Source organism: Megalops cyprinoides, chromosome 20 (assembly GCF_013368585.1).
Source record: "Megalops cyprinoides isolate fMegCyp1 chromosome 20, fMegCyp1.pri, whole genome shotgun sequence".
NCBI lineage: Eukaryota > Metazoa > Chordata > Actinopteri > Elopiformes > Megalopidae > Megalops > Megalops cyprinoides.
Genome location: NC_050602.1, coordinates 20,693,335 through 20,764,773, shown reverse-complemented (window position 1 = coordinate 20,764,773; position 71,439 = coordinate 20,693,335). Strand labels below are relative to the sequence as shown.

Here is a 71,439-nt window from a genome sequence, read left to right as displayed (position 1 = left end):
CCAGTGCCATGAGGCTCCACCCCTCCAGCCAAAAACACCCGAGAGCGGTTTACCTCTCCTGTTTGCGGTTAGCATGGTCCTCTTTGGATCTCATGAAGCTGACGTACTCCCCTCCTCTCACCAGGTGCGCAAACTCCCCATCTTTGGCAGTGAAAACAACCCTGTAGACAAAACCAGAGCATCAGCAAAGCCACCCATACACCTTCAGGGCTGCATGTGCTTCAGCACGAGAGGGTATCTATGTACACAGCTATGGCTTTCATCCTTACAGAGTTCACATTTTACACGGAACAAGAAATGGAAAAACACCAAGATCGGATCAGATCAACGAATCATTGAAGCATGACCCAATTTTGGGTCTCATGAAGCTTCTCTGTTTCATCATTACAAACACTTATGCAGCTGGGCATTTTGCGAAGAAATTCAGGTATAACAGTACAAATTTACCAATCGTCTAGGATCAGATCCCACAGCCTGCTGGTCACAGCTCTGTCTCTGTAAGCTGCTAAGCCAAAGTGTAGCATTGGCTTTGAATGCCCCCCCTCCCTGCTGACACACACACACACACACACACACACACACACACACACACACACACACACACGCACACACACACACACACACACACACACACATGAACACGCACTTGGCCTGTGTCTCCCCGGATTTTATGCGCAGCCTGCGGATTTTGAACTGCTGCTGGCTCCACCAGTTGCTGAAGCTGAAGACAGAGTCCTTCTCCCACTGGAGCTTGACCTCCCGGAGCTCCCCGATGTCCACGTCCGAGGTCAGCAGGAAGGAGACGGTAGTGTTGGTGTGCATGACGGGCCTTGAGGTTTCAGACACAGAATATCAAACACTTATCTGCGGCAGTTCAATCATCTGTGATCGTGCAGCTGGGACCGGCAGACATGTGGAGCAAGACTGCCGTGTGAAAGGAGCAGTCATTTAGCTGGCAAATATCACTAAAGAGACATACATGAGCGCTGAACTAAATATCAAACTGAAGGCTTATAATTTCTCTGGAAAAGTGCAAAAATTTAAAACAAACCAGAGTATATGTAGCACACAAGGCCTATGGCCCTCTCCAAGCAGAATGTTTGATTTCAAATGCTTGCATGTCCAACCAAATTCTTTCCATGGCTTTTATATTCTAAAAGAGTGACTTATACTCAAGGAGTCTGTTTATGAATGTTGACTATGTTAAAAAGAAATAAATAAAAAATGGGTCTGGAGCCACCTAAGTGTTGCTAGGTGATGGGAGGCACAGGAACTCACAGGACCAGGCTTATGTCTTCCTTCTTATCCAGAACTCCGATAAGGGACACCTTAAGCGGCTCGTCCTTGAAGGTAGCATTCCTGTCATTGAAGAAGTGCACCTTCACCTGGTAGTGGAAAACTGAGAGAGAGAGGGAGAGAGAGAGAGAGAGAGAGAGAGAGAGAGAGAGAGAGAACATGCCTCAATGTCTCAGGAACCACCTGTCACAGTAGCACAACAAAAACCTTTTCTGTTCAGAGCTTCCGGGGACCTCGGCCAGTTTTCCATTTTTCCACCTGTTTAATGCAGTCAGTGGCAGTTTGGAGCCACACCTGCACCTCCACAATGCAAGCTAACCTGGGGCACAAGCACCCCGATCAGAAAAAAACAGCCTTTGAGACAGTAACATTCCTCACATTGCGCACTTACCTCAGCTGACAGATGAGGACCAGACATACAGCATTATGTAAAGGAATGAACAGCCACACCTGTCACATAAGCGGTAAACATCCTGAAACTACGCAGTGGGTGCAGAGCAAAGTTGGGAGATGACAGACACTTGGCGGCCCTGCTAGCTCTTGCTGCGCTGGCTCCCTCATGACTGAACAGGGTAAGGTTTCAAAAATCCAACAAATGTAATGGCCGTGATTTCACTTCCTAGTATGCCACATTAGATAGCTGGCACATGGCTATCAGGGGTAGCAGTCTACCAATCACAACACAGGTCCAGGGGGGAGTGTGTAGGGCTGTCACCCTGGGCAGCTGGCACTGATACGTAGGGCAGCTGCACCCTCAGGGAAATTAGGGGAAGGGTGAGGGAGGGAAAGGCGGGACCCCCCCACTCCCCCAACAGGAGGGAGTCACACGAGGACATGCCATCAGAGCCTAAGGAATCAGCTGCATCTTTACAAGCGTCACGAGGAAAAGGTGTCACACATCGATCTTCCACACAAACCACCAATGCTGTAATCGTCACAGGAGTCACTCGGCTTTTGCTCAATTCAAAATATTGGTGCATATCGGAAATGTTGAGCCCAATCCAACCCCATATGATCCTACCGGACCCCAGATGATGCCACCTGACCCCAGATGACCCTACTTGACCCCTATGACTCTACCTGACCCCTGTTGGCTCCTTTCGACACCACATGCCCCCATCTAACCCTGGATGAGCCCGTTTGACCCTAGGTGACCCCACCTGACCGCAGCTGACCGCTCACCTTTGTAGGGCATGGCTTCTCTGGTCTTGAGGTACATGGTGGCGCTCCTGCGGGACCGCACCTTCTGCACGTCGTAGCCCATCTTGGTGCAGCGGTTCTTGCGGCAGCTGAGGCACAGGCCCTGGTTGAAGGTCTCCTTGGAGCTGCAGCGGTAGGCCAGGCTCTGCTGCTCCTCGTTAACCAGCGAGTCGATGAACAGGTGGATGGAGCGCTCGTGGGAACACTTCACTATCTGGTCCATGTCTGTAGCGGACCAGGGGACAAGAGGACAGGGGGAGAGGGAGGGAGATGTTCTGATTTAAACAATGCTTTTCACACCTAGTAAAGATGATGATGCACTTCCATGTTGACACTAGTATGGATAGCATATGCCTTGGTAACAGGGAAGTCCTCATATGATAAACTAGAGTTTCACAGTTGTTGGGAAAAACCTGTGTTTAAAGAGCGAAATAAAGTTCGCGGAGGGGGTGGCGTACAGTAGAAGCCGGAAGTGGCGATCATCTTTATGGTGCTCTGCAGGTCACAGCCCGGCTGGAAAGTGCCGCCGTTGGGGTAGATGTCCACATGGCCCACAGGCTTCTGGATCCCGATGCTGCGACCCGGTGACCCCCTGGTGTTGGTGTGCAGGACATCCACGAAGTTGGCGTCATCAGGAGACAAGGTGCTCTGAGCATCGGCGTGTTCGAACCCTGGGCCCGCAGGGTCCAAGCCTGGAAGAGATCACAGAAAGGACAGCTTCAGAATGACGATGATCCATTCATATTGCTGTGTGGGTATTTTATTCATTTATCTATTTATCCTTTATTTTACCAAGTAAGATTTTCTTTTTTTTTTCAAGTGGGGCACAGCTAAGAGTGTAGTGCAATCAAGCACACTGCAGTTGAGTTACTCACGATTTAACATTTTTTAAAATGTAAAATTTCACACTTTTAGCGCTGCTGTTAATGCATTAGAGAAAATGAGTAAAATTAAAATTCAGTTTAAGTGAGAAGCACAGTGCAATGAATGGAAGGTAAGCCCTCATTTGAGCAATGTTAGCAACAGCTGTATCAAAGAGAGAGAATAAGACAAAGAAGGGTCTTCCTAAGACAGATTCGTAGATAAAACGGAGCGGGGGATCAGACACAGATAGCTCATGACATCCAACACACCAGAGTAAAATTACGCTAAAGCATGTAAGGTATGTGGAGACACAGAGTAGCAGTCTGTAATAGACAGTCTTTTGATTAATAAAGCTGTCTACTGCACTGCTGATTACTTGTAAATAAAAATGTTACTACTAATAATAACATATTCCATTTAAAATTTTAATTTCTGCAACAGAGGAACAACCATGCAAATACAACATCAACATTACTTAAACAAGCTGAAGTACACCAAAAAGAGCAACATAAAAAAACTAACTCAAAGCAACAAAAGAGAAAGATGAAATTAATATTTCTGCAATAAGGGTAGCGTATAAGGGGACAGTGTGGTGTATGCAAGTTTAAGGAGTCTTCAGTATAAAGGCCACAACTCAGACTCAGAATTTCATGGCTTTATATATCATACTCAAGGGCATTCCAAGTTCATGGGCTGCTACATTTTTGGCTCAGACCTCCAGTAGAAAGAGGTTTTAACTGCCAATAGATCTGTAAAGGAAAGTCTTACAGGCCTTTTGGGAATAAAAACAAAAGCATCCAAGATTTTGAGTAACAATAAGAGTGTGTTACAGCAAGGACTGGGCAGAAGTCTATTAATGTTTGAAAATGTTGTAATGCTCATGGTGGGATTAACTGTCCTCAGTGGCTCTGTGTCCATTAGAGGTACTGGAGTCAGCTTTTGAGAGTTGATATGGCAAATGAATGGGTGAATGGATAAGCTCACTGGAAACAGGTGTACTTTGCATTTATGTCAGAGAGCAATGGCTTCCTACATTATCCTTGCTTTGAAGAGGTAGAGAGTCAATATGCTGAATACAGGCACATTTGGGTGCCTTCTTGCGCTGTTAGCGCCAACGAATCATTACCAATGATGGAAGTGTGTTTTAAAGTAAAACTGAGAATCAGTGCTGCTCTAAGCTGAATGTCCCTAAATGGCAGGGTCTGTTGGCACAGTGTTTGGACATTGATTGGCGTCCGTTGGTTGCTGACCTGTGACTCTGTAGATTTTGGCACAGCGACTGGGTTTCAACCTACGACACTATATTCGATCCCGTAGAATCTGGCAGAGCAATTGGCTGCTGACCTGTGATCCTGTAGACCTTATTGTTTGAGAGGAACCCAGCGATCCCGGCCACATGGGCACCCAGGCTGTATCCCAGCAGATGAATTTTCTCCCACGGGTAGTTCAGCCCTGTCTGAAGAAGGACAATAAGAACACAGTTAAGAATCTTAGGAGGAAGTCACTGTTTGAAGATTCGTTAAAGGCCTGATGAAAGCAATATTTTCAAAAAATATTTTTAAATATGACCTTTTCTTTTGTTCTCCTTTTGCCAAGCCCACATAAACTACCCCACCCCCACCCCCCAAGTATTGAAACCAAGGCAACAATAAAAGATCAGCACTCAATGTTTAATGAATCTAGTTACTAAAATTACCTTGATATATGTACCTTTGCTTTTAACTGAAAGGCTGAAATGGAAGCACAGCTGAAATTGCATTTTGACTAAAAATCATTATTCTTTTTGCATTTACTGTCACAAGTTAGGCTCCTGTCAGTTTTACTGAAAATGGAGGCACTGGCTGGCTGTTCCTCTCCAATTATCTTATACACCTGCAGCTACATTTTATAGTGAGGTATATTAGGTTGTCATCAGAATCTTTTAGTTGATAAAGTTGCTATTCCAAAACATGTGACTCTTTAGCCTCATCTTCACTGAAAAACACTGAGCATGGCTCTTTTGACAATTTTTGACTGACCATGCCCCTCATCTCCCTCTTAAGTCAAGGTAGCTAGAGCCAGCCATGTTTGCATTGTCCCAAAATGTGGCGCCTCACCCCAGACTAACACAGGTGGAATATGAGGCAGTGCAGTTAATTAAATTATTGACAATTACTTTACATGTTCAAACAATAACATTGTATGGTTTATCGTTCTGCTTCTGGTGTGAGAGACTTGGCGCATAACGCAACTGTTGCAGCAAGCGCTATGGCTTTCTCAGTTCATTAAACCTCTCTTCTTGCACAACACAAACAGCCAAGTATCGTGTGTCAAGACTTCTACAGCAGGGAGAGCTGGAACTGCCAAAACAAATGTGTCCTTTACCTGTGTCCTATTTTACAGAGGTCTTTACTTGTCAAAGTTATAAATACAGGAACACATCAACAGCAGCGCCCTGTCGGGAGTCATGCAGCTGATGACAGCGATTCCAGCTCTGTGCTGTACACTACGCACACGGGGCATGCAGACTCCAATCCACGTTTCCAAGCTGAAATATATAGCCCTTATATATGCCAGTGTTGACATCTGTTTTTGCTTAAGCATCTATGTGTAAACAACATTTCAGTTTGGCAAATATTCAACTTGCCGCACAAGCATACCTTAGTTAATGAAGTCTCTTAGAACCACGCTCCTTTGTAATGAAGGTATCATTTTTAAACATGTTATGAAACATGCAATGTAAACTAGGTCATATGCATTTGCTTTATAAAAGTAGACAAATGTTGTTGGTTTACATTGTCACAAGCTACTGTGAACAGGTTTTCAAGTTACACTTTGCACTAAATGCACTTCTTAAGCAAACTGTCCCTGATCCATCTTCCCCTTAATTATTTTTTAGGAATGGCAGTGCGGTATCAAAATGACCACCAAATGCAACTGCAAGTGACTGTCATGGAGAATATGTATGTATGTACAAATTTTGTTCATAAATTAATTTGTACAGACACTAAAATGCAGATCCAAAGGAGGGCAGTAGCTGTCCCTGTGTGCGCTCACCTCGATCCAGTTGATAAACTTGGCCACATCCTGGCCCACGAGCTTGGTGTAGGCGGCGGAGGTGGGGTAGTGCTGCTGTGCGCGGTTCAGCCAATCCACCACAATGACGTTGGCAGCGGGCTCCCGCTCGTACAGGGCCACCACAAGCTTAGACACCCAGCTCTCGAACAACCCCGTCACCTAGGCACACAACGGTGACGTTAGAATCGGACGCGAGCGTCGGCCGTTTAGCGTTAATTTGCGGCTTTGTGTGCAGTCGGAAGAGCAAGTCCGCTGTCAGCAAATTTAATTCTAAGGGCCAACAATAACAGCACATTATAATAACACCGAAGCTCTTGTTACTCTTGTCCTGTAGACCTTGGCGCAGCGACTGTTGGCAGACCTATGATCCCACAATAACAGCACATAGCTCCCGTCCGAGTCGTTGATGTCGTTGCCTTTAAAACTTGGGTCCTTTACAAACAGCTAATCTCGACTGGCTACATTGAATCTCATAGGGAGTCCCCTTTAAGGTTAATTATTCACGTAAGAATGTGTCTCACCTGGGTCTTATCTGCTAGCATTTGCCAATCAATTTAGGTTACAAATAAGGCCATCTTTGTCATTTTAAAATGATTAGGCTAATACTGGTTATTTCCATTTCCAACCCTGGTTTTTAAAATATGTTTAATGGGGGTGACATAACTACAATGCATTTAATATTTACCAATAACGGTCTCATACAAGAGTAAAATGCAAATCTTGGATTATACATGTGATATGAACAATGTGTATTTCTGAAAACGTATTTCTGTACTCCCTGGAAGCAAATTCGAATGGGGAGATTTTAAGTTTCGATATAGGGCGCATAATCACGTTTTACGTTCTGCAGAAACACAGGCGGACGTTATTATCTGATGAATAGTGAAATGGTTTTTACCGTCCATCCGTGAATTATCACGAAGGTCTTTACGTCGGTATTGAATTGACACTGTGAGATAGTGTCTAGCTGACCAGGCACGAGGTAGCAGGTATCATCGTCCGGCTCTTCGGCTGTGCGCAGGGAGAACTTGGTTTTAATGTCGCTGTAGTCCACGAGCCAGTCAGTGCTGTTGCTTGGAACTGCAAAATACACATGTCACAACTTTAGAACATCAAAGTCTGGGCTGTAAAGTCTATATAGGTCGTCTTAAGTTAAATTACACTGAAGGAATTGGAACCCATTAATCGATGCAAAATTGTTGTCATTTAACTACCTTAAGCGCGCTCAGCGGAGCAATAGCATCGGACGCGCTTCCTTTAGGATTTGGTAAAATGGACAGGCAGTTTAGGTATGCAATGCATTTTCAAACGCACCAGCAATATTCCAATAATCTCCAGTGAAATAATATATGATTTTAATAGTGCAATGCCGCCCTCTATTGTCAATCAACCCACTACAATTAACTTTATCACAATTGAGAAAAAAAAATATTGAGCAAAAGCATTTTAGTTATTGTGAAATCAGAAACAGATGCAATAACATATGGACAATAACCAAGCCGGAGACAGGAGGTACAATCAACACAGCTAAATCAACAAGACAACAAATCTACTTCGCTGTTCCCTTTGGGTTACTCTAGGTCATAGCATAAAAAAGTTTAACCACATTGCCCGTATACTGCTGTATTGCGCTTTCTAAGGTTAATATGATTTCGGGTGCGTTTGGAAGCAGCAGCACTAGAAATGTCATTGTCTCTCAAACACTAACAGACTCACACTCTCCCACAAAACCACTTGAACCACTTGAGACTACAGAAGAATGATTTTGAATTACTACTGTCACAAAATTGTAACGTTACACTATTTTAAAGTCCATCAATTTTGAACTTACTAGTTGAAGTTTCTTCAGCAGGCGTTGAGAATGTTGCACAAGTTTTTACCAAATAAATAGACACTATCAGCAGCCAGATATGTTCTCTTCCCATATTATTGTTGGTATAATCTGTTTCCAGCAAGCACCAAAAAAAGTTTCTGTTTTTTTTTTTTTTTTTTTTTGCACTGATAATCCAAATGGGTCACTGTCAAAGCGCTACTGCCAAAAGACTTAAGTGTCAGTGTAAATAGACTATGATGATACTTCTGGTGAAATCTACCAGAGATCTGGTTCCAAGAGTGACTTTATGCTAAACCTTGAGCTTCATGCAAATTACTCATTTTCTATTGGTCTTAAGCACGTGGGCCGGGAGCCGACGTTCTCCCGGCCCACGTAAAAAAGGACAGTCAATAGAACCCACGCGCTTGGCATGCAGTTCAAATTCGATAGGAAGTGATCTGAGCAAATATTAAAAATGTGTGCAGTTTGGATGTCTCTAGGCATTATTTGCAACATACACTCGGTTACAAGCGGGATTGTCTCACTGTTGACTGCCATATGCGTTGTTGTTCTTGATACTTGGTGAGTTGAGTGTGAACTGGTAAATAAATTGAGTGGTATATTTACTTTTTATTTACATTTGCTGGCAATTGACGTAACGGATTAATTGCATCAACATTTTGTGTCAGTGTCATAAGTAGATGAAATTGTCACTTTACAAGCAGGTATTACAATTCATGCTTGTATTTAATCGTAATTTGCAGTTAAAAATAAATGCATCATTAGTGCATCTGTCGGAAACAAAATTATTTGCAAGCTACTTTACATTGTACTTTCCTTATATTTACGCGTGCCTGTGCGCGGGCTTGATTGTTTGACATTGCTCATTGTTCAAGGATAAGAGTAAAATTTTAAGAATTAATTTATCGACGGTGCCATAGGAATGTTCGCTGATGGCGTACGATTGTTCGATTTTATGCCATAGAAACACCGATTACTTCTGTTAGATGATTTGTGAAGACTATTTTCTGATCCCGTAGCATTTGATCCGATACCCAAATGCGTTCTTGGCACGATCTTGGCACGTCACCCGAATGCACTCGCGCATGTTTACTGACTTTACGCGGCGCGATTGTGTTCTCTGTGGTTGCAATGTAGAGGAAAACTCGCTGATGTGTTGAATGCAACAAATTAAAACAACTGGCAAAAGACACGATAACATAAAAATTTATTAATTGCAACGTGAACGTGAAGTAAACCAACTCCGTTTATAAGAAAATTTGTAGAGTTCATAAACCTCTTTGTTTATTGCCAGGACAAACTGTAAAAGACGGGGAAACGTCACAAACCTAGTACTGTTATACAAATAACACAGAAATAAACTGACGTAGTATTTGATTTGATGTCCAGTGGATGTTCTTGGCTCTCCTGGACTCGCATGGGTATCAGAGTGCTGTGAAGATAATGTTTTACTTTTTCCTATATCAGCTCGCAGGGGAGGGAGGGCTGGAGGGTGAAGGGTGTGTGATCGGAGGGCTGTCCCATTGGCCGGACATCTGTGAATACTTCAGAGGTTTCCAGCGTGCGACGAGTTTGGGTTGTATTTCCTGTTCTGCTAGCTATGTGAAACTGCGCTCATCTCATCTCGAGTTGCTTCGCACGTGAGAGCAAGCGAACTAAAATAGAGGGAATCCACACACAAATACATTTCCCTTTATTTTAATCTATTCAAGAGACACTCATAAAATTGCTTGATTGCATAATAGGATTTTTCCCCTGGAAATCCAAATGATAAAGAGGTCGTTTCAACTAAAACAAGCTTTCAATTTTTTTTTAATTACACGTCTGGTAGTTTTATGAAAAATGTGTGTTGCTGACAGAGTTGAAGCCTTGCTTTATGAAAATCCGGCTTCGTGCGTCCAACAACATTATGGAACGTACGGACGTATTGTTTAATGGATTTTAATTTCTCCTATCAGACCTGGCAGTGATTGTGAAAACAGCAGTTGCGTAGCCAAGGACACTCAAGTTCCAAGAAAAAGGGGGAAGAGGGGGAGCCAAAACAAAGCGCACGTGGCCCCAAATGTTGACCTTTTTTTAAGGTCACAGATAGTTTTTTCTTTCTTTCTTTTTTTGAAAGACCCTGTTTTTCAGAGTGCGGTCTTATCAACGATGCATATTCTTATGGCTTGGGGGAGAACTTAACAGCATAACAGCGTGTTTATTATCCGTGTCCTTACAAATAATGAGAACAGGAGAGGAGAATTTACAACACGCAATCCTTTAGGATTTGAGTTAGTTCTGAACGTGTCGTCCTGTGGAATGGCACTAGGGGGAGCCGTTAAGCTGAGGGACTTGGGCATTACATCATGGTTATTGTGAGAGAACCATTGTCCATCCTTGACAGCTATTGGGAAACCTTGAATTCCATTCACTTACAGCTTGGTTGACCAACCAACCAATAGAGTGAAGGGAAAAACACCACTCCCACCACCAAACCCAAAATGGACTCAATTCAAACCTGTTTTCTCCACTCCAGACATGCAGTTCCTGGAAATCACAGTCTTTCTCAGCAAGTGACTTTCTGTGAAGCAACAGAAAAGCGGTGGGGTGGGCAGTGGGGGGTGGTGGGGGGTTGATGGCAAAAGACGAATTCATGGCAACATGGATGAGTTCATCTCCAAACAGCCTTTTCACTCTGCATCAGATCCCTTCCAGTTCAAATGGATTGTTCACTGCAAAGGAATGGAAACTCCTGGGTGTTATATTTTACAGTCCTGCCTAAATGTGATCTTTTAGCCTGGCTTTATTTTGGCTGTTTTGACACGGACACTGAGTTTGATGCATGTGTGTCTGATGCACAAAGAGCCCAGGGGCAGTGCTGCCTGTGAAAACTATGTGTTTAATCAGAGAGGACACACTAGCCGCAGCCCGTGGCTTCTTTCCCGGGTAACCACATTATAATTACAAGACAGGCTCAGAGCAGCTCATAACAGATATTCTCATAATCCCCTTTCAAATTTCCCTGGCCAAAAGCCTTCTGTGGTCAGAGCCTGCGGAGATTTGCAGTCGAAGAAAGCGTAGGTAATGCTGAGACAAACTGGCTATTTTGTGCAACATCAGGAGAATCCAAAAAACCTAGGGTAACATCAGTCCCACCGGAGGGGAGGAAACCAGAGGAATGGAGTTTTAATGAGGCAAAAGTATTACAATGACTGTTTGGAATTATTGGGCAAGGTCATGTAACTCAAGTTTGGTACTCATAGTTTTACCTGTGGAACAATACTGAATAAGCTTTGCATCTAGAGCGAAGGTAGGATAGAGTGGGTTCTAGTAGTGGTACTGGGCTTGAAACCAGAATGGTTTACATTCTCAGGGGCTATGCTGTTATTTTGACCTTACTTTTGCTTCTTGGTATGACTCAATGAATTCACAGGAAAATATGTGACTCACCCAGTAATTATTCATTCAGTAAGCAAATAAAATCAAGTAAACAGTGTCACCTGTGCAACCCATCACATGGTCGAATCTGACTACATCGCATATAAGACGTGCAGAAAGTGTACAGAAATGTGCAATGTTCTTGAAGGCACACAGCTTGGGGGAGGCTAACACTTTCCGGTGAAGTCTGGTAATGTGTCGTTCTTATTCTTGATTAGTTCAGCCCTGACCATGAGTTTTGCTGTAGGAATGAAGATACAAACCTCAGTGAATGCCAAGCCTACAGATAAAACAGATATGTTTTTTGGTCTGAAAAGATAAAAAAGTGTCTCTGTTCAAAGAGTTTGAATGAGTGTAAAAAAACACTCACTCCTGTCCTGTCCTCAGCAATGCAAACAATTTTTAGCACTCCATCCTTATGTTGTTTTGTCTGTCTGAAAGTGTGTGTTATCCTGTTTTACATTGCCAGTATTTTTACATATCATCCATTAATACGGCAGGACATTTCATAAATCAGTTAAAGTTTTGTACTTCGCTCAAGGGCGCAAAAAGAGTTCCCAGATGAAGATTCAATCCTGGTGTTTGGGATGAGCCAGTACTGATTACAAATATTTTGCAGGTTATAAATAAAGAGTCCATCTGCTCTTTCCAGCTGTGCCTAATGGAAAAGGGTGCATTGCTTGAGGAAGCAGATCAGATGCGTGCTGCTTCAGAGTCTTGGCTTTTGGAAATAAATTGTGTTTGACTGCAATTTTTTGATTTATTTTCCTCATTTCCTCCACTGCTGCTGCGGGGCTTGTTCCTTGTTAAGCAATCGCTTCGTTCAGTTTGTGTTGTACAACTTGGAAATTTTTAACCTGGCCGCACCCCTACCTTGACCTCACCTTGCTGAAAAAGTGAAAAAGTCACATGGCAACCCTGGAGTCAGTGGGTTAAATAGTATTGACTGCTATGATTTATATGTCTAGCAGACACCTGTAGACAGAGATATTTACATATCTTAAGTATCATCAATTTACATAGTTGGGTATTCCCTGAAGCAATTCATGTTTAGTAACTTGCTTGAGAGTGCACAAGCGGAGACCCACTTAGGAATGAATCCAGAATCTTTTGAATTACACCCCCTGCTACTTGTGAGTGCTCCACACTACCACCATACTACTACCCTGTAGCAGTTCTCCTTGTTTCTTGTTGTTCTTTTCACAGAAAACTGTCACATGGAGATGACAAATTAAGTTGTTTTCAAATACCCGTAAATTAACCTTTTTCAACAACCCCAAATCAAATGAGCTCATGGACAGCTTGTCTCTAGAAGCTTCATTGAGTGCCACACTGCCATATCCTCTGAGACGCACCATTTCATTTGGGACAGATACTGTACCTTATGGGAAGCAATATTTCAGGAAGTGGGCTCAGAGGATGATAGGTTCCAGTCCTGGGGAGTGAAGCAACCATCCAATCCTTAAGCACGGCAACTCCCCTTAAATTCTCCAGTAAAGAAATCTGGCAACATATATTTTGTTGTTACCACAGTTACCTCAAACAGTGTTTAAAGTCTGAGTTGAAAAGCCGGGTTATGTTTTTTCATTGTCATTATTCTCCTGGATACACAGTCTCAACATGATAATTAATGGCTGTGTAAAGTCTGAGGTACTCAGGAGGTGGTCTATTTGTGCTCTATTTGTGACTCAGCTGAGCCTCGTGGGAACTGGGATTTCCTTCTGGGGTGAGAACGGCAGTTGTGTTTTCCTTCCAGTGGCATGATATATTCTGTCTGGGTTCAGCTGTACTATGATGTTCTGGGGTAGTCTTTTTGGGAAGGGGGGCAATGTTTACTCTCCGATGAGGTAAATGTGTGAGGCCTTTCATAACTTCTAATTCTTGATCCAAAAGGCCCCAAGGCAAGGGTTAGGGTTAAGATTAAGGTAGCAAGGGGGTAAGGTATAGAGTTAGGGTTAGGGCCAGGGCTAGGGTTCGGGTTTCACCCAGGTTAGGGTTAGGGTTAAATCCAGGGTTAGAGTTATGTTTAAGGTTTTTTACCAGGGCTAGGATTGGGGATAAATCTAAGGTTAGGGTTAGGTTTAAGGTTTTGGCCAGGGTTAGGATTACAGTTAAAGATAAGATTAGAGTGAGGCTTAAGTGTATGTGGGGAAGGCGCTGGACTGATTGCTTTACTACACTGCCTAACTTTGTAAGAGAGGCGGTGCCTCCTGGATACGTTTTAACATTGGTTATAACCTGCAGCAACACTAGTGTCCTTTCTCCTGCTGGGAGACATACACCCCTACAACTGTTGTGTGTATTTTACTCCAAATGTTGTTCTTCTTCTATAAGAAAGTTGTTTTTGGTATACATTTCATAGAACCACCTGAGAGCTATGAGCTATTAATCCCGTTGTTGTGGATTAATTGCGAGGTGAAATGGGGGCAAATGGAAGAGGCACGCAGTGTGTACACTTTCACAATGACAGCCACTGATTTACAGGAAACCTGTGCGGCTGTGTTTAACCCATCACACACGTATCGAAGAGTATGAGTCAAGAAGTATGAGCCCACAAGTTATTTAAACAGCACTCCATTCCCAACGCGGGACTTTTTCAAATGTCTTTGCATGTTCCATAAGGGCATTTAAGACCAAGAAGTAGGGCACTAATTTTGTGCATGGACTGGATTTGTCTACAAACAGAGGGTGCTGTTAGGCTATCACTTCATCTGGGGTCTCCTGGAAGCAAGCCTAGTGTGTAACTAGTGAGATACCAAGTACTTCTTATTAGGGAAATTATAACGTTGGTGCCAGTATTGGTATTATTATTGTTAATCACTAGCATAATAATCATTATTATTAGTGTTAACTAAATATTGAGAATTGAAGCAATACTTAGGCAGCTATATCAGTGTTCATTGTTGTACATAGTCTTATGGTGTCCTCTGCTGGACAATAAAAACATATCATGATAGTACAGAGTTGAGAATGTACATGCCAGAACACACATATTATTGGAAATGTATCCATTGAAAAACACCCTTGATTGTCTTAGTTACTTGAATACCGAAACTTTTTTAGTTAGTTGACAAGTCGCCTATAATTGTGCTTGATTTGACAAGATGAACATTTGTTGCTGAAAATGTGGTATTATTTCATACAGTATAATGAGGCCAAGTAAGACATGAATTTATTTACCACGCTTAGTTTACGATGTCCATTAAACATTTTCTGAACTGTATTTTAGTACTTCTGGAAGGTGACCTGCCCAGAGTTTAAGAATTTTAAATGAACAAAGAGAGAAGACTATAAAACGGACAGATAAAATAAAATATCTCTGAACTATTTTTTTAATTCATAGAGCTGCTGAGTATAATCTCTCTGCATAGATAGAATATAGATAGAACTTTGCAAACCATTATGAAGAAATAAATGTCGGGATTACAATTCCAATGAATATGAGGAATGTCTTTCATATTACAGACATCTGAAACGTTTAACCTCTCCATCTTAACGTCTGTATTTTTTTTCCATACTAAAACCGGTCCGAAAAATTAATGTACAGTTTCCACATTTCACCAGCAGAGGGTAGTCTTTGGCATGGGTTGAATTTTTCCCTAAATATTTTGACTTCTTTTTGCCTCGTGACGTTGAGCCTCCAGAAGACAGTTATACATTGTCTCTTTCAAAATATCAGCATTCTGGAGATATAATATTGCATTTTCCGTTTTGACCTTGGTGAAAATTACTTCCAAAGCTGGGTGGTTCTGGGGCCTTTGGCTTTGGCAACAGTCCATGGGAATGTGACCTGGCTATATGTCACCACTGTGGGGTTGTGGGGGTTGTGTGAAGTGGGGTAGGGTAGAGATAACTGTTGACACACGCTGTATGTCTGCACACACAGTTGTCATTCAACTGCTCCCTGCCTGGCACAGCTGCTGCATAGACCCAGCTACTACATGCCTTATAGCCTGTCCCTGTGTCTGTCTGTCTGTCTAAGCCTGTGACGGCGTCCTATTGGGTCATTCAAAAAGACATCTAAATAATGCAGACAGTTGATATATCAACATATGCATGCTCTTTTTTCTTACCTCTCGACAACCCAGCTTTCTGGTGCGCCCTGGGAAAGCGACAGTTTTGGGTATAAATTATATCATCAGGCTAGCACTCCTCTGGGCAAGTCTGATGCTTGCAGACTTTCCAGAGCAGGCTGTCTGTTTTTTGTCAGCATAGGGTGGGCATCTGGCAATCTCTGATGTCTCTCAGACTGAAATCAGGGAATCAGCATGGTGGAGGTAGATATAGACTGTTATGCCCCAAACAACCAGTTGCCACAGTCACAGGGGAGAGCTGAGACTGATCCTGGATCAGGGAGGATGGTTGCGTGTGATACGGCCAGGAAACTCGATTTACCTCTGGGAGATGCAGCGGGGGAGCAAATTATTTCACGTCTGCAGATTCCACCCCCTTGCTTCCACTGATCTGTTTTTAGAATTGCTCTAACTTCTTTTGAAATGGCACATGGGTTAAAAAAAAAAAAAAAAGAGGCCGCGTCAGTCGGATTCGAGGTTTGAAAAGTTCCCCACCGGCTTTTCGGAATGCACGCCATATTCTAGAATGTTGAAATGTAACGTTCTGTGAAATAAACGGGAAGAATGCGGCGAGCTCCCGCTCGGCCCACGCCCTCCTGGACGTCTCATTTAAGCAGAGCATGAGCAATGACAGGGTCAGGAAATGCCAGCCGGGCCTTCAGCGACCACGGCCATTACGTTACATTACTCACCGGCCCAGAACACTCCCAGTAATTAACTCAGGGCATCCCGCACGGCTAGCATGCAATGCCACATTCATCTGGGTTAAAACTCAGCTGTGCTGGACCGTTGATCAGCTCTGAAAAGGAGACAAATAAATGCCTCTTGGTTAAATAAAAGCATATCAATTTTTGCAGAACCTACCTGGCCATGTAAAAGGCCCATGACTACCTCACTTCCTTACCCATTCACTCACTCACTCGTTCACTTACATATTGACTGACTAGGCAAGCAGCTCCCCCTTGGTAATGACAGTACCTCCGCTTTACCACCAGATGGAGAAACATCACAAATAAGCAGACCTACTGGAATTGTTTCAGCTTCTGAATAGTTGCCTGCTCTTGTTTTAAAATGTGACAACCTTTTCAACATTTTCTTTCCCTGAGGGCACCATTATTCAGACTGTTTGGATTTGGAATAAGCTTGTTCCCATTAACCTCATAAAACTATTGTGTCAAAAATGCCTTAAGGCATCTAAAAACACAACATTGTGTTTTTCTGCCTTCCATAAATGGTTCCTATTGTAGTGCCTTGACCACAAGAGCCCTCTGGATTACACTAGAGACATCAATATAACACCACTGTCAGTGAGGGGGGTAGTTGGATCTTGGCTGACAAAGAACAGAAACCACAAGGATAATCTTATCTCAGTCCAAATGTTGTCTTTTTCCAGACTGGCCTCTTCGGATGGGAGTTGGAGGAGAAAGAGACTGAGAGAGAATCGATCTGATGCTGCAAGCATTCACTTTGTGAGGTTCGGAAGTGGTGGAATCAGCTGCTTACAGGTCCGCTTGAGGTTTTCATCGCTCTCTTCCACCATGCCATCTGTCATCCTGCTCATTATCTAGCTTGCCATATCTGAGCAGGTACCCTGAGAGACAGCCTGTATAACTCACACACTGACTTACACCTGGACAGGCCTGCCTGCAGCTTGAGCCTGAATGCCAGTAAAAGTGTTCAGCTGGATGTACCCAGCTCATACCAAGTGATGAAAGGCCCTAATGAGGCTGATTTATAAGCGAGTTTTTTTCCCCTCTCTTTCTCTGTTTCTCTCTGTATATCAGTTTACACCCCTCCCTCTGCGTCTCTTTCTCTCTCACTTTTGCTCCCTCTGAGTTTCTATTTCTCTACCGTTCCTTTTTGCTTTCTGTCTCTCGCTCTCTCATTCTTTCTGTTGATATCTCCCTCTCACTTTCTGCCCCCCCCCCCCAGCTTCTCTCATATTTTTGCTTTCTCTCTGCCTTTATCATTTGCTCTCTCTCTTCTCTTCTCTCTCTCTCTGTCTCTCCCTCTCCCTCCTTCTCCCTATCCATCCACGTCTTCCACAGTGCGGCTCAGTTCCAGTGTTGAGAGGCAAATGTTGGGGCAGATAGGGATATGCTGCTGAGATATGAGGGAGGGTGAGAGGGCAGTAAACGGGAGCTTTTATATCACTTTACAGCTCCCTGCGGGGTGTGCAAACCTGTGTGGGGAAGCCGACCGGGCTCCATCGCTGCACCATCCAGCAAAGCACTTAACCTGAATTGCCTCAGTGAGCGATCCGGCATGAGTGTGTAACGTGTTAGAAAACATGTAACTCGTGAAAGTTGCTCACGATACGAGGGCCAGCCAAGAACACGTCTAACAATGAGTGTAACGGAGATGAAAATGACGGGGGTAGAGCGTATGATTGCCTTCGGTTTGCTTGTTTTTTTTTTTTTTGTTGTTGCTGATGTCGAGTTTTGCTTCAAAGCGCGCACCCTAATTTGTCAAACGCACGGAGTGATGGGAGGAACGGTGGGGGCAAGGGAACAAAGACGACCTCAAAACTAAAGCGGACCTCGCGGTGTCCATGGGTGGTACAGAAGGAGAGAGTGGGATACAGACACTGAAGAAGCAAAACCGGCAGGCATATTTGTACTCTGTCTGTTCAGACCCGAGGCCGGCTGATTCAGTGAGCGCATTCCTCTGTGATTCAGTCTGCTTTACGGTCAGGCTGGTTTCACTTAGTCTGCGTCTGACATTCAGACAAGCAGCTCCTCAATTGTTCTCAACCCCCCTGCGTGGTGCCCTCTCGTTTCAGCCAGTGCCCCATACTGGCATCAAAAAGACTCTCGCAAAGCAGGATAAAAACTATGAGCCTGAAACGGAGGCTGTCGGACCAAACTTGCAGCACGTTTAAGATATGCAAAATTCTGATAATGGTGCATGTAAGGCCCGGAGATACTGACATGAAACGGTGCCAGAGAAAGCAAACGCTCCTGGGAATGTGAAGAATGTCACGAACACGTTACAAAGTCGTCCTCGTCCGACGAAAACACAGGTGGTGCTGTCACCTGTTGAAACCGCAGTGATGAGAGACGAGGGGGGCACACAAGAACAAAAGCAAACACAGCGAAGTTTGAGCGTTCTCATCTTCTGCCGAATCTAAGCAGAGGGTGACTCGTCACACACAGAAACAGAAACAGCAGAGCTGGAATGTGAGGGCTGGTCGTCCCGACCGGCACATATTTGGCCTGATTTAGGGTCCTGAGGACCCCAGGGGTCTTGCTGATTCTGCATGCAGCAGCGCTGCCAGCCCTAGTCTGCTGCCTGTGCTTTTTCAGGGGTACTGTCTCTTTAAATCCTGTTGCATCGTGGGGCAATTCCCACAGCGGCCACGCTGCTTTTTGTGGAGTTTTTACCATAAAAGGACACGAGGAGTTGAACGACGGTTTCCTGTGGGAGGGGTCCGGTTTCCCAGTCTGTGGAAGAGAACTGCGGGCCTGGCTATCCCTCTGACCCCCTCCTCCACCTCCCCACGTTCTCTCTGTCTCTCTCACTCTCTCATTTTTTTCTTGCTTTCCCTCTCACTTTGCTTCTCTGTCTGGCTTTCTGTCTTTCTCCCTGTTAGTTTTTCATATCTTTCCCTCTTTATTAGTTTCTCTGTCACACACTCTCCTCCTCTATTCCTTGCCTTCTACCTTTTCCTTCTCTTTTATGTTTCATCTACTCCCTCTTTCTCTCACTCTGTCTCTGTTGCATAAAAGGTGGTACTTTCATTACTTGTCATTAATACTCTCTAGCACAGAGACCCAACAGACAGTCCCCAGCACAGCACAGAGTCCCATCTGACAGGCACAGGGCATAATCCCAGAAGAGTCCCAACACAGAGCACCCTGAAAAGTGGAAAACCTTAACCACACAACGTTTACTGAATTCTATCTATATCTGGAGACACAATAAGATCAGACTACTTGAGTCTCTGTGCTCTGTTCTCTTTAATATAAAATGTCATGTCAAAAGTGACGTTCTGCTGGACATTTCAAAGCTGAATAGCAACAGAAAGAGAAAGTTGTCTGGTCCCAGTTTCCACCACCCCTATGGGGTGCAGCACCAGGTGACTGGTCCCAGTGCTGTGGTTGTTCCTGGATTTGCTTCCGGTAAAAGTGCGGTTGAACCCCCCAGGCTGTGAGGCCATGACTAATTCAGCCTCCAAAATATCAATGACAGGAGGGCATCATTCTCTTGATAAGCACAACATATTGCTCATTTTCCTTTTTGCGTATGAAGGCTTATCACTCATATAGTTTAATCGCTTTATCACCAGTGACCAAATGCCTCTCTGACTAATGATACAGCACTTATGGAACGACCAAAATAACTCAGGCATAGCATGTTCAGTCATAAATAAGGAAATTGAATTAAGCAGGCGTTAATAAAGTGTCGTGGTTCTTTTAATGCTCGGTATATGGTATCACTAGTCTGTGTCCAGTTCTTGCCCAAAGCAACAGGTTTTAACGTGACCAAATAAGGAAGACTGATCCAAGGAAGGAATGACATCATCTCTTACTCCCTGGAGGTCAGTTGGTATGTCTCACGCAGACTCGACAACATGGCTGTTTCCATGTCATTACAGACGTTTTGAAATGACTCGTGAATGGAACATAGTGAACACTGTGTACATGCAGGCCAATTTCACATAAGTATTACTTGCAAAATCCCAGCATTGCCCAGTCATACTAACAACCAATGCTGTAAAAATGCTGGTTGGGTCCTTTCAGATTAAGCTAGTGGAAAACCAACAAACATGCTGCAAATGTGATGTCACAATATGTGTACAACATATTGCTGGAAGAAGGAGATGTGAAAATAATAAGTGGATGTAAGAAGAAATATTAAGCAAAATTTGTGTCCTGTTTGTAATCAAATTCAGAAAGTGCTGCATTGTGTGTGAATTCAATGAGAAACTGCTGACTGATTGGCTATTCTGATCTGCATCAGCATTTTTAGAGCCCCACTCACATTGCACAAATTTCAGTATTTCATCCATCCTTGCTATTTTTACATAGGCTGTGGAAGTGGTTTTAAAACTGCTAAATAACAAAATGCCAGTGACAAAACTGCTTTTGGCCCCTATTCACATCAAAGTGATGGAATATAGCTGTTAGCTGGTGGAGGTGGGAATGGGACTTGTTCTACCAGATTAACGGAGACTCTCTGACATCTCTGGCCATCTGGAACATGTGTGGCTGTTCAGAGGGCTCTGAACCGGGCACATCCTGATTCACTTTGGCAGAGTTCTGCTGGGTACGATCAGCATCACCTCTGCACAGATTCACCGATTCCTCAATCATGCGGATGGCTCAGCCCATTCACTCAGAGCTCTGTGTAACGTTATTGGCTGATCCCCATTCTAACAGCATCAGTGGATCTGACCAGATACTGTGCAGACACCGCAAAGCAGAATATGCTCCTTGTTTTGACCTCTCCGGTACCATTTCCTCATTGTTTTTTTTTTAAATTTTTCCACAGATATAGAGGAATAGAGGAATAGATAGAGGATTGAGGAATGAACACCAATATACACTGTTACACAAACTTAGCAGTGCTTCAAACCAGCTTCTCTGTCCTGTCCTCAAGAAGTGAATGTCAGTATAGCTCCAGATCAACATTCTACATGGTGCACAACACACCACTCAGAATAGAAGATGGATACAGTCTTTTCTGTGGGGGCTTAGATAACATGCAACAGAGTAATCACACACGCCTGCAGTCATCAGTGCCTTTTTTGTTTGCTTGGCAGTGACCATTATCCAGGGTGTTGTGTGGCGCTTTAACGTTTACAAGTTACGCTAAATATACACACAGACTCATATATCATTTCCTTTCATTAGGGCCTCTGTAGTAATAAAGAAATGAGGTAAGCAATAAAACAAATCCATCTGACACAGCGATTAGAGAGTCAGGGGACTGAGGCTCCCAGACGGAGGTGCTCAGTGCAGTTGTTCGACAGGTGTGTGACAGACAAGGCATCATGGGAGATTTTTCCGCACATCCCCAGGCTTTTCCTGGCAGATCCCTCTTAGTGCCTGCAGTTGGCAGAGATTTGCTCCTGACCCGCATCAGCTTCGCGCCTCCGTGTCATCGCAGAGCGATCTCTGGGTGTGAAAACCAGGCCTCACGTCTGACGCACATCTACTGTACGTCAGCCTGGGACAGGTCCTGTCGTCGCACGGCGATCTCTGTGTGTGAAGAGCGGGCTTCACATCTAAATCGTCCACGGTACATCAGCTTCAGACAGATGGAGAAAGTGTGGTGTGTGTGTGTGTGTGTGTGTGTGTGTGACTGTCTGTGTGTGTCAGAGGGGTGGGGGGGTTGGAGATAAGAGTGAGAAAATGATATATAAAGAAACACAGAGGGCAGAGATGGAACAAAGAAGAGAGAGAAAGCCTGAGGGGAATGAAGACAGTGAGAAGGATAGGGAGGACACGAGGCAAGAGACAGCTGGGGAGAAAGAGAGGATGATTGAATGGAAGGGGTAAGAGAGGTGGGGAGGTGGAGGTAGAATGTGCAAGATTGATAGTCACCATCCTTAAACATAATTCCTGGTCACACCCTGTCAGACTTGCAGCAGAAATACCTCGAAGCGTGTCTTTCCTTGATCTGCACCTCGTCACCACTTCATCGAGACAGAGATTTAGAACTAGTTCATTACAAACTGTACTGACTGGACAGCTCTTAACGATAACCAGCATTGACCAAATAGCTGTTCCAGGTCAGTTACAGGGCAGCGTCCCTTATGGCATGCTGCAGTTCCGGTGTGGTGAAAAGCAAAGCGGCCGTTACAGCGGAAAACCAAACAAAACCGATCTGCGGAGACTCAGACACTCATTCTGGCCCATAAATAATAATCCCAACAAAGCAATGGGGCGAATTAAAAAATATTAACCTCCCTGTTTTAAAATACATAACTCTCTCAAGTTGTGAAGTTTTGTCCATCGGAATGTTCACGTTTGAACTTTCTTTAGAGCAGTTCATACTGCAGAGCATTTGAACTGTATGTGCATATTTGAACTTCAGACAAAGAACCATGGCATCGCAAGCACGTGTTGTGTATGAACTGCTGAGGCAAATAGAGCGGAGTGAGTCCTTCAAGATCTCTGATAAAAACCGAAAGATTTTCCATGTTATCGGCCCCATCTACAGCAGCAGTATAAAAGAGTCACGCTTCTCAGACACAAGCCAGCATTCAGGCTCCCTTTGTAGCTCAGTGCCGTTAAATTGCTATTAGCTTTGAGATGGACGATTTGAGCTCTCACAGCGCTTTTTCCACTCATCTGGGTTTATCAAAAATATTTTCCCTGACCTTTAATTGGTAGCACTTTAAAAGTGCACCCAGGGCGTTTCTCTGAGAAAGTTCCTCTAGTTCCCTTCCTCCGTTATCTTAGACAAGCTATATCAAGACAAGCCAGAAGTTATGTTGAATTTTCAATTCAGCAATACAATAAATATTAGAAAATAAAAAAGAGGGAAAGTGAAAGTTGGACACACCAGTCACATACTGAGTCAAAGGCCCTGATGTCCTGCCAAGATTTTTTTTTCCTTATGAAACCAAGCTAAGCATTTTTTTTAAGAAAAGGGGCTGGAGGTTATAGTGGCTGGGTAGGGGGAGACCAGAGTCCCAGCAAACTGGGACTCTGCTGGGTGGTCTGCTCATACTTTGAGAACGCTGTCATTACAATCCCACCACAAACATACACTGAGCTGTCGACTGGGCAGGACGGGCCCAGAGTAGCACCGGCTGTGGTATCAGAAGCTGCTGGGTCTGGCGTTCCAGACACCAGAGCCACATGGTGCCTCTGGCCCCGCTTTAAGCCTGAAGGCCTCCTCAGAAGACCCTCCCTAGCGTGCCATGTTTTTGGATTTACTTAAGTATACGCTGAGCAGCTAAAAATATCCCCTCCGATGATTTCGTCCCAGAGGAGGCTGGCGGCATGTCTCATGATGCTTTGCAGGCATGAGACAGGTGGACTAAGCCCGCTGTACTCATACGGCCTTATGATTTTTGACCAATTGGAAACTAAACTGAGAAAGATTCACCTGTAAACGGTTTGCTATTAACTAACGTCATTTCAGATATCCAGTGTTGCTTAAAATGTGATGCTATTTTGTACGATTTAGCCTCAGAAAAGCCCAGGGAAGAAATTGTGCTTTTTTGTGCTTTATTTTTTTTTCTCGAGTCACAGACTGAGTTTACACATGGCATTCATGCAGCTGTGCAGGCTGGTGTCTCAAATTTGACGTAGTTTAATCGACACAATTTCGATGAAGTTTCTACACACATCATAACAGATACAACTCTGCACAATTGAATGTCTAGACCGTCTGCCACCTCTGCTGCTGGCATCTGTAGGTAAGCACACTGCAGCTCCAGACAGTATGATATCTCTTATGTGCAGGGCATTGTGGGTAGTGCTTGCAGCTTATCTTATCTTATTATTTATTTATATCCACCATTCAAAATAGAACAGAAAACCATGTAGATCAAAATCTACAATAGCTTACACCAGTGTGGGTGTGTGTGTTTTTGTGTGTATGTATTAGTCATCTTCAGAGAGTTATTTTTATTACGTATTTGTTTGGCAAATGCAGGTGGCTAATGTCACATGTGCTTATTACATATTCAGTTATACAATTGGATATTTACCAAAGCATTTCTGTTTAAGTACCAAACCAAAGGGTAAAACTCTAATTAGGATTCAAACTTTGAACCACACATTAGGTAGGTAAACCTAATGCTGGTTTGTCCACAGAGGGGAACATTAGTGGTGTCTAAACTGGAATGCAGCTTGCAGCCTTTAGTGCTACTTGCTTTGAAGTGCAGGTCTGTTGTTTTCCGCTTTATCACAGCAAACCCCATTGCTTTTTGATTCGATAAGACCCTTATTTTTAGTCAGAGCAGCTGCAAAGCCATCAAGCTGCGGACAGACAGACAGAGAAGTGTGATGTTGGGGGGGGGGGGGGTTGGGTAGGCTGCATGGGCAGTACCTATTCCACAAAATAGATCTGCTGCCCAAAAGACTCCACGCCAGAGAAATCTCTCACTATGCACGGCTCTTTGTAATCTGTCGACCACAGATTAAACACAGGCTCGGTGGCATGCTGGAAATAGAGCTGGTTATTTTATAATAATTTGGTGCCTTTGCTGTTATATAATGCTCGCGCCATTTGGAAAAAAAAAAAAGTAATTTGCACACAATGCTTTGTAAATACGGAACATTAAACCCAAACCACTTCATTTAACTGCCAGGAGATTCCATAAGCACCATAAGCATATGAGTAGAAAAACATTTCTCTTTTAGGCATGAATCTGCCAGACATACCCGATGTGTTCAACACACCAACTTGGAAGAGACCTTTATGAGAACAGTAAAAACAAGTCCAGCTGTATGTTCGCTTTACAGTGGCGATGGAGCATGAATGTCAGTTCTGATCTGTAGGAATGTCCTTTCTTATTTTCACCCTTTTCTCCTACTTGTTGAATACCTTTTTTCATGTGCCCTTTATACAAAGCAGTCATCCACCCTAACTGTTTTGTCAGTTCGGGCTTACCTTTGAGCAAGAAGTTAAAACAGCAATGAAAATTTTTCTTGCAGAATTATTTGTTTGCATTTATGCGACCAAAAATCCTTTGGTGATGTGTAAGAATTGGTAGTAAGATGTAATACTTTTCCTATTAGCTTAGTGTTAACGTTCTAGATGAAATGGCACCTCCATCCCCAACCCCAGTTTGAAAGCAGACCCCAAAAAATCTTTTCATTTCCTCTTAACTACATGCTTTGCACACCCAGGGGCAATTTCTGCTGCGAGCGAAGGAAAAAGTTGCATTCCATTATGATGTCGTCAATAGGGGTTTCCACACCATCATGGCTGTTGTCATATGAATCTCTCACTGCTGCATGATCATCCAGGCAGGTTCGAATTCTGTGGCATTGCCTGGTGATACCCCATGAGAAAATCATTCAGTAGTCATGGATCAACCCAGGTAACCAGCCCTGTAGTGCTTTCAGCTTCTGGTATGGACTCACAAACTGACAAGTGCAGCTGTCATCAATGAAGACTTTGAATTGGGAGCTGTCTACAGCCCTGGAATTAGCATTCATTAGAGAATTGCTCAGTGAGGGAGAGAAGTGTGAACAGATCCCTGGCAGATACGCCCTCTGATGAATCAAGCTTCCCTTAGTGACATAAGTGGAGTGCAGTCAGTTGATTGACATGCAGCAAACCTGTCCAGCCAGGTATGTCTACCTCCAGACACTCAAACAAGTGTCACGTCATGGATGTATGCTCTGTGCATGCGTATTAGTACCAACCTTAGACTTCATTTACTTATTAAACCCCATCATTCAATCTACGTGCCATTTCTTCCATAAAATGGAAGATGATTACATTACAGATGACGCACTTGTATCCTACACTCAAAACATTATATTGCGGTGTAGTTTCAGAAATGCAGTAGAGTAAATCTGTAAGGGTAATGAACTAACTGGGCCAAGTCAATCAGGGTACCAGAAGGGGACCAGAATACACACTGTCCCTCCAGGAGACGAGTTTAATACCCCTGTACTCAGCCTACAGCCCTCCTGAAGCTCTGGAGGGCTGCGATACCCTCAGCTTTATACCTCAGAGGGCGTGAGTTTTAGCCCATGCATCAACACTCTCCTCCATGGTCACAGGGTTAAATATGGAAGCAAGACCTTTCTCTCTCTCTCTCTCTCTCTCTCTCTCTCTCTCGCCCTCCCTCTTTATCTCTCTCTCCACTCTCACTTTTTTTAAAAGAAAACTTAGCAATCCAAATAAGGAGATTGAGAACTGCAAGTGAGCCATTCCTCAGCACAGCTTTCAGTGAGAGGCTACCGTGGGGAGGGGGAGTCCTGTAAGTGGTGGGGGTAGTTTGGAGAGTGGAGGCGGGGGGGGGGGGGTCACCAGGGACTAGGGCTGTCTCCAAAATCTCTCGTAAGGTTTTGTGGGAGGTTAAATCGCCGAGGGCAGCCCCCGTATTTGAGTCTGCACCCCCAGCACTCTCTCGCTCGCTCTCGCTCTCGCGCTCTCTCTATATCTCTGCGTGTCTCCCCTCTCTCTTCCTCTCTCTCACTGGCTTTGGCCCCTTGTTCTTAAACAGAACAGCACCTCACCGCTGTCTTCCCGCTGCCCGCTCCCTGAGTCAAGTTTGCTCCGTGCCTTCTCCAGCCTTTTTTTTTTTTTGTTGTTGCTTTTTCTTCTCTCGCAACTTACCGCAACCCACCAGCCACCATGGAGGCCATCAAGAAGAAGATGCAGATGCTGAAGCTGGACAAGGAGAATGCCATCGACCGCGCTGAGCAAGCCGAGTCCGACAAGAAGGCAGCCGAGGACAAGTGCAAACAGGTGAGGCATGGACAGTGGGAGGGAAGGGGGATGCAGGCACCAGAGAAAGCACTACATGACACAGAAAACGAATAAGATGGGACCCTACAGACAGAGACAGTTTTTCACTATGGAGACCATAGACACTCCATTTCTTCCTGGTCCAGGTAAGAACCTGTGGCACTATGCACAGACCAAGGACCCAATTTTAGGTTTGACAATGGAAGAATAGAACTATGATTGTTACAACGTCTGTAGGTGTTCCACGCTATGTGTTCCATGGCTCCATTTTTACAATGCTTGTCTGAAAAATAAAAATGTATAACGAGAGTACAGGTAAAGGTAATTTTGGATGAGGGTAAATGATGGGCAGCAATCATCCTTTTTCTAACAGCATTGTGGGATTACATCACTAAAACACATCTCTTGGACTACTGCTACTTGTCTCCGCATGAGGAGATGAACATGAATTTGGCCTTAAGAGCTTGTTCATTGTACGTTGTTAAACATAGTATGTTCTCTCATCTCAGTGACATGCGGTTCAGTACAGCCTTGGCATTCACACAATGACAATAGTAACAGGATCCTTTATCTAGTTGCAGTAGTATTGAGGAGGACACACTTCTTAGCATCTGAAATACAGCTGCTACGGTGGAAATGTTGACATTTGCCCATGTGATGATTGAGTAATGTGCTAGAATATGAAAACACAGACTGCGGGTGATTAAACAATAAGACAATGTGATGCTACTATCACAGGTCCTGCGCTGAGGTAGTGAATTAATCTGCTTCAAGGTTCACCATTTCTCCTGCTTGCTTTTTAGCTGAGGAAATCAAACCTCCTCTTAAATGATGCAAGACAGCTTGGCTCATCCTCTTTGAAAGAAAGCTATTTGTTTTGCCCTGATAATCCTGATTTCTTTCACGTCCACTGCCAAAATGCTTGCCTTCCAAGGCTGTGAAGGTAAACTAACTCCTTTTATATTTTCAAGATAAAACTTCCTTTTATTTAAGTACTATGCAACAACCCAGTCCAGCAAGTCAAGTCTCCTGTTTTGGGATGGACCACCAAGGCCAAGTTGAGATGTCAGTCTGAAGAAGGGCATTCGACAGAGTGCCACAGCCTGCGCTGGCAAAGTGTGAAATATTTCCCTGCAAGTCACGCTGACTAACAAGTGTGCGCCTCCCCCAGGGAGATGCAGGACAGCCGATGCAGGACTACTACAGCAGGAGTTTTCCCTGACTCTGAGAGAGAGAGAGAGAGAGAGAGAGAGAGAGAGAGAGAGAGAGAGAGAGAGAGAGGGAGAGAGAGGGAGGGAGGGAATGGGAGAAGTGAGTCTGGAATGGCACGTTGTGCCGGTGGGAACAGGCACGGCCAAGAAGGAAGGCACCAGGAATAAAATACAACAATGCCAGCTGCTGCTCTGCTCCCCTCTGCAGAGTTCCATTACAGGGCTCCTGGGGATAGCATCAGTGGACTGATTCTGGAACATTCTGCTTCGCTGTCCAGGCTGTTCTTTCTCTCTCCCGTCGTGTCCATGTTTGGTTAGGCGCTGGCCCTCTCATCTGTCGGACATTTACGCCGGTAAACCAGGGAGGCTGAACCCCGGTTACTGGAGGACCATCTTGCCTGCAGGCCTTCTCAGCCCTAGTCCTGGAGGTCTACAGTGTCTGCAGGGCTACACAGTCCTGGTCCTGGAGGGCCGCAGTGTCTGCAGGGCTACTCAGACCTGGTCCTGGAGAGCCACTTAACCACCTGATTCAACTTATCATTGTTTTGAAGGAACAAAGATAGTATCCCTCCACAGTGCTGAGATTGTGAGAGTGCTATTAACTTCAAAGCAACTCAGGACCATTATTGTATATACATCTGTTAACAACTTACCTTGCAATACAGTATGACTGTACAACATGTACAAAGTGTACTAAAAACTATAGAAATACTTACACTGGATACAGGAACATATTTCTGTGTTTCTACAGAGGACAGAGGCCACATTTAATGATCTGAAACTGTAACAGCTGGATCAGGATGGACTTTAGAATGAGCCAAGAGGTCCCACTCTTTGTTGATGCTGGTCTGATCCTTACAGCCTTGCCCCTCCACGACATGAATAAAACCATTCCTGGAATTCTGGGAGTGGGTGGAGGTGCAGGCAGTGGGCTTTGCCAGACCGTCAAATGGAGGGGTATGCGTCGAAGCAGAGGCAGTATCAAAAGCCCAGCGGATGACCGGTGTCTCCATCGGCCGGGACGGGGAGACAGTGGCAGCCGTCACTAGCAGCTTGCAACACCAGCGGCACTTTCAGACCGCGGGAGATAGTCCTCTCGGAACGTGGTGGGGGATTATCGAGGGTCGCTTTAGAGAATTGTGATGGATGGGGGGTGTGTAGGGGGTGTAGGGCGGTGGGGGGGGGCAACTTTGTTAAGAGGCAATTCCACTGTGTTGGCTTTGTGGAGCGTTAAGCCAGCGGCATGCCGTTGAGCTTGTTAGTTTTTACTAAAAATACACTCTGCCGTCAACACTCCTGCCCTGTGTCTGAGGTCCCCTGGCCTCCACCTCCACTGCAGCCCTCATCTATTACCAAAAGAATTTGTATTACATCATATCTATTCCTATATATCTATAATATATGTATGTACATTTCTTCAGTTCTTGTTTTGCAATCATACCATCTGGAGATATGTGTGCCTGAGCAAGAAAAGGCTTACTTACGGACATTCTGCTGACATCAAGGCAGACATGAAGGAAGCTGACTCCTGTTTCAACAACTTGTATTAATGACTACGACATCTTCCAAAAAAATGTCATGTTTGGTTATTTTAATTTAGTTTTATTTTAATTTTAATTTAACAGTAAAAAATCACTACAGCAAATTGCATCTCTTCATTAATTCCTCCGTTAGAAATGTCACATAATACCACTGAAATCTGGTTTTTCAACTCACTTACAAAACACAGATTATTTCTTGAATAATTTCTCACATACAGTACACAATGGACCGAAAACAAACAAATGGAGGAACATCATGTATGATGAAGCGGAGCATATTACAGGCATTAATTCATATGGAGTATTTGACAGATAGTGACACAGTAGCACAGACCATGTGTTCTGCTACCATGTGACCCATTGGCGCTTTCAGTGTTTCTGAGAAAAGCTGACACTCAGATGCTGCACCTACTCAGTCTCTGAATCTGATTTCTCCTTTTTTTGTCTCTTTCCTCCATTTAATTCCAGCTGGAGGAAGAGCTGATTGGCCTGCAGAAGAAGCTGAAAGGAACTGAGGATGAGCTGGACAAGTACTCCGAGGCCCTGAAAGACGCCCAGGAGAAACTGGAGCTGTCTGAGAAGAAGGCCACGGACGTGAGTACCGAAGCCTGGGACTCGCCTGAGTGCGGCGCCCCTGAAACCCCAGGCCGACCTAGCCCACCCACTCCCTTAATGCTGTGGATGAATGAACACTTTATTGTCCCTCTTGTCTTGAGGCATCACATGCAAACATGACAGACAGTACGCAATAAATATACATGCAATAAAAACATAAAAAACGTATTATATCTCTTGAGTGCCCACTGGCTAAAACAACATGGCCAAATTTTCCTTTTTTTTAAAAAAAGGACACCTATTACTGTGCATTGGTTGTTCATAAACCCAATAAAATAAAGCCCTAATAGCCCCTACTCCAGCAGTCCCCTGCCATACTCAGACAACCATATCATTCCCCCATGTATAACGCTGTATTGCTTAATCAAAAACAAAATGTAAAAATTCATACATGTCATCAACTGCTGAGTTCAAATTGTCAATGTAGAACACATACGCAAGGCGCCTTCTGACCAATGTCTCAAAAATCCTCTGATATAGTCCTGTGCAGTCTTGTTTGGAGGGGGATTTTTGTTCATATGCCTTCAATCACTCAATTAGCCAATCAGTTTAATCAACACGGCACCCTTAACAAAAGAGTAGCCCTAGAGTGCTACACAGAATAGAGTATGTAAAAACTGTTGTCATACACACAGAAAGATGTGGAGTGGTATGCGTGGAACACTTACACAATAACAAGCACAGCAGAACCAATCACACAATGATAGAATTAAAAACAAAAGGCTTTGCACAGGACAAACATTGTGTAAATATATGCTTCAATTTCATGTTACTCCATTCAAAGACACTGCTATGACAGCACACTGGTTTTGTCATGGGGTAATACATCTGATAAGTCAAGTTTGAGCCAGGAGAGGATAGTAGGATGCAGGTAAATTTACACTGTGGGGTTTTTAATCAGTGGCCACTTTTACCAGTTGTGGTATGCCTTTGATCAATACTATCATATAAGACTCAGCTAAGGAATATAATACACTCAGAATAAAAACATATGAACTCACAGACTACTTGGATAAAAATATTCAAACCTTGTCTGGACTCCAGGAGTAACAGGCAATATCAATATTTGAGAAAAATGGTATGCCCTGCGATATGTGAAATCCCGTCTGGGAAAGGACGATTACATGTATTAACTGCATTTTGTTTAAAAACAATTTTAATTGATACCACAACCAAAATAACAGACCCATGGTAAGTACTGTAATCTGGCAAGCCTCTCAGATGAATATTGTCTTGAGTTAGAACAACACAGACTATATTATTCATACTGTGAGTCATTTCCTGGCATCGTTGCCCTCACATACTGATACACAGAGCTGAGCTGCTGAAAGAAACATCAGGCTTTGTATTCAGTTCATTTATCTGTTCACAAAAATCACAAGAACCCCCTGCCGCCCACACCAACCCACACACTCCTAAAGTAATTTATAATTTGTCACGAAATCACGATTGCAAAAAAAAAGTCCAAATAAATCCGCATAGACTCAAACGCTCCAATGTCGTTATCTGAATATACAGAAAAGTGAATAGAATAAAGAGAAACGGAGAAAAAAAGGTTTTCAGAAGAAACTTTTTTTTTCTGCATTGCAGAATCGATATAGATAAAATATTCAGTGTTATATCTGTGCACTTCTATGCGGGAGCCCCGATGTATTGCCTGATTGATTTTATTTATTTATTTAGTTAGTTTTTCTTTTCATTTGTGAAAGTGGCCCGTATCCGCTATCAGTGTGAACGCACCTACCGTCCCGAAATATCCCGCATGCGCATATAGAGCATATTTACGCCACGTCTGTCTGGTTACGCATAATTATAACGGCGGAGGTAATCTGTTGCGCGAAGAGTGACGTAAAAATCACTTGGGCCACACTAAACACGCTCGATTCCAATTTGGGCGCCTACACGCACCAGCACAGGCGGATGTCCACTCACTTGGGAAGCCGCCAACGAGTAGGCTATGTTCTGCGACGTGTGGAAGAAATTACTTTGCTTTTATTTCACTGATAACGACGTGCGGGTCGCAGCGACGGGAGGGACATAGCGTTCGCTCTATGCGCTGTGCCGTTGCTGCGCCGGAATGCTTGGAATGCGGCTAAAACAAACAGCGAAGCCTAATACTCCGCTAACTAGTGAAATCAATACCCCTGACGTTTCCGGTGGGTAAAATGCAGAGAAGTCCCTCGATCTGTAGCCCGCATTTTCCATCTGAAAAAAAAAAAAAAAATCTGGAGCCCATAAAATGACACCCACATACACTGTTTGATTCCAGACCAGATTAACAGGGGAAATTCGACAGAATGATCACCGTTGCGTTGAATCCACGGAGTCTGGGAAGTAGTGCATTTCAGCACATTTCCTATAAAAAGAGAAAACGGTATGTCTGGATTATTGTTCAACAGGGCAGCCCTGTCTGGAGTCTTACTGTCGTTTTTAGAGTACAATAAGTTTTTGTTCCATTTTTTTTTCAGAGTGTTGGGGTCGAAAATGCAGCTGAAGCAGACTTATTCAAAGATTTTTTTTTTTTCGACTGAATTAGCAGAATTCAATTTTGTTGATGTAGCACGGTACCACCCCTACTCCTTGAAAAAGACAGCTGTGTTTCAGGGCAGTTTCTACAGACACTAAATTAGGCTGATCGAGCCTCTGTTTAATTTCAACGTATTTTGTCCTTATTTATACCCCTCTGAAAATGTATTGCTCTGTTGGCGAGACTGACCCTGATGCAGAGGTTTGGATTGAGGGAGTGCCTCAGAGATAAGAAGGTCGAAGTTCACTCACAGGTCTGGGATCTGTTCTAACAGACAGGGCAATAAATGCATGCTTGTAACACATTATTAGGACAGCGCTATGGCGGATGCTATAGGCAGAACATCACTGGCCTCCAATGACGTACCTGTACAGGACAGTAAATGACGCAAGCACTATACTGTCATCATCATTACTGCACTCTGCTTATATCAGCTGTAGATGAAAGACACAGTTGAATGTATTGATCACCAAAAACATTGGAAGACACCCAAGAGAAAGGCAAGACCAAAACTCCCTGCTTTTCATAACAAGCTGCAGCAATTAAACTATAGTTGCACATTTGACTTGAATGGATACACTTCTGTTCTGTTATGCTGGAAGTCGCTCCGGATAAGAGCATCTGCTAAATGAATGTAATGTAATGCAAGCTGCGTTAAAACAAATGATATTCCGTCATACAGAGCTATGTCCTCTCATAAACCCATACTCCATGTTATTCTCAACCCCATGTCATAATTATGAGTGCTCTGTACATCAGCGGTGCACAGAATCCGCTCTGAATGAAGATGAATTTGGGTTAGTGCTGCATGGCTCTCGCCTCCGTTTTGTCTGCCCCAAAGCTTTCCGCCCGCTGAACCGTCCTTCCTCGCTGCAGGAATGTGTGGCGGCGCTGTGGTCACAGGTCACGTCAGCGTCAGAAATCAATTAACATTCCGAGGGGGTCTGTATGTGCATGTGCAACACGCATGAGCGTGTTCGCTTTGGTCATGTAATTCTCGGAAAAGACAGTGATCCTTTTTTCACACAAGTGAGAATAATGCACTGTTTTGCCATTTGAGAAATGACTTGCAGACTTCAGTACAAGGAGAAGGCCTATTTCTACCATTTAGCATTAATACGGTTTTACAGTGTATCATCAGGTTTTTAATTTAGAGTAGTAAATTCCTGTACTTAAGGATACACACACTCTGAATTGGTGTACGCACACACACGTACACACAATAGTACATTTACAGGCAGCAGTGTGGTGGAGTGGTAAGGAGCAGGGCTTGTAACTTAAAGGTTGCTGGTTCAGTTCCCTGCCGGGCACTGGTATTGTGCCCTTGGGCAAGGTAGGTTACTTAACCCACAAATTCCCCGTTAACTATCCACGTGTATAAATGGATAACATGTAAGAATTGTAACCTATGTAAGTCGCTCTGGAGAAGAGTGTCTGATAAATGGTATTAATGTGATGTCATACAGAACATCTACACATGCACAGAGAGTGTCTTTTGAACCTTTTTACATGTGCCCCGTCTTCTTCATCCAAATCTCCAAATCATTGAGAAAGGAATTTCCACACCCAGCGGAAAAGAGTCGTGTAGGCACGCCCCGCCTCCCTGCTGAAACCGTGACCTCATCTGAAAAAAAAAAGTTCTCATCGGGATTGGAGGATTCAGATGTAACTTTCTTGAAAAATCCAGCCCATTTTAATCTCTCTCTTTTCCTAACTGAAACGCCCTCGTCTTTCTAACGCGCTAAATATTACATTCCAAAGAGTGAATGAGAGAGCGAAAGTAGCCAGCTAGCGCTTTTATACTTTAATTCAACTGCAAAGCACAGGACTGAGCCGACGCTGAACTACTAAAGAGTAGTTAGCTATTTCGTATTTGGGAAAATATCGTGTTACTCTTTTTTGCACTCGAGAGCTAGTTCACAGACTTATTTTTTGCACCATCGAAAGATAAATTATTTTTTACAGTCTTTATATTTGTATTTAATATTTTGTAATTATTTTCACAAACCTTTTGCACAATATTATATATACATATATAAATATTTTTTTTGCTGTATATTAAGATCCATCAAGTTGTACGATAATGGCAAGTGTGAACTCTTTGGACGCTGTTAAAAGAAAAATCCAGGCTTTGCAACAGCTGGCTGATGATGCGGAGGACCGTGCCCAGGTTTTACAGAGAGAGCTGGACCTTGAACGGGAAACTCGAGAGAAAGTGAGGAATTCTTTTTTTGAAAAAAACAACTTTTCTCTCATTGCTTCCTTTGTACCTTCTTTCTCTGACCCTCTCTAGCGTGCTTTTGTACTTACAGATCTTCGAATGGCTCTGACGGTATAAGTGCGTAAAAATGCATAGCCACGAACATTCATTGATTCAACCGGTGAAGCGGGGCTCGAGGCGTTGGTTTTTAGGCGTGAGGAAAGCAGGAGTCATATGAATATCGGTCCTAGTGCGTGCTGGGAGGTGTTCCCCTGGTTAAGTGTTACGGAATGCGTTGTTCTCTTATTCGAACTCCTCTTCAAACATTTGGCCAGTTACAGGTGTTGTGGAAATAGTAGACTAGGTAGGTCTGAAAAGTGGTCTAAGTTTCAGAAATGGCTCTCTGGTCTTTGGAGTTACGTGTATGACTGTCAGAGTCACGCCATCATGCAATCTAATGACGATGGATAGTGACAACCAAAGTTAGATCCATACTAATTGTTGATTACCGATTATCAACAGAACAACAATTGGTGGTTTGTTCGTGTACTTAGTTAGACTGGTTCCAATGAAATTTGTTGTATTATAGGTGCTCTTTACACTTGATGGAACACAACATTAAAATACATTGTTAATCATTGTTAATCCATTCGTGGAATATTGGCGTACATGGTGTAAAATTATTTTTACATCCACAAAATATTTTTTGACTTCAGTCAGACAGTTGTGGAAGGAAAGTGTTGACTAAATGAGCTGGGACTTTCAAGATGAGATGGCCAAACTACAGAATTTCTGAGCTGCAGTCTTGTACCATATTGAATTGTATGTTTGCAGTTCTAACATTGAATTCTGCCAGTCCTATGGCTCAGAAGGACTTCTTTTGAAACTGGGACATTTTATTGACACCAAATGAGTTCAGTTTGGATAATTCAAGTGGTGTCATACTTCTAGATACCACAAAGCCCTCCCTTTCGATATGGGTCCTCTGAGATGTGGTTGCAAACAGCGTTTTCTTTTTTTTTTTAAACTTCCCAATAACATGTCTTATGCCAGCGTTGCCTTGGTAAAATAAATAAATAAATAAAACGAAAAATAAAAAACATAGCTTTGGCAACTGTGGTGAGTGCTTATTCAGCAAGACACTTTTTTCCTAAGTACTATAACACATTGATGGTGTGAGGGAGCTGTGAAAGGGAGGGACTCGCTCTCATTGGAAGAATGCAGGATCCTGACTTAGGAGGTTGCATTAGCTATCATGTGTCATTTCCTGAGGTCATTTTATATGGGTGGTTGTGTGTGGAAGTGTTTTGGGAGGTAGACCCTTAACCAGATGCTTGCAGGTTCAAATCTTGGGTGGGGCACTGCTGTTGGTCCCTTGAGAAAGTTACTTAATCTGAATTGTTTCCATACCTTTACAGCTGTTTAAATGGATGGTACGTAATTTGTGTAACATGCATGTGTAACGATGTCTGCAATGCAAGTCATGTAAGTGTGCAGGATTCCTGCAAGGCGGAGAACAACTTCCCATCAAATATCCCTCTTAGAGTTAAACCCCACCCTCAATCAATCCTGAATGATGATGACATCAATTAAAGCAATGGATTATTTTCTCCAAATACCATACACTCTGCTCATAACAGTCACATTCATGATTCGATTGTTGCAAGAGGCTGGTTCTTAAAAGTAGAATTTCAAATGAAGGGGTGAATTCTTTTAATTGAGAAATGGATTAAGTTCTTCGAACATGGAACAGAACCATTTGAATTGGTCAGTATTTTTCTACAGTTCTTTAGTAAAAACTTTGGAAATAACATGGCTCATTAATTATGTGAATGTCTCCATGAGAATTGCTGGTACCTGAGCCTTGCGCCCATTTTCATGATTTCACACCTCCTTGTCCTTCACAGGATGTTACATAATAGGGGCTGTGGATTGCCCAGTTTCTCAGTTATAGCATTACTTCCATTGGTTTAAAGAATATTGTAAGATGAATTATAGCATTTTCCATCTGAAGAAACGGTCTGTCATATTCCTGCCTAGTCAAACAGCATCTGGGCAGTAACTTCAACTGCACAGCTATATTTCCCAAAAATATTTAGCGAGCTAGGTGCGCTTGTAAATAGGGCAAGATAAGAGATTTTCATTCCATTTTTATCAGCTTTTTTCATTAACCATGTGCCCTTAAACTCAATTAATTTCCATATCAATTTCCATTTCTTATAAGTGAGATCATTGATTCTTATGTCAACATTTCTCATAAGCAGAGAGCACTATCATTTTTAAATTCTAAATTGATGTTCTAATCCAGCTCTCATAGCGAAGCCACCTTCCCAGGTACACTAGGAGAGCAAAAAAAGCTCTGTCACCAGCCCTCATGCACAGAGTAGAACTGAAGACAATTTATCACTGTTGAGACTGAAGCACACTGTGTTCCGTCCTGATCTGGCCAAGAAGTTCCCCTGAGGAGTTCAGATGACGGAATGTTTGGCTCAATAATACATGGGCGGCACTTTCAGTGCAGAGTGCGGAGAGTCTGACAGACATCTTACTAGTGATGGGGTAGACAGGCACAAGAGTTAGTGACAGACATGCTGTTGTAGTATCTCTCCATCTGTCTGCACAGGCCTGCATAGCATAGCTCTAATAGCTAATGATACTAAAACCATACTCTCATGCCAGCTTCAGCCTTTTTGAAAAGTGTCAGCCAATGGTGATTACAATGACATCCAGCTAGATTTCTGTTTGTAGTTCTCCAGAATTAGATGCTGGTCATTGGTAGTTCTGTACACGGATGATTTGTGATCTAGTAAATCATTTCCTCAAAGTAGCTCAGTTACTTAATCGTTGAGGAATTTTGCAGATATAAGGTTAAAAGGGTCAATCGTTGCATCACCATGTGTAATTTGGCAGGGCCTGGTTTGAGTGCTTTCTTGACTCAACAAATTCTTTTGGTGTGGGCAGGGTGTTAAACAATGCATCATTTCCTTCAGGAGTAGGCCTTTTGTTTGGCAACTGCTTGATGTAATGAATCACCGTTTCAATGGGTTTGGCTGCAGCAGGGCTTTTTTGCCTGGCTCTCAATGTTGTTTGGCGTGGCTATTCATGGGAGTGGTCTCTTTGTGTTACTACTTGAGGGTTTAGCTTTTAATACACTTGAGGTCAAGGCCACTCCTCATTTCTCTTGAATGAATGAATGTTGCAAAGGCTTTGTAGGGGAAGCAGCTTCTAATCTTCCACTTTAAAGTTCTATTTAGCAGGTAGGCACTTTTTAAATTCTTACACGGATGTGGTGGCGTTCTGTATTCAAATCTTAAAAAGCAGCTGAACAACTTTGTATACAAAGTGGTGAATCTATACGTGGTGGAGCTGACAAAGTCAGTCCAAATCCAAGTAAATGTTAATTCGCCGGTTTGAATACAAAGCTGTTCAGTGGCTTCATTCTGTGTCTGTCTGTTTATTTTTGAGGATTTTATGTTCTGTCTACTTGCACTGTTTAACAGAATGTTCTTCAGACATAGTTTTCCCTCTTCGAATGGTACGAGAGCCTTTTACTGTGGGAGTGGAAAAGGAAATGTGGTTCCAGCTCCGCCCCTTCCTGTGCCCACTGCCCTGGGACACTGACTTCCTGTTTCAGTGCTTCACTTCCTGTCCGTTCTGCTGCAGGCCAGGTGGCAGGTCAAAAGTGTTCCCTTTTATTTCAGGTAGGCTGGACTGGGCCTGACCCTGGTGTGTGTATGTTACAGGCTGAGTTTGTGGTGTGTAACATCGTCACAGTTTCTTGTCAGAGCAGCCGAGTGCACAGCATAGTAATTAGTTACTGTGAAAGGTGAAGCCAAACTGAGAAGTACTCAGTACCCTACAGACATATTCAGATTCAACCGTTACATTTAAAACTTTGCTTATTTGTAACAGGACTGTATGGAGCCATCTCTGGCCTCATAGCACAAAATTTAAATCAGTGGAAAACTTCACAAGGGTGGCTTAGTGGTAGTTTTCCACTCGATAACAATGGAACCGTACCCATGAATTCTATAAATGTCTACTGTGATGCGTTATTTCCAAGACCAATGGCGGCAATACTGGGTGAGGCTTATGTAGGGGGGAGGGGGGGTGGCAGGGCGAACTGCATTTTGGTATGGATTTACCCAAAAACCATCCAGCAAAAAAAAATAATGAAGCTAACAGTGAGCTTAATGGTTTGCAAACTTGTTCACAGGGAGATTTGGAAGGTCTGCAGTCACCCAGGTGGTACCAGATGCATACCATCAATGGTGAATTAACAGCGAATCATTATCTGTGGAGGACGAAGGTGTGGACTCACTGTCCCTCAGCACAGAGGTGCCTGTGATGTGAACTGGGCATTACTGAGCTCAGAAGGGCCATTCTCTCCTGCCGACACACAAGATAAATATCTGTGCTGTCCGTAGATGGACTCGGGGAGCTGCATGGGGTGTGTTTTGCCAAGCGGTAGCGAAAACATGGGGACTGTTTACATGGCCTAGAAAGACCACCCTTCCTGGGCTGGCAGTGTATTTCAGTTGAGGCACGGCTCTGGGAACCTGGCAGTTTCCCAGAATTCCTGCACGCCCCTCTGGGGGTGCAGTCCCATAGTTCCCCTGTCTGCCCCACGAGTGAGAAGAACAACCAGGCTGCAGACTTTAGGAGGGGTCTGGAAGGTCTACTGGATTGGTGGGGTCGGGGGAGGAGGGGTGGGTGTCCTGAGCCCAACCATGACAACAACTTGTCTGACTTTGACGACCACTCCTGACCCATATGCAGTGAGGTCATTGTAGGCTCACTTGCTCTTTATAAGATCTGGGTGCATTTGTGATATTTTAAGTTTGAGTTAAGTTTAAGTCGCAAAGGATCTTATGACCATTGTTTCTTCCAATATCTGATTGAGCTCCCCCTCCTCTACTGCCTTATCCCTTCTTCAGTGTCTACAGGACAGACTACAGGACTCTATAACTTTATAATCCTTTTTTACATATGTGCAGCTGAAGTGCTTGCCTCCCGAGGAGAGCTTTGCATTTCTGCCAGGTCAGATGCGATCGTCAGCAACCTGGCCCTGTTCACAATACACAGCATGTAACATAAATGCAAGCCTCATGCTTGTCATTACTGCAGTGCCCTGAAACAATTAGGCTATAATTAAGTTCTTGCGTCGTTTTAGCTGTACTTTCCCCCTTCACACTCGGGGTTTGTACTGTTTGTGGGGCTAAGGTAAGGGGAAATTTAAAACCTAAGACATGAGGAATGTTTATTTTTGGCCTACATTTAGGAATTTACCTAACGAGGGTTCTTAAAAGAGGTTGTTAGCTAATCATTCATGTTGGAGCTATATATGACCTGATATGAATATACCCTTACGTACAGGCAGTATGATAGATCTCTGTACTGAGAGGACAAAGCTGAATTCACCCCTAATAGCCACATTTCTGGGGTGTGCAACTCTGATCCTGAAAGATGAATAGTGCTTTGGTTGTGTTACACTTAACTGGTTTTGTTGGTCTTAGCCAGTTTAGTAAATTAATTAGGTGTTTGATAAGAAGGAAAATGATCTGAATATGTTGTACTGCAGCCCTCAAAGGTTTGAGATGTACACCCCCAACATAATTTAAGGTCTAATAAAGGAAAGGATGTCATTATGGCTGTCTGATACTTTTCAGAGTATAGACATCCTGGCATTTACTTAGCAGATTGCATTTATCCAGGACAAAAAGCAGAGCTTGCATTTCTGCACATTTCACCATTTTCTGCTGCTGGGTAATTTACCACACTGATTCAGGCTAACTGCCTGGCCCTAGGGTATGAGGGCAGTAACCCTCCCAGAAATCCTTGCCAGCTAACAAACCCCAGCCTCTGCCCTACTACCCATACGATCAACAAGATTAAATACATGGGAGATCAATACCTCTGCCTTGCTCAGAGAAGCAGTTGGCTCATGAGAAAATTTTCAGGAGTTGTCAGGGGTTTCAAAAGATTTATTTTTTTCCCTCTGTGTCAACGGAAAGGAGCCGGGAGAGAGCACAAGGGCTTTCCGTCGGAGTGCACGCCTCTCCTTTCCCGATTCCTCGCGCTCACAGATGGTTTCGCTTAGATTTTTGTGTGATTACTGTTACGTCTTCCTGACATTCTACCACAGACATGCTCTGGAGTCTGTTTTACCATATAAGGCGAGCAGTAGAGGCACCCGGAGAATGTAGCCAATGAGGAAGGGAGTGTGGCCAGTGCAGTGCTCTGACCCTGAGCAGGGAGAGAGAGAGAGGGAGAGAAGGAGGGAGAGGGGTAGAAGAAGGGAGGGAGGTGGGAGGAAGTAGTTGCGTGGGTTGATATCCTGTGCCTTTTTTCATTTTGTTTTAAACCGAACCATTCCGCTCTTTTCAAGGACAGTCTGTACGTGTAGTCAGGCCTCAGTCCCTTAATCTTAATTTCAGACATTCCATTAAATTTGTAGAGACTTGTACCGCTGTTTGACCATGAGAAAAATACATTTCCCATTCTAGCCCCTGGACCTTTTTTTGCATAGCTCTTACTGTGCACCAGGGCAGTTTATCAGAATTGATTCCTAGATGTGTGACACTTTAAATACCTGGCAGTTTGCATGTGGTCGTCCTTACACAGGAGATGGTAGATAAACAGCCCAGATCCTCTGCTCTGTCATTCTCCTAGCAGGAAGTGATCTCGTCTGCCCAGGCGAGTCTCAGAGGAAATGACACGGCCCATTATCCTAAGATGGACCATGTCTTTAGTGCCTGTTTAAATCGTCGTAAACTCCTCCAGTTATTACAAATGACATGTCTCCAGCACTTTATTTCCAGCCTAACTTTAGCTTTGGTGTAGGCTATGAGTAGTTAAAGCGCTGAGACATGTCAACATGGCGCATTGGCTTTGAGGCTCTGAAATGGATGCAGGCTGCAGAATGAAGCCAGGAAGGTGAAGGGAAGCCCGGCAGGGCCACAAAGCTCTTGGATAAACTGGAGTGGTCATATACTGTTTGTGCCAGGCAGGTTAGGAGCAAATCCACCAATCCCAAACGCCTCAAGTCTACTGCACTCAGCGTGAGGCTTACTGACTGCCTCACACTGACACCTGATGATCTCATTTGAACAGAGCACAACCAGGATGTGGGCGAGTAGCTAGGAAGATCACTGTTGCCCAGAACCACAGTGACTATTGGTTTTTGTTCCAGCTGAGCTCTCAATGAACTTAGTTTGATCAGTTGAGAACACACCTGTTTTTTTTATATTACCATGCTTAATCTGCAAAGATGTAGATGTGCTGTTGGAAGCACGTTTTTGCAATTAAAATAGTGAAATAAAGTAAAAATGTTGAGCATACGTGTTGATATTTGCCGTTGACTAAATCCTGGGTAGCTGTCTAATTAATTAGGCTGAACAGGCTGTTGGGGTAGTGATACAGTATTCTGGGGGCAGATGTCAGTGTTGTCAGTGGTCACCCCAAGGGGTTTTTGGGGTACTGACTCTGAGTGGGTTTGTCTGCAGTTAGGGATCTGTAATTGGCACTTTGTTTATTTTGGTCAATACCACTGTATACATGGTTAATATGTACATTTGAACAGCAGGGTCTGTAAGTCACCCTAGAGAAGGGTGTCTAGTTTGGGGCTGCTAGTCATTCCATGTATACTAGCTTTCAGATGCACAGATACTCACTTTAAGATATTCTCATAATCTAAAGGTGCTCATTTTCAATCAACTTATACTTAGTCCCTTCGAGATGGTAGTCACCTCATAGACACCAGCAACTATGGCAGCTATGAATATTTCACTTCCCAGCACGTCCAAACCAAAGCCAGGAGTGAAATCACAGGAAGAGAAAAGCAATCCAATCTACAGTAGTTGAATACCTTGTTCTCTTTTTTTAATCTTGTTATGGCATGCATTGCCATTGGTTAGCATGTGATGCACTGATACTCCCTTCGATGAGTATACACATGTTGCAAAGTAGATACGTGCCACACTTGAAGCATCCAGGCTAATCCCAGTGAATCGCTCTGAATGGGGTGGAAATGCGTGGTGTTGTGTTTAGGAACAGGGCTTGTAACCAGGAAGCCACAGGTTTATTATTCCCAGGAAGGGAACAGCTATTGTACCTTTGAACGAAATGCTTAACCTTAAAACCTGAATTGCTCCAATAAATGCACTGATATGTAAAAAAAAAAGTCATGAAAGTGGAGGAAAGTGTCTGCCAGTTAAATAAATAATCATAGTGATGATGGTAATTTTACATACATACACCTGCGCATATAAGAAACATACGTGCACAGCATTAACTAGACTTGCAGCATTAACTGCAGCCGGCCTATGTGGAAACAGTCACGTGCAGACTTCATCCAGGAAGCCTCTTTACAGAAAGCGGGAGTGTCCTCGTCAGAGAGGAATGTACGGCCAGTGAGGGAGAAATGTGGAGCTCTTTGCAGAGAGCCAAATGACACTTTTCCCTTGGGCTCTGTAGCGAAGGACAAGAGCAGTCACCCCACCCGGCCTCGAACCCGGGTCTACGAGGTACCAAACCTGCAACTTTGACCGCGACGCCAAAGAGCAATCAGAGCGCATACTCAACCGTAGTGACAGCACTCCGTCACACTGCCCTCCCCTTTGGGAAGCATGCCCATGCACTTCACGTACCATGGAATCCCTCACGCATTCTCTTGCCATACTTCTCCCATCCCAGGGTGCCCCACTCACCAGTGCACACCGGGCATGCCTCCGATGGCCTCGCGGCAAGCCATCCCACTGTTGACACCATTTGTAGCAAAGGACGAGAGCAGTCACCCCACCTAGCCTCGAACCCGGGTCTACAGGGTACCAAACATGCAACTTTGACCACGACGCCAAAGAGACAGGCTCGTTGGTATGGCAGTCAGAGCGCATACTCCATAGTGACGGCACTCCGTCACAGGCTCCCACAGCAGCCTCTGTGGACCCAATATGTGCACTCACTCATTGCGCCACTGTGTGCCGTACTTTCCCAAGGGCAGCTGTATGTAACAGAGAGCAGTGTCTGATGGATCATCACTGCCGTGATGGAATGATGTGGTGGTTTTCCTGACTTGGTGCTGGGGCTGTGTCTCTGTCTGGCATACTACCTTAGATGCCAGCTGTGAAGCTTTTGCAGAGACGGGTTCAGAGGGGACTGCAAACAGAAGATCCGCTATTTCAGTCCAGCTCATTTTGAAAGCAAAGGTGTACTGGACTAGGGGTCCTGCCAATCCTGCTCAGAAAGGTTCAAAATACATTTTTCATTGGTAGTATGACTGGTAACAGTCATTTGATAGGTGTGACGCGTTAACTTTCATTCTTATATCTGTGTGCAGAGAATTCTGGATATGCATACAGAGTAAATAAACACTCTTTTTCTCTGCAAGGAAACCCTATGGTCCAAAGAGCAGTTACATTTCACCAAGAACAGGCGCTCAGCAAGTGCATTTGCAGCTGTGGACTGAGGGTGCAGAGCTTTCAAAACCAGTCTCACTCGTGGCCATGTTGCTTGCATCCTAAAATTAAGGAACACAAACAGAGCTGTTTGTAATCTACAATCTTCAAACCGCAGCCTGATATAAACATAAATAAGCATACTGTGGCAAACCAGATTCTTGAATTTTCTGTTCGTCTTCATAACCAAATGATGACTGGAAGAATTATTACTTCACCAACAAAGTTGTGTGTAACAATCAATTCCCCCCAAATCACCCTAACCAAAAAAATAAATTTTAGTTGCAAAGAATGAACAGACTCTCTCCCTCCCGTTTTTCGCACCCATTGATTCCTGGCCTAGACCTGGCTGTGCTGAAGAACACCTGGAACCCCTGCTGTAATGGTGGGTGTGCTGTAGTCCAGTGGGCACTCTAACCTTTGACCTTTGACCCTGCAGGCAGAGGGAGATGTGGCAGCTCTGAACCGCAGGATCCAGCTGGTGGAGGAGGAGCTGGACCGCGCCCAGGAGAGGCTGGCCACCGCGCTGCAGAAGCTGGAGGAGGCCGAGAAGGCAGCCGACGAGAGCGAGAGGTTGGTACAGGATGGACTCGGATCAGCTGTCCGTCTCTGTCCCTGATGTGGAGACAGATTCACCGAAGCCTTCTGATGATCCTGGTTCAGTATATTCCACATTCATTCACTATTACCCAGTCACATTCATTTTTAGAGATTGTCCTTTGGTTTTCTTCCGTGAAGCACTGTAAAAAACATATGCGACTCAATCGCATATTGAATACGCTTGACTTTACTTGACTCTGTTCATTGTACAGATAACATAACACCTTTCAGCAGAAAGGTGTGACTGTCCTCTTGTCTGTCATCATGCAGAGGGATGAAGGTGATCGAGAACCGGGCGATGAAGGATGAGGAGAAGATGGAGATCCAGGAGATGCAGCTGAAGGAGGCCAAGCACATTGCGGAGGAGGCCGACCGCAAATATGAGGAGGTGAGCGCTAGCCCCACCCCCTCCTGCCCTGCCCCAGTAACCCCCACCCCCCCCCAGACTTCAGGGGTGCAGCCACCGAGTAGCCGGAACTTACTGAATGCTCACCCTGAGTTTTTTTTTTCTCTCAGAGCCGTTCTAGTTTGATTTTGTTTTTAAAAGGAAGATGGTCGAGTCCCTGGCATCCAGTAGCAACACTGATTGCCAAACAAGAGCTGTGTTCACTTGGTGTTTGTGTTTTCTTATGCTCTGCGGTGTGCAGGTGGCGCGTAAGCTGGTGATTCTGGAAGGAGAGCTGGAGAGGGCCGAGGAGAGAGCGGAGGTCTCAGAGCTGTGAGTGGAAGTACTCCTCCTGCAACTCCTCACAGACGCACGCTTTCATTCAGACTCATTTTTTGTTTTCACATTCATTCCAAGAGCTTAGTTAACCTGTCATCTTTCTAATCTCCATAGAGGTTCTAGTCACATTGGTGTTCTATTCTTACCCTATGCTGCATGTCTATTTTAAACTACATAATATCACAAAGTTAATGATGAGAAAAGAACATTTAGCTCAACTAGAGCTGTCATTCTGCCTGTAGTATAAACTGTGGCTATACAGTTCTATCGTCTTTTGATTGTGGGATCCCATGGTGATAGTGAGCAAGGTTTTGTCTATCTCTTCTCTAATTCATATTTATTCAGAGCAAGTAAATGCAAATGTTCCTTCAAAGAGCACATGGGCCTGTCCTCTGAGAAATTAATTCTATTTAACATTACAATTGCATTAAAATATGAATATGTAATTAAGGCTTAAAAATAGTTGCAGGTTTTCTGGGAGAAGTTATTTCTTGAAAATGAGACCAAGTGAAAACATTTAGTGGACATACCAAGCAGGCTTTAAGTCAATGGGCTTTACCACGCTGATTTCTAAGTCCTTGGTGTGGCCAGTATTTTGCCTTAGGTTATAATTTCTCATGTAACCACATTAGGTGGCTTTTAATAGAGCCATGCAGTACTGAGGTGGAGCTGGTTCGGTCTGGATGTTCTGTGTTGTGGAAGCACAGATGTTGGAACACCAGTAGGAGCTCTGCTACTAACATGAGAAATTAGCCAATAGCAGTGGACGGGTGGGCCTTGGATGTAGCACAGGGGCCAGGATATGAAGGGGAGAAAACTGAGCAGTTTTTTTCCTTCTCGTACAGCTTTAGCTGAATTTGGATGAGGATCTTCCCGCAGGGAGTGGCTACACTTAACATGCCGTTGTGATTAACGGCTCTTATTTGAAGTTCAAAAACACATCTTGACTGTAGATGGTTCCTAGGTCTTTAAAGCTAGGCCTTTTTTAAACAAAATAAGGGGCATTGTGGGAGATGTAGTATGAATTTGTCACTGTCCATGCCACTTTCTCTGCCGTTGTCCCCTAATGGTGGAATGACCTTCAACGCTTCATCTGTTCTGCCGAGTCCCTCACTATTTTTAAGAAACATCTGAAGACACAGCTCTTCCGCGCTCACTTGATCACCTGAATCTACCATCTAAAGCAATTTCTTATGTCCTAAACTCTGTTTTCCTTTAAAAAAAAAAAAAATTAATGGTTTAATGTACTAGTGTGTCTGCCAGCTAGCTTGTACCTTGTCTGGCCAACTGTTGAAACTTGGTAATTCAGAACCTCTGTCATTGTGATTCCATTATGGTGTTTGCTTGTGTTGTACTCTGCCTCACTTGTAAGTCACCTTGGATAAAAGCATCTGCCAAATGAATAAATGTAAATGTAAAAATGTAAATGTAATTGTAGGAAGAAGTAAAGTGGGCTGTACCCTGGGCCTTTTCACAGATTCTTTAAGATTTAAATTTAATGGCTGGCCAGTTGGGGACAGAAGTTGTACAGAGGCACACGCTCTGTCAAGCATCTCTGTGATCTCTGATCCTCCTGTTCTCCTCCACAGGAAATGCAGTGATCTGGAAGAAGAGCTGAAAAATGTCACCAACAACCTTAAGTCCCTAGAAGCCCAGTCCGAGAAGGCAAGTCTCTCCTCCATTTTCTTTTTAAATCAATCTACTTTTTATTGAGAAGGGGAACTATTCTCAACCTGCTCTTTATCAGGTTAGGTACAACTGAACCCGTGGGGTTCTTTTTTCCATTTTCTCCGCATTTGGCTGTTGTCATGGTAAATAAACACAGGAATGGGGGGTTTCCCTGTACAGAACCAATACAGATGTGTATCTGCATTCCTTCAGCGTGAGTCTGGTTGCCAAGCCCACCATGTGAATTCCGTTTCAGTTTCTGTAAGCAGTTTCCCAGCACTGATTAAATCACCACATCCCTCCTGCTACAAGGTTCCCCAATCCAGCGTGCTCCCTCTCGCGTGTGCAGGGCTGTCTTCCAGCTCCATCCCGCTGCATGCCACCGGGGGCTTTCAAAACGCCAGAGCCAAAGCAGAGCAGACCACAACCCTCAAATGCAAAACTGGTCCCTTTTGTGTTCTAGGGTTCCCTCTGGAAATGTGACCATTCTCTTGATTGTATTTATTTTTTTGTCTTCATTGCAGTACTCTGAAAAAGAGGACAAATACGAGGAGGAGATCAAGGTCCTCTCTGACAAGCTGAAAGAGGTGAGCTGATTTAGCTGATCCCAGTACAGTAGTATATCATTTTCCCTAGTGCAAATCTTAAAGAAGTACAGTGACATAACAGATGTCAGTACTATGGGACATCAAGGTCCTCACTGATGAGCTGGATGAAGTATGTTGATCAAGCTGATCTTAGTATAACACAGGAGGAAAAAAGGCATGTAACCATGCACGCACCCTGGCCACTCTGACCGAACTTCCCCTCTCTCTCTCTGTAGGCCGAGACTCGTGCAGAGTTTGCCGAGAGGACGGTGGCCAAACTGGAAAAGACCATCGATGACCTGGAAGGTATGAGTATAGCGTGTTCCCTCTTGCTCCGCAGTGTGATGGGCTAAAACTGTGGTTTGGCAAACGGAGCACATTGCGTTGTGTGTCTCCTTTTGTAGACACTTGTATCCAGGGACTCTGTAGCTTACCGTACATTTTGCATTCTGTCCTGACGTTCATCTGGATATTTGACGAAGCAATTCAGGTTAAGTACCTGGGGGTTTTCCGTTACATTACATAATATTAATCTGTCCATTTACTTAGCAGACACTCCTCCCTTTACATATTACTCAGTTAGGCAGTTGGACACTTACCAGAACAACTCAAGTTAAGTACCTTGCTCAGGGATGCAACAGCAGTGTTCTATATGGATTTGAAGCTGTGGCTCTGAATAGGAGTTCAGTTCTCTGACTGCCACACTGTTGGCATGGTGTGAAAGACATTGGTTCACAAAGTTTAAGGCGCCTTACAGTTCATGAAAATTGGATAACGATAGTCGACAGGAAATCCCTGTGTCAGTCGGCCTGGAAGGTCTAAGGTGAGTTTAGTTTAGTAAAGGGCAAGAGGGTTTTTTTTTTTTTTTTTTTTTGCTGAATCCTTTGTCTGTAGACTGGTCTTCCTTCTGCTTGAGTTTGAAAGGTAGGCTATGTTGTCCCCATTTGGCTTGTAAAGCATTGAGAGAATGTCAGAAAAGCTCGCTCTGACTGTTTCAGGGGAAAGAGAGTACATGTGGCCTTCTGTGTGCATTTACACTGAAGCTACTTTGAAGTTGATGGTAGATGCGTCAATAAGCGCTGCTGGTCTGTTTGTTTCAGCCATCAGTGTAGTTTTTGCTTTAGTTCTTACAGCTTACAGCCAAAGTCTTTTCAATAAGCTCTCATTCCTCAGAATCCTGTTGTTTCACCCAATGTTTATCCCAAGCTCAAAAAGCTCGACTTATTGGTTAAACTGAAAGGGGTAAACAGAGGAAGTTCACTCCATAGAAACCAATCCAGTTGCTAAGATTGTGTGAAGTCATGATGGGATTAAAGACTTTTATCAGGCATTTTGTTTCATTGAAAGATGGATCTACAGGTCCATGAGAAAGTGGCTCAGCCAGAAATATGTCTGTACATGCCTTCTTTTATCTTTCACTGACCTGTACTGTCTCTCCTTTCTTTCTCTGTTTCTCTCCTTCATTTCCTCTTCCTCCTCCATTTTTCTCTCCCCCTCTCTCGCACGCCATCTCTTCTCTAATCCTGCCGCTGCTCCTGCCTGCTGACCTTTGACCTCCAGACGAACTGTATGCTCAGAAGCTCAAATACAAGGCCATCAGTGAGGAGTTGGACCACGCCCTCAATGACATGACCTCCTTGTAGATGGCCTTTCTCTGCTCAGAGCACCTGCCTCTTCCTTGGTCCTCTCCCAAATATTCTCCCCTCCTCTTTCCCGTAGCTGTGCCTTATCTCGGTCTCACTGTCCTGTGAGAATCTCTCTGTGAAAACTAAGTTCCAATAAAGCTCTGTTTCTGTCCTACGCAAAAGATCTTCTCATTCCTGAACGAGAACGTGTTCAAAAATCTGCTCTCACAGCTCTTTCTGCCGCAGCAAAAATGGTGTCTTCTGTTGTATTTCTGACGTGGGCCTGATCGGCCCCACGCTCAAATTCTCTTTCAAAGCCGCAAACTTAGACATTTTTTCTCACGAGGCGCTAATGACAAAGGTGAGACGCTACCATAAAAAATTCACTTGTAGTGTTCTGTGTGGTTTTGACACATTGTCCGCACAACGTTAGCATTGTGTGTTTAACTAATACAAGTGTGGTGTGCTTTACGACCTTCCAGAGGATATGCAACAATGCCCAACACGTACAGGTGCTGCACAGTATAGATGTGACCATGCATGCCATAACCCTCTTGTCTCAGGGCTCATTTTGTGCAGCCACTGATAAATCGTAATAGGCTGCTTTATTAGAGGATAGTAATATGCAAACTGGGAGAACATGCCCCGCCATTGCATGAACCGTAGTATCAGATTACGCCCAAGGTCACTGCCTCCAATTGAGACGTATGCAAAAGTGCTCTTTGTGCATGAGGGGCCGCTGCACGGCTGGGTTTTGCATAGAGTAGCAAGTGAGCAGTTAGTGCAATTCATCACACGATAAATGGTTTTCGCCCATAGCTCGGACAGAGCAGTTATGTAAAACAGATGCTCGATAACAGCCGAGTCCCATTGACAGACGTCTCGGTTCTACTACGATGCAAAGCTGTGCAGAGAACCCGGATGTGGAGTTTGCAGTAGTCTTTCTAAAGCCGGAGGGCAGTCAAGGGGAAAGTTTTGTCTGTGAATGTTCGATGACATCACTTTGTTTTTTTTTTCGCAGAAAAATTATCCAGCGCCAAAGATGAGAACTTAGGAATGCATCAAGTCCTGGACCAGACACTGCAGGAGCTCAACAGCTTATAAAGATGAGGATGAAGAGGAGGAGACGGAGAGGAAAGAAAAATGGCGACATTCCATGGATATTCACTTCCATTCCAGTTTTCCACTGATTAAATTCTTTTCCCAGATTCAGTCCATCTGCATTGCATGCTGTCTCTAACTTTGAGCGAGGAATATAAGAGCGCATTAGTGTTTATTTTTTTGTGAATTGTGTCAACAGTTCACACACAATTTTTGTTTATTCCATCAAGGTCCACTGTTACAATGCCGCCTAATTGTGGAAGGGTTAACTCACTTAAATTCCTCACTCAGATTAAAAGAGAAAACACATTGCGATTAGATTGAATCGGGGTACTTTTCCCACAAAATAGAGGGCACACATTTTAAAGCAGTATCTGCAATGTTTGTTTTACCCCAAAGATGCCACTGTCTTGCTGTTATCTGTGTCCACTGAAATACTGAAGTCATTCCTAGTCCCGACTGCCCCCATCCTCACAGTCGTATTTCCTGCTGTGGTAGCTGTTACCTCCAAATGAGGAAGGCAGAGAATCCCTCTTTATTCGATAAGCATTCCGAACCTCTTTCCATTTTGCATGATCAAAAGCATGCTGGAACTTAAGCATACCTCATATCAGAGGATTCCTTTTCTGATATCATTGAATCTAATGTAGTAGCATTGCCTTTGTGCATGGAGTGCTAAATGGCTGTAAAACAAACAGGTTGCATTAATAAAAAAAAAAAAAACCCACCTCCTTGTTCTGCATTAAAATGATGTAATGGAACCTAGTCTCTTTGTTCTGATTGCAGTTATTTAATGTGAAGTGCACAAAGGCAGCGCAACCACATCAGATGCAATTAAGTAAGAAACTATCAGCAGCTGGTGGGCAATGTGAGCTGTAAACCACTTTGCTTGTTAATCATGCTAAACTAGATCCAGGGCCACTCCCAGTTTAAAGGTTCTCTGCTTCCCGCAGTTCACTGGCCACTACTGCTTTACAACACGGTATTTTTCTGGAGAATAAATACCACCACTTACAAGGGTCCATAAACCTCTGCTTTTTGGGCCAGGGGTGGGGATGACCATTAAAAAGCAGGGTGAAGAGACTCATTACAGCCACTGCTTTAGGAGGGGAATTTAAAGTCTGCGGATTCATGCAGAAAAGGTGGCGATTTTGTTTAGAGCCTCCAATAGCAGAATGCAGAAGAATCAGCCCCCTTTTAGCAGTAGCGGTGATGTGCGATCTCTCATTCCTGTCAGGTCGTTCAGTCCTGCTCATTTGCCATAAATGTGGAGGTCATCCTGAGTCACATTCCGGGGGGGGTGGGGGCAGGGCGGGGCAATACGAGACCAAAGCCAGATCACTGGAAACCATGTCCTGCCGAAAACGAAAGAGTGGACGTCAGCTGTATATAGTCGATTGATGTTAGTCGTTCGGGAATCTACGAACCTTCTCTCCAGCACAACATCTTCTCCTTCTTGCTGGCACACCAAAAACCCCAAAGCGCCAGATTTCTGAAATGCCCAATTCATTGTTGCACCAAAAAATGCTCTGCTTCTACACAAGTAGTCTGTTTTTGTTTTTGTTTTGTGTTGTATCAGGGTGAGGCTGGCTTTGTTTCTGAGCCATGGACCAGTGCCTCACTAAATCTTTATTCAAGTTTTCCACTTTTCCTGCTTTCAATCTAATAAATTTTTACAAAACCCACCTGGACCTTCCTCCTTCTTGCTGCTCTGATAAATTGTTGTGGAGACAAGCATACTAAAAACGGTCAGGCTCTACCTCTCCTGTGAGATGTTAATACTGATAAAAAGGGAATTTTTATCATTATGTGTTTTTTTTTAACCTCACATCTATGTGCTTACCTGGACACATGCAGATATGAAGTCGCTTTGCAGGTCTGGCCTTTTATGAAAATGTAAGAAATAAATAGAATGCAATGAGATTATTCTCACAGTCAACATTTTCCCAGGAGGCTCCATATTACTACAAGAATATCTAAACCCCAGAATCCAACTCCTGGACAAAATCTATGCACAACTTGACAAGTTGAAAAGGTTTGTAGTTGGTTTATATTGGTTAAACTGATAGCATTGGAACACAAGTTACTGCGTTTTTTTGTTACATTTTAGGTGTTCTAGCTGTAACTGCTGGCACAACATGAAACCAATGAGATAGTGTTTCACCCCTGATGAGATGTCAATCCCTCTGCATAAAACTGTGGTGAGGAGTATTTTAAAATGGCCAGTAAAGTCAATTTGCATGCTTGTATTTCCAGTGGCAGAAAAGAAGAACGGTAGCATGGTCAAAGTCCGCATGAATGGGTTTCAGAGCAATTTCATAATATCGGCCTTGGTTATAAACCAATCAGCTGTCTGTGTCATCTGATGAATGAGGCGTAGGATGTTTCCAAGAAAAAAATCTGCCAAACTCCGTAGGCTTCTTTTTCGAGCAACGTCTAGTCTAGCGACATCTAGTGGATAAACAGGAGAAGCACACTTTGGAAATAAAATGTTGCCTTGAACAGACGGCATGATCAGAGGTATATATCACCAAATTTTCTTAATATATTTACCCTGTTAACATTCATACATTGGTTTGCTATAAGACAGAGGACAGGCAACAGTGCGAAAGCGAAAGTAAGTAATATGGCTTCTTTCAGGATGACAAAGATTTCTTGCGACCTGCTAGTGTCCTTTGGAAAGGCATAATGACACTTCCTTCATCAGACCCCTTGGTAGTTTTTTACTTTCTTCGCACACACAGTAATATAGTAGGACTGTCCACGGCAAGGACTATGACTGTTCATTCAATATGTGTAGTGTCTGAACAGCACACAAAAGTAGACTAATGGAATTGCCTCATACCAGCTTCTGGCTCGGGGCGTGACTGTACTTGAAGATCATAGCACTCAACCGAACATTTTTGTTTTCAGAGATTGTTTTAAATCATTATAACCTAGCTGAATTAATGTTATTCAATTTAGAGAGTAAAAATGGGAATATACTGTGGGAAGGATTTTTCAATGAAGTGAAGTTCCTTCTTGTTGGAGATGGGAAATCAACCCTGGTGCCCTTTTCCACATCAACTCTTGCCTTTTTTGCATTACATCATTCCATGGCTCTCTCCACAGCTTTTTTGGTGTGGTTCTATAGGGAACGCCTTACAAAAAACAGCCATTTCTTGTTGTCGTGTTAAGCTATTGAATGGTTATTTTCATTGGCTGTTGCCTCGCCTCCTGAGCACTAATGAAAATCAACACTAAACAGAAAAAGAATCAGAAAAAAAATGCAAGTCTGCTGAAAATTTGCAATCAGCTTGTGGGCACCCGCCAGACTAATTATCCCAGCGAGTAATCCCCTGATGTATTTCATGATTTAAAGTGTTAATCCACAGTAAGTTTTCACCAAGCACGCTTAATTGATACACATGAACATTAATCAGTCTGGGAAAGCCACCAGAATATAATTTCAGGCTGAGACTGTAAAAAAATAAAATCATGTTGCAACTTTTGAAATCAAGAGTCCATTTACTTCTAATTAACAGAGGAGGTGCAATGTAATGTCTTGCCAGTAAAAATAGAGTAAAAATGTCAAAAGAGTTCTGTTCCACAAGAGGTTTGGCGTAAATTGGATTTCCACTAGTAAGACAACGCTTGGAAAATAAAGAACAGCTTGTAAACACACTTGTTTTGGGGTTTAGTATTACTTTAATACATAAATGTATCATTTGAAATTAATTGTAGCCTTACAAGTCAAACTAAAACTCTTACAGAACAGACCATTTCATTTATTTGATGGACACTGATTTTTGAATATGATCTCTATACGCATCTCATGACAATATTTAACATATTAAAGTAATATAATACCATAAATATTAATATTATATAATACTATAACTACTATGATACTTATTCATATTAAATATTCAACATTCAGTGGTAAATATAAGGAATAATTTGTATACAAAAAACATTCTCTCTGACATTGTCATTAAAGTGAATATAAACATGTCCCTAAAAAGATTTTTTTTTCAGTAGTCATAAATAAAACACTTATATTTACCATCAAAGATATAAAATAGTACTGATGCTACTGATGGTGGCTGTGTAAGTAGATATGTTTATTTACAATTCAATCTTCTGTACCACAATATTTACCTCAATGTAATTTGAAAGAGATATGATGAGACAGATAAAAGTTATTACACTTGGTCTTTTCACATCCAAGCTCTAGATGGGTAATATGTCAAGATAACAAATACTTCTATGGAGCCTATAAACTAGTTTTCTGGGTGGCTGTTTCTGGACTATAGTTTTTTTAGGCACTGAACACGCTTCTGTCCATAGGGGGGCAGTGTTGTGCGTGGCTGTGAACTCTACCCAGAGTGCCCTTAGCCTGCGGTAAGATTTCAGATGTCAGGGGTGAAGGGTCATTGTTGACTATTCGTGGAAGGGGAAACTAAACAGGAAGAGGAAATAGAAATGTATAATATTACCAGTAAACGACGGAAGGGTCAATGAGACTCGGGGTCATGGTTGGGAGATGAAAGTCTGGGAGGGCGGGGTCAGCAGGCGCAGTTCTGGGGGATCTCCGGGGGCTTGTCTGTGAGCCGTGTGTTCTTGGCCCCGGTGGTCATGGACGGGTCAGCGTCCGCGCTCTCCGCCATCTTGGCGCAGATGATGTCCACCAGCCGTTCGAACACCAGCTGCACATTTATGCTCTCCTTAGCGCTGGCCTCGAAGTACTCGAACCCTGCGTCGCGGACGCGCACGAAAAAAACGTAACGTGGAGGATCAGAGTTACGCTCTGTGCGTAAATTCGCATGTGTCTGCGTGCATATATGTTTAAATGATCGCTGAAATCAGCTTGCATGCCTTAAATTTTGCAGAGTCAATCCTATTCATAAGATTAAGACAATTAATTGATAATTAATCGAATTAATGAAATGATAAGAAAATAAACATGTTTTAATTCCAATTCAGTTGCACAGCTCCTGTATCATTGGTCACCAAAGATAACCTTTGACCTCACAACTGACCCAAGATTGGCCCATGCCCACATAGTATAGAGTTGTGAATTACCCATGCTCCAAACTTGGAGAGATTTGGCATAACGGTCCAGTATTTATGGACCTTATGCATACATTTTCTTTAAAAAGCAGCAATAAAAGAGAAATTGCATTGTATTATAAAGTGCAATAGTAGGGGTAAGAACAGAGCCTGATGCCTGAAGAGCAGTCCGAGTATCTGTTCATTGAGCAGAGCTGTCTGTGTATCTGTATATTCAGTAGGACTGTCTGCATCTGTTCATTGAGCAGAATAGACTGTCTATTCATTCCGTGCAGCAAGTTATGTATTTGATGTGATCAGCTTGGTTGCTCTGGAAACAGGCCAGTGTGGCAGTTTGCATGTAAAACAAAGACTCGGGCTCTTGCCCGAGGGACACCCCCTCCAGACTCACCTAGCTGCTCGGCCAGGTGACTGCCCTTCTCGGCGGACACTGCCCGCTCTCCCTCCAAGTCACATTTGTTCCCCACCAGGACGATCTGAGCGTTGTCCCAGGAGTACGTCTTGACCTGGGTGGCCCTGAAACACACACACACACACACACGTACACATACACATTTGAGTACTTGAAGTGAATTCACAGTGTAAAAGTACAGTTTTCAAAAAGGATTCCAATGTAGGATCTATCTAGAGGCTGATATCCCATGTTCCCTGATAGCAAATAAATGATAGATAATAGATATAGATAATAGATAATTAAGGATCATTTATCTTACTCTGTGCTTTGGGGGACATATAGTTCCTCCTCTTCCTCATGAAGAGAGGTCTAATAATCACACAATAATGACTCTGAGTGATATAAGCTGTGTAATTCCCTGGCCTTCGATAAGGTTGTTCTCTGACATAAACTAAAAAAAAAGTCACAACATGTGGTGGCCGTAGTGTAAGAGCAGCACTGACCAGTCCTGTACCGCGTTGAAGGAGTCCACGTTGGTGATGTCGTACATGAGGATGAAACCCATGGCTCCTCTGTAGTAGGCTGTGGTGATGGTCCTGTACCGCTCCTGACCTGCCGTGTCCTATGGAAGAGCAAAGCATGCTGGTAGATTCACTCAACCCGGAGCTCACATGCCACGGACATTACAACAGACCTCTACCTTCATGGAGGCTTAATCTGAAATGCCTTAAACACACCAATAATAATGATTATTATTATTATAAATACTCTACAGTGAGTGTTTTTACTGCAGGTTAACTGCTACAGTAGTGATGCTTTTTAGATTGCTTGGTACCCTGACAGAATACACCAAAAGAACTGAACCCAAAAGCTGGACCAAGTAAATCTGGACCAAGGATCAATACTAAATGAAACTTTGGCCTGTTTGCAAATATTAAGGTTTAAAGCCCTTGCACAAATATTTTTATATTCAACTGAGTTATGTTCACAATTGCCTGGCAAAAAGGCTCACAGGAATATCATTTCAGAACAGCCAGTGAGTCGAAGTTCAGTGAATCCATTACAGGTGCACAGTATTCCTGTGATTCAAAGGCTCTCACATATGGTGACAGCCACAGCGACATGATAGGTTCATAGAAAACCCCAGCTTTGCCCTTCATCTTCAGGAAACTAATTGCGCCTGACAGCTCCATCCCCCACAATCAGTTATTAACCTTAATCACGGGCAGAGCAACAGGACATAAGCTTCTGTAATATCTCCTCTCAGAGGCATTCCCTGCAGCTGAAGAGAGTGCTATCACCAGGCTCTCTCTTCGCCTGTTTGGAGCTGGGGTGCAATCTTTTTATCTACAGCACCTGCCCACTCACCTGTGTATTTCTCAGTCCGTCCACCTATCTGTCTTTCTGCCAGTCACTGTCAAATGGAATCTGCTTTACATTTTTGTTTTATGTATTAACCACCCACATCCACTGTGTATTAAAAGAACATATAAATAAAATATATATAGATATATAAAATATATCTGTGACAGTTTTTCCCCATGTTCAACCATATGGACAACGCTCACATTTCACACTTATTCGGATATATACATCTATTAGTAAAATACAACATTGAGTGATTAATTACAGCAAAATGTATGATTCCTGTGCTGCATGCAAGTCTTGTTATATGCTGCCAGTTCTTTAAATTTCCAGACAGTTTAAAAGCCAATAATGCTGTGGTCATTCATAACCTATCAGGCCGAGAGACTGAGTCATAACTCATTACACCCTCAGCGTGTTCCCACCGAGTTCGTCCGTGCTCACAGACTCTCAGTGTGTCAATTTATTCAGAGCCATAAAAGTCACTATTAATATTCATATCCTTGGCAGAGAACATTCCCCAGGGTGATGTTTTACATTTTCACATAATATCCATTTATACATTCCAGGTTAAATACCTTGGTATGTATGCATATGGTGCCAGTGCCCTAAGCACTCAAGGTACAAGGTGTAAACTGCACTGTAGCTTGTGTTTGCACCGTGATCTGCTGCCATGTGCACGGACAGACCATCTCAAAAATCGCATGTCCTTCTCATTTGCATCATATGAACTCCACAAATATTTCAGGAGCAGCATCTGCATCTCACCGGGCGGTGGACACAGCTATACAGGAGAGAGTGTGAAAGAGACAAGGGGCAATTGTTGGGGGACAGTGTGAAACAGACATGGGGCAGCTATATGGGGAGTCTGTGAATTAGGCACAGGGCAGCTATATGGGCAGACAGCAAAAGAGGTATGGGGCAGCTGTGCATGCAAGACTGAGAGACACGCCTGGGGAGGCTCATCTGAAAAGGCACGATAGACAAAGCAAGTACACAAGAATCAAGCCAGGGAAAATATGCATGAGAAGAAGGAAAAGGGGCGGGGCCAGAGAAGCATTGCAGGAGCATGAGAAGGGAATTGTGGGAAAAAGGGAGGAGTGGTTGCCAGGGGAGACTGACCCAGATCTGCAGCTTGATCCTCTTGTCGTGCCTGTAGATGGTCTTCACCTTGAAGTCGATGCCTACGGTGCTGACAAACGAGGTGCTGAAGCAGTCGTCGGCGTAGCGGAACAGGAAGCTGGTCTTCCCCACGCTGCTGTTGCCGATGATCAGGATCTTGAACATGCAGTCAAAGGTCGGCTCTGCATCCCCATATCCTGCCTTTGCCATCTTATACGCCAATCAGAGCAGGGATGATTAGATAAAGAATGGATGCAAAATGTAAAGCATTTCGTCCGTGTTCACCTCACTTTAGCACGTATGTGTGTATTAGTCCTCCACAGTGGAGCTGGGTGGAGTGGGCATACCTCAAGCAGTACCACACTAATCAGTGTTTGTGTAGGGCTTTTACAGCATCTGGCTTTCAAACAATTCACAGCATGACTGGATAATACAGGTGAAAGAGGACCACCAGCAACCCGCTCAAGACAGAGATTCACAGTTAGTGGGAGTCTGAAAATGCACTTTATATACTGAACAGTAGGTAAATTATGCCAATGTCAATTTTCACAGGAAAGACTGACACCAACATACTGATCAAACATGAGCTGTTGGACACTGAGAACAATGAGATACCATGGTGATAAAACATGAACATGATAGGGGACCAACTGTACTGTCTTTCTATAAATATATTTGGTCAAAGAGATGTCTGGCGCGAAGCAGTATGTTAGACACTGGTTGACAGTAAAAGGTCAGTAAAAAAACAGTCAATCAGAAGCTAAAATATTTATTTTCAAAGACTGGTTTGGAGCCACTGTGACCATTTATTTCCTTTGCAGACACACTTTCCCAGGGCAATAAATCTGCCCTAATGGAGCTGAGGAGAGTCACACCAGAGTACTCGCCACGTGAGAGTACTCGCTACAGAAACTACTAAAGAAAGTAACAAAGTGCTATTACTTCCCTGGGTTGCGCACTTGAGATGCACTCTCGTCTGCAGAACGACAGAACGATTAATAACCTCTAGAGCGCCTAACATTAACACACATATTAAGACGCTGGCCAGAGTATAGGAAGGTATTAGAAATAAATTACGATAATTGTATTTGTGAACTCCAAACCTCTTAACTGTTAAACTTTTCTGAGATGAGTGTGACCACTGAAACAACCAATAAGCATAACCAATTTACCATGAGGTCAGCTGGTCGTACAAGTGTACACTCCACTTTTGGGCTATACAGAGCACAAGGGACGTAACGTTATCGTTCGCATAGCGACCATCTGAGACTCTGAGGGTGAATGGGGAGGTCACCTTCGCGAGCGAAAGGAACACCACTGCCCTCGGCTAAACGCTTCTTACAACATGTGAGATTAGTACTCTTACGCGCTATGATTTTAATCAACATCATCATGCACTTCTCCAGCGGCGTCTTTACTGTATAGATAAGCAAATATTCATACATGCTTAAAAAACTGAAAACCTGTAACAAACCCTATTGAAAACGGTCCCTTTTAGTATTTCCCCAACATTCTACGGGATAGCAACCAAAATAACCAATGAATTCAAAAGAAACAGCGCTGGAATATAACGCTCACATATAACACAAGACATATTAAACCCATATAGTGTTATATCTGACCTATTACATTTGAAATAATGTATGCATAAAGGCAAACAAATAAAAACTTACCTTTACAATCCTCTGTCCTTTTGCCTGCACTGAAATTCGGGAAGACAGCTGGCTAAATGACACGTGCGATCAAACTGTCTTCTGCCGCGTAATAACCGCACCTGCAAGGGTAAGGGATTTATGAATCACAGTGTGTCGGCAGTATTCCCTGTCAATACCGGTGAGATCCTTGCCAAAGATTCTATTTGCATGTTAAAACCGGCGCTGATGAGTTATTTCTCTCATTACTGTGATTCTATCTTAGAGTCTGATTCACAGCTAATGAGTTACCCCCGAACTTCGGTGCTCAGGCGCAACTGCATTCTCACTTAGACGTGGATTTACAAAAGATGTCAAGTTCATGATGGTTTTCAGTCTTCGTGTGAGTTATCCGCTGCAGCCCGTTTATTTATGACATAAATGTGCCCGATTTGCCAGAGTCGTCGCCTCAATGTCTTTTTTTGGATCCTGAAAGGATAAATTAGATCAATTATTCTACTTCTACAACTGGACATATGTGCGCTTGCCTTAAAGTAAAATTACTAAAAATAAGAGAGTGAGTGGTATTATGTTTCTACTTTTGCCTACATTTAATTAACACAATTACTCAGTATCATTTTGTCTTTTTGAGCTCATGTAAAGTGTCTGGAGCAGAGAAGCAAAAGTGTTGTCGAGAAAGTCCCATTTCTTTGAAAAGCCAAACCTGGTATATTGCACCTAATTGACTCAGTCAGCATCCTAAAAATAAATACATTTCAATCCAACCCGAGTCAGTCTTGATGAAAGTTTGCGACCGGGCGCGCGCGTGTGTGTGTGTGCGTGCGTGTGTTTATTTATGCTTTTGGGACTGTACATGCCTCATAAATGATATCGACCGTGCACGGAACAAAAAGTACACGAAAACAAACATCAATCCAACACTGCCTTCTACTGGGCTATTGAAGATTGGTTTCGGCAGGCAACGTGGATCTGTCTGCCAGTAAAAAGAACTTAGTTATATATCTTGATGTGGACTTTAGATCATCACATTTAAAATAAATAAAAACAAATACATCAATGGATAAATGTACTATCCAGCATGATCTGAATAAGAGGTGTTTACTTGTGTGTTTCTGACAGTGTTTTCTTTGTCAACAGACAGGGGCTGAAGAGGTCAGTACTGAATTTATTGTATTTCACTTTCAAATAGAAAAAACTATGCAGTGACATTGATTGTATGCTTTCACTACTCACACAATACTCCCAGAACATATATTACCAGTATTGCACCGATGGTTCAGTATCTACATAGCTATGTGTCTAACCCTATTGATTACACTTCTTGCACTTATCCAAGTCACACGAAGAAATGTAAATGCCATGATGAGTTAAAATATTTGATTCATACAGGACTGTAATCCACGTTCAGACTAGGTGATCTGGTTTCTTCAGTCTAGGATAAATGTTCTTTACATGTATGATGCGTGTAATTTCATGACTGTCATTCAGTATTGCATGATGTGCTTGCCTTCTCTTTTGAAGCATTCCTGTCTTACTGTCACATGAGAAAAGGTCTCAGTAAGTACCTTCACAGGAGCTTAAAACCTGAAGCTGAGCATTGGACTCCATTAGAACTTCAGTGTCTGATCCTAATCTGCAGGGTTCTAATCAATTCTAATGGATTTCAGAGGTCAAGTGGTCTAATCTCAAATTAAAACCCCCAGGTAAGGTATCTGAAAAATTTCCAATGTTTTCTAACAAATGTATGACTACTTTTGTGACTAAGATCTTGACATCAGAAGGTTACAGTAGCTTTCAGCAGCTGAAGTTAGCCACTGTCCTACTCAGTAAAAAACTATTTCAAAACGAGGCTAGACGTTGTCTTGCTTAGTGTTATATTCCGAAACAGTGAGATTCCTTTGTATTTTGTGTTGAATGGCTGCCCTCTAGCGGAGAGTTGCAGAGCTGCACACAATGTAGGTAGATGCTGGGCCACAGGGAAATGAAAATTGATTTCAAACTTATTTTGTCCACACTGCCAACTCAGCAACATGGTTATGGCCCAACTTTTTCAAAACTTTTTCATTTTATACATCTAGATATCTACTGAAGCCATTAAGATTAGAGGATACAACAACAATGACTGGACCTTACAGACAGATAGATAGACAGATATATAAATAGATAGATAGACAGATAGAATTAGCCTATTTGGCATACAATATATAAGGGCCACATAACTTTATTTATTTTACTTCATTTTATTTTTTTAATATATTCACTTGCTAATGAATGGCTCACTTACTCACTTAAATGAATTATTCATTAAATTATATTGTATACTTACCTAATTTTCTTTAAATATGTTCTTCTGTACACTCCTTACTGTTTGGTGTTAACACATCTTAGTGATATGGGTTGGGTATCTTGCTCAAGAGTACATGAGCAGTGATGTGCTGGGATTCAGTTCCTGCAACCTTCTGACTGCAAGCACAAGTAATCAGCCAGCGCCTCACTTTGACGCTCATTGCAAATGTAAACGAAAGATGTTTGTAATGTAATGGGCAGGTGCACTGTTTTTAAAGATGGTGACAAAAAGTGATTGATGCTGGTTACTGACCCACTGACCTTTCTAATTGCGATCTGCATCTGGCATGCTTGAAACCCAAGATTGACGTTAGTGTGTTAATTAGTAATAATAATAAACATTGTCTCTGGGTTCACAGTGTGATATGCACACTACGTAGTGTCAGTCTGGTGTTGAAAGTGTCCCAAAGCGTTTGGGGTTCTGGTCATGACCGTTAAACCACAGGAGTCTTAAGACCCGTAAGTGGGTGAGAGAGTGCAGAGCTCTTTGCCACAATCATGTGGGCCAATTGTAAAGATAATGATAAAATTGCATGTAGACATGCACTTATGAGGCTTAGATTTCTTTAGTGTAAGTCATTTTGTTACCAGAAAATACAGCCATAAGGCTATCTTTTCCCCCTGAGCAGCTGAGTGTGCATTTCGTCAATTCTGAAAACACACAACTGTTCTAAGGTGTTTCTTGGGCGTCAATATGCCATACTCCAATGGCATGTTTGTAATAATGATATTCGCTGACATGAATCCTTGTTCCTCGTTACTTCCTGTGGCAACGTTGTCGACGAGGCTTTTTGAGGTAGCACGCACAGACTAGTACAAGGACGGATGTGTGCGGGGTTTGGCCACATAGCCTGGCGGGAGTTGCATGTGCAAGGCGCGTGGAGATGCGCAAAGAAGACGCGACAGTGACACAAAATGAGATAGACCAGTATCCCAGAATGATATCTAAAGGTTTATGATAGAGGCTCGCGCGTGACTAATTTAAGTTACATAATTTTGAGTGCGCTACTTTTATGGCTATATAAAAGTTTGTTTTATTACGCTGCATGGGTATATTGTTCCACTGTACTCTTACCGCAGCTTGCATTACTGTTGAAGACAATGACGTCACCTTTGGGTACAGGTCGTCTCACATCGTTTAAAAAATGTAGTAGTGGTTTAGCCATGGGTGCATTTAGACTTAATTGTGTAATAGTCAGTAACGAACTCTCTGTTTCTCTTTAATCTGCAGGACTTGGTTTTCAAATCTTATGCCTCTCCTCTGAAACAAATTTCCGAAAAGGGTAGCATAACGTCGTGAATACCATGAACGGGCAGTACCTTGCATGACTTACTTTGCAGTCTGAGAATTAATATTACCATCATTAATATTTACCCATAATATCTGTCATAATAATATCGTGGTCAGTTGTGTGTGAGAAAACCAACTGCTTTATGAGAAAGTAATTACAGGTGCACTGTTGTAGTCGTTCTGGATGCAGAGCTAAAGCGTGTGCGAAATTATAAAATGCAAATGTATAGAAGGGTCGGCAAGACTCGGCATACCTTCCAATCAAATGTTTGTGGCTGAATCAATGTTCTCTATGTTTTCATGCCACACTTCCGCCTTCAATATCTCTTTTTGCAACATTTGTAATTTTGCCCTGAAGTTGACAGAGCGGTGAGCGTTTGACGCACCGTTGGAAAGGGGCGCATTGTGTAGGGGCAAGTCACTCTGCGGCAATAATACCGCCCTGTCCGTTTCTTCAACCGTGTCCAGCCCTGAACTTTGTCAAGTGTCAATTCGCTGGCGCGCAGGATTCATCCGTTTCTTAGGGGCAATAGATATATTTTCGTATTTATTTATCCACTTTAATCAATGGAAACGCAGCGTCACTAAATTTTATCCTGAAGGGAATCACGTTGACACAGGAACCAGAGACTTTGTGCTTGTGGCTCTGAGGAGAAAAGGGAAAGTGAAGGACGCGGTACGTGTAGCTCGTGTCCGACATGCGGGATAAAAAGGAAGACGACTGCCATGTATGAGAAAACATCAGAAACGGAGGACACATGTTAACGGGTGCCAGAATGCACGATTGGGTCTGCGTCCGTCTTCATCTGCACTAAATCCGACAGGCTTAAATCCGGTACGGAGTTGGGTGCTCTGCCAGCGCCGCCCGAAAGCCTGCAGTGATTGCGGTTGCTGTTAGCAGACGGAGAAGAAGACTACAAGTGTCTAACGTGATGCTTCTTTGTCAGTTATTTTTGTAGTACTTGAAAATACGTGACATTACACCGTCCGCCGATTGATTCGAGTTTTATCCTCTTTCTCGAATGGGGTTCTCTGTCCTCCGCACGCTCGGTCGCCGAGTCCCGAAGGCTATGAAAGTTGCTCCTCTCCCCGGCGAAGGCACTGCTTTACGGCTTTAACAGCGAAGTACAGTCCTTGTGTGCGGGGAGTGGACGCGGTGTAACTCGAGGCGGGGTTAAAGTTCAGCTCTACGGAGCGGAGAAGCACTGGTTGAAGCTCTCAGTTGGAAATGTAAAATCAAGGAGCGGACTTGATTTCCCCCCTCTTCTGTATCTCTCACTTTTTTTTTCTTTTCACACACCCACACACATACGGACACGAACACCACACACACCCCCTTAAATACTGAAACACACCCACACTTACTATAATACTAACATACAAGAATTCAGCACACAAACATACACGTAACATTTACACAGACGCACACGTCTTCAAAATCAGCAATATAAACACAACAGATATGTATTCTCCGCTGTGTCTGACGCAGGTAAGTGAGCGTTTCCTTCGTGATTAACAGTGCGTGTTGCATTTGTTCCGCTTCCCGCTGGCCGCGGGGCCGCGGCGGGACAGCGCGGTAGCTTTCCTTGAGAGGAACTTTTAGTGTGGAAGTTGGTGGGATTCCTGATCTGTCATAGCTGTAGACATGGGACTCCACCATATGTCAGATGGCGCGGGTCCCGTACATATGTACACTAACAAATTTTCGTACATGTATCTTTTATGACATTTTATCATCATGAGTTTGAAATATTTTAGTGTGATTCCCTATCAATAAAAACAGGTTCGGGGTCAATAATTTGCTCGGCAAAAATTATTATTTTTATCTGGCCTGTTCAATCACAGATTATATCTTCACGCCAGACGTTCTTATACCAGAACCTTCTAAATCTAACTTTTTTAAATATAAGTTTGTTTTTCGACAGTTGCTGTATGTTTATCTGCATGTGTATGCTCACTGTTACAAGCTTACCCGCCACTGTAAGTCTTTCTAAATCGTATTTTCGCAGTAGCCTTCAGCTCAAGAATATAGTTTGTCAACAGAATTATTCACTCTTAATATATCTGTAATTTTAATAAGTTGGTTCGGTATATTATGCACGAGATTAGGCAAAATAAAAAATAAAACGCTTTATATGCTGGAGGGGTAAATGAGCGTCCCGCGCTAAACATGTTTGGAAATGATAAACTTTTCAACTGAATGCATGCGCACAAGAACCGCATGCGTTTTGTCCAGTATTTTAAAACGCAATAAAGTTTGTATAGATTCAGGGTTTGCATGCCTGTCGTTATGTATAATATGTCCAGCAAAATATGTCAAACGAAAACGAGACGTATTGACTGCGATGAAATCCTTGTTTGTTTTTTTTCCTGTGGTTATGAAATGTTTGATAGTCGGATGTTAGAAAATATCAATATCAACCACACTTGCTTCGCTTCTCTTTATTTTGATATTTGCCAATATGTAATGTGACCATTACAGACTAATAGTTAAACTTTAGACACCCCTAATGTTCCTGTTAAAATGTTAAAGGCCTTAAAGACGAACAGGTTGAGCGCACATGCCGCTTTCAGTTTAGCGTAATTTGCGGTTGATTAACAAGATATCTATATATATTTTTTGCGTGTTTACAAACGTGTCTCGAGTGACAAAAAATGGAAAATGCAGTGGACCGCGAGGAAAGAGGGTCGTGCGCGTGCACCAGGGCGCGTAGCCGGAGATTTCCGTTCCATAGATTTAACTTGCGTGCGTCTCGGAGCTGTGGGGTCAGTTAAGGTGAACCAATTCAGCCCTCGCGTAAACACGGCCATTTTTAGTGGCGGTAGCGCACGGCAGTTCGAATTATTACAAGCGCTGTATGATATGTTAACATGTTTGATGATGTTTTATTATGCTTTTGCAGCGTATGAGTTTAATATGTTTATGAGTTTAGTATGTTATGTTTATACATGAAACGATATTGTATCGTGAGATTGTGCAAGGCGTGTGTAAAGTGACCATTAATAACATGCATGATCTGGCATACATGACCATTACTATTGTCTAATATTCATATTTTGGACCATTTTATGTAGTTCATAGTGCAAGCAGGTTTATTTCCTCCTGCAAGCACACCTGTAATGAAGTGGGGTATATATAATCCTATTCATACATTTTTATCATAATGAAGAAATATTCCAAAAACATGATTTAATTGCATGGCCAGATTAACATGTGAAAAATTTGTATGTACACAATGAAAATAAATTTTATATTGTAGGGAAATTGCTTTTTTTTCCCCCTGTTTTCACTGAAATCTTGAATATTGAAACACCAGGAATGTGGTCATTACACACTGGAACTTATTACCTAAAATTTATAACATGGAAAAATTCAGTTGCATGTACAATATTGCTTTTTAAGGAATTTAGTACCTGCTTAGTATACTCTTTTCTATTTTTTTATCTTATATATTTATAATTCCTTATTAAAATTCTTAAACTGGATTTTAAGCAGTAGTGGAATGGAATCTATATACAACCATATGGGTCACCTTGCATTTCCAGGAGGTGTAATACTGACTGTAACAGGCATGTACCAGGTGTGTTGCAGAGAAAGGGGATTAAATTAAATTAAATGTGTAAATATTTTAACATTATGGTGCATAAATGCAAATAAAAGAGGAATATGTCAACCTTTAGTTTTACAGACCATGGAAAATGTCAGTCAAAATATGTAGAAAGGAGCGCTACAACACTACTGAGATGTACAGAAACTGCAGTTTTGAAATCTGATGTAGTTTTTTATATTTGTTCTTCGTAGTTTCTGTGGTATTCTCAAGAAGCATTTAGTGAAATTGCCCACAGAGCAGCACACATCAAAAGCAGTCTTGCGGCAAACCTGATTTCAGAACTAAAGTGGATGTAAAAAAGGAACTTTCTTTTAGTTAGGAACAAATCAATACATTCTCATAATATATTCTGAGGTGGACGACCTCTATACTGTGAATCAGAATCTTGCCCAGACGTTGTTCTTAGCGGTTGGCTCTGAGCCAGCTGTCAGAGAGAGAGAGGGTAGCTCTTTACCCAGTAAACTTGTGTGATGTTTGGAGTAAGAGTGAGAGAACGGTGACCAAAAGAGAGCTCTAATTTATCTGCATTTGGTTTACACAACATTGTTTATGTGTCTAAGGGAGGCCCTCATAATGAGTGACTTACAGTGCTTACATTTTAACACCTTTACACATTCTCTCATTTATTTAGACAGCTGAATTTTTTCCTTGAGCATTTGAGATTAATCACTCTGCTCCTGGGAGCAATAGCAGTACCATCATATATACACTCTCTACTGACCCTGTGTAACCCCAGCTAAATGCCACTGCTCTGAACATGAGAGCAATTCTGTGTGTTAGTACCTCCTTGTGGTAAATTCCAAAGATGTCTTTCAAGAAAATCGAGTCAGAATGATATGTCAGAACATTATTGTTATATCACAGTATACTATCTAGTTTTCTGGAAAAAAATATGTTTTTATTTGTGATAAATATGACTTTGCTCAGCACAATGCTATGAAGATTACACATTTTTTTAAGCATAAAAAAATCCAAAATGCCCATATCTGTCATCCAGTCTTATTTTTGATACCGTGGATTCATTTTGTGGATTTAACTATGGGCGTAGTGTGTATGTGACGTCAGTATTCATTTGATTATGAATGTTGTGAAAATGTTGTATTTCCTCTCTGGCTCAGGACGAGTTCCACCCCTTCATCGAGGCCCTGCTCCCGCACGTGCGCTCCTTCGCTTACACCTGGTTCAACCTGCAGGCGCGGAAGAGGAAGTACTTCAAGAAGCACGAGAAGCGGATGTCCAAGGACGAGGAGCAGGTGGCCAAGGACGAGCTCCTGAGCGAGAAGCCGGAGGTCAAGCAGAAGTGGGCGTCGCGCCTCCTGGCCAAGCTCCGGAAGGACATCCGGCCGGAGTTCCGCGAGGACTTCGCCCTCTCCGTCACGGGGAAGAAGCCGCCGTGCTGCGTGCTCTCGAACCCGGACCAGAAGGGCAAGATGAGGCGCATCGACTGCCTGCGCCAGGCGGACAAGGTGTGGCGGCTGGACCTGGTCATGGCCATTCTGTTCAAGGGCGTTCCTCTGGAGAGCACCGACGGGGAGAGGCTGGTCAAGTCCCCCCAGTGCTCGAACCCGGGACTCTGCGTGCAGCCCCACCACATAGGAGTGTCCGTCAAGGAGCTAGACCTGTTCCTGGCCTACTTCGTCCATTCAGGTGAGCGTGGCCATTTTGTTTATCTATCTGAAAAGCACTGGTTTTTTGTCGAAAGGTTTCTTTTCTGATTCCGCGCGGTAGCTAGTTTGCTACTTTACATCTGACTGGGGATTTCTCATGTTAATGCTGCAAGGGTGAATTTTCTTCCCCTCAGCAATCCATGCGGCTGTGGCGGGGATGATGGATTGTATTCAGTCATTCTTACTTTTTCCGCCCTCCACAAGCTGAATCCTGGGCTGAGCATGCTGAACCTGAGGGTTGTGAAAACCGCCACTGACAGGGTGGATGAGGCTATCTGTCTTTGTCGGGAAGCAAACTGTGTCCATCTGGATCTGGCCTGTGAATATTCCACAACCAGTTATGCTGAGGTTGAGCAATGTGCTTTTCGGGATTATGGATTTCAGGTTAAATGAAATGGGATGGATGGATACAGGCAGATGCTATGTTATCCACTTCATCTAGTTCAGATCTTATCATGTCAATACTGTTATTATTACCACTTAACCACTTAAGTCTGGTAACCTTGTGCAGACTATGCTGTAAGAGATTTTGAGATTTTTAGCTGCAGGAGAATACTGAATGACTTTAGCTGCAAAGGAGTGCATATTGGAAACCTGTGTACCTTTGATATTTAGTTTAAGGGAGAAATATGAATTAAGAATGGGATGCTGCAGGCCTGGAGTTATCATTGTTGTACTTCTGGGATTTTTGCCCACACTGTGTTTTTTTCCCTCATTCCTACACAGTAATGCCATAGAGAATGAAGTCACTGATAGAAGGAGAGTTATATGGAGCTGAGAGGAGGGTGTTGTTATGCAGAGGTAGCTGGGTGTGTATGTGGGTGGAGCCCCGGTCCCGGTAGGGAAGTTTTGGCCCTAAAGGTGTTCGAAAGAATTCAGAGACTTGAGCCTTCATGGCAACACCCATCCCCACCAACACCCTGTCCCGTGGACAGTGCTATTAGGACATTGTGAAATCACTCCTCTCTGTCTAGTGTCATTTAACAGCATTTCTCCAGTACATGGTCTTTGAAAAAATTTTTACAGCAATATCTACATTTTTAATATTTTGTATTTATATCTTATAAATTTTAATGGTCATTATTATTGTAGGAATTTAACATGGAAAATGGGTTTCATTTTGGTTTCAGTTAGGAGGGTGACCATGAGCGGAAAATGCACAAATTCTGTGTGGAGGCGTTCAACCTCATTTCAGTTCTGAAACCTGGTGAACTAATGTGGGTTGTGGTGTCTGCTTAGACAGCAGTTGTGTGAGGAGTTCTGAACTCGTCATAACACAAAAAGACAATTCAAACAGTGTCATGTTCATAACAGCCCTTACAAGCATACTACTTCCTTAACCATTTTACAAAGCACTTTTTTGTATTTTTTTAATCCACTTTTTTCCCCACTTTTGTCAGCCATCTTGGAATTGCCGATTGCCCGCTGCACTGCCAGGCAAATTTAATCCTCTGATACATCCAAACACAGATGAATGGCTATTTTCCACACTGCCAGTTCCACAATGCACTACAGTGGGGCAAACGCCAACTGGAGGATGGGCGCCTCCTTTTTGACATCACAAAGGCTGGCATATTATGAGCTTGCTGACATATCTAACATCCCTGCAAAACCAAAGCCAATGAGTGGCTGATGATGCTGCTGGACTCAGACCTGGGCCAACTTGAAAGTGATTCACAAATGTTTTTGTCCATGTTAAAATTGTAGTTTTCCAGGTGTGATTTTGTATGTGTAATAGAGATGGACCAACATATTGGAGATGGACCAAGGAGGAAAAAAGAAGGAAAGAAAGAGAAACTTTCATTTTATTATAATTTTTTTCTCTTTCTATCTCTCCACGTTTAACCCCACCCGACCTTCTGTAGATGTTGACAACGTGTTCAGATGCTGATGGCAGTTGGGTATTTCTCATGACTGGTAATGGTCAGGGACAGGTGTGGAGAGGTGGGAGTG

The 71,439-nt window shown here is 43.2% G+C and overlaps 4 protein-coding genes across 9 annotated transcripts in view; 2 read left to right on the top strand and 2 right to left on the bottom strand.

Annotated features, from left to right (window-relative positions):
* Positions 1–8,396, bottom strand: part of LOC118795511 (lipoprotein lipase-like) — a 9,844-nt gene extending 1,448 nt beyond the window's left edge. The window contains exons 1-9 of the mRNA XM_036554047.1: positions 8,249–8,396; positions 7,316–7,497; positions 6,397–6,576; positions 4,705–4,816; positions 2,955–3,188; positions 2,479–2,721; positions 1,279–1,399; positions 647–829; positions 54–161 (exon numbers count right to left, since the gene is read on the bottom strand). Of these exons, the coding sequence (XP_036409940.1) occupies positions 54–161; positions 647–829; positions 1,279–1,399; positions 2,479–2,721; positions 2,955–3,188; positions 4,705–4,816; positions 6,397–6,576; positions 7,316–7,497; positions 8,249–8,342 (1,457 nt within the window). The 5' untranslated portion in view covers positions 8,343–8,396. The remainder of the gene's footprint in view (positions 1–53; positions 162–646; positions 830–1,278; positions 1,400–2,478; positions 2,722–2,954; positions 3,189–4,704; positions 4,817–6,396; positions 6,577–7,315; positions 7,498–8,248) is intronic.
* An 18,334-nt stretch (positions 8,397–26,730) lies between these two features.
* LOC118795304 (tropomyosin alpha-1 chain-like) lies at positions 26,731–52,671 on the top strand. 4 transcript variants are annotated; one of them, XM_036553700.1, is made up of 9 exons: positions 26,731–27,132; positions 30,353–30,478; positions 45,121–45,254; positions 45,552–45,669; positions 45,929–45,999; positions 47,595–47,670; positions 48,198–48,260; positions 48,497–48,566; positions 50,907–52,671. In XM_036553700.1, the coding sequence occupies exons 1-9, from the start codon at positions 27,019–27,021 to the stop codon at positions 50,987–50,989; spliced, it is 855 nt and encodes a 284-aa protein (XP_036409593.1). In that variant the 5' UTR covers positions 26,731–27,018; the 3' UTR covers positions 50,990–52,671. The 4 variants fall into 4 exon arrangements, with proteins under 4 accessions (XP_036409593.1, XP_036409594.1, XP_036409595.1 ...); XM_036553701.1 differs by lacking the exon at positions 50,907–52,671 and adding an exon at positions 49,821–50,711; XM_036553702.1 differs by lacking the exons at positions 26,731–27,132; positions 30,353–30,478 and adding an exon at positions 34,723–35,241.
* Positions 52,672–55,266: 2,595 nt separating this feature from the next.
* LOC118795410 (ras-related protein Rab-3B-like) lies at positions 55,267–59,129 on the bottom strand. The gene is made up of 4 exons (XM_036553869.1): positions 58,920–59,129; positions 56,936–57,054; positions 56,430–56,554; positions 55,267–55,721 (listed from the first exon to the last, which is right to left on the bottom strand). The coding sequence occupies exons 1-4, from the start codon at positions 59,127–59,129 to the stop codon at positions 55,534–55,536; spliced, it is 642 nt and encodes a 213-aa protein (XP_036409762.1). The 3' UTR covers positions 55,267–55,533.
* A 6,236-nt stretch (positions 59,130–65,365) lies between these two features.
* The window catches only part of LOC118795482 (nuclear factor 1 A-type-like), a 44,017-nt gene continuing 37,943 nt past the window's right edge, over positions 65,366–71,439 (top strand). For all 3 annotated transcript variants that reach the window (XM_036553977.1, XM_036553976.1, XM_036553975.1), the window contains exons 1-2: positions 65,366–65,697; positions 68,938–69,466. In XM_036553977.1, coding sequence (XP_036409870.1) covers positions 65,671–65,697; positions 68,938–69,466 — 556 coding nt within the window. In that variant the 5' untranslated portion in view covers positions 65,366–65,670. The remainder of the gene's footprint in view (positions 65,698–68,937; positions 69,467–71,439) is intronic.

Excerpts from the sequence above, each read along its gene's own strand:
- LOC118795304 (XM_036553700.1), top strand. The coding sequence starts at position 27,019 with ATGGAGGCCATCAAGAAGAAGATGCAGATGCTGAAGCTGGACAAGGAG. Across the intron at positions 46,000-47,594 it reads AGAGCGGAGGTCTCAGAGCT|GAAATGCAGTGATCTGGAAG; the intron begins GTGAGTGGAAGT and ends TCTCCTCCACAG. Across the intron at positions 48,261-48,496 it reads TCTCTGACAAGCTGAAAGAG|GCCGAGACTCGTGCAGAGTT; the intron begins GTGAGCTGATTT and ends CTCTCTCTGTAG.
- LOC118795410 (XM_036553869.1), bottom strand. The coding sequence starts at position 59,129 with ATGGCAAAGGCAGGATATGGGGATGCAGAGCCGACCTTTGACTGCATG. Across the intron at positions 57,055-58,919 it reads GGATCAAGCTGCAGATCTGG|GACACGGCAGGTCAGGAGCG; the intron begins GTCAGTCTCCCC and ends GCTCTTCCATAG. Across the intron at positions 55,722-56,429 it reads TCACCTGGCCGAGCAGCTAG|GGTTCGAGTACTTCGAGGCC; the intron begins GTGAGTCTGGAG and ends TCCGCGACGCAG.